General features: G+C 42.2%; 1 protein-coding gene and 1 pseudogene across 1 annotated transcript; both read right to left on the bottom strand.

Annotated features, from left to right (window-relative positions):
* Positions 1-18089: 18089 nt before the first annotated feature.
* LOC146620859 (serine protease HTRA1-like) lies at positions 18090-49548 on the bottom strand (annotated as a pseudogene).
* Positions 37537-38412, bottom strand: LOC146620860 (uncharacterized). Its single transcript, XM_085367099.1, has one exon. The coding sequence runs from the start codon at positions 38410-38412 to the stop codon at positions 37804-37806; it is 609 nt and encodes a 202-aa protein (XP_085223225.1). The 3' UTR covers positions 37537-37803.
* Positions 49549-72089: the final 22541 nt, after the last annotated feature.

Genomic DNA, 72089 nt, shown 5'->3' with positions numbered 1-72089 from the left:
GCACAATAAACCTCACCCACTTAAAAAATGCAGGACATTCAGAAACAAGTCCATCGATGACAGGAAGGCCTTTCTAAAACAGAAAGGAATATGCTTCAAGTGTTGTTCTTCAACTTCACATGTTGCCAAAGACTGCAAATCTTCCGTGAAATGCTTAGAGTGTGAAAGCATCTATCATGATGCAGCTATGCACCCTGGCCCACAACCTCAACTCACCAAGGCTCCTCCACCACCACAAGAGAACGGCGGGGAGGGAGAAGATGACTCTAATGTAACTGATGTTAGAACCAGCTGCACAGAGGTTTGTGGCCCCGGCCAGTGGGGTCGTTCTTGCTCTAAGATCTGCCTTGCAAAGGTCTACCCCAAACATTCAAAACACAAAGCCATTAAAGCTTATGTAATTCTGGACGACCAGAGCAATCGCTCATTAGCCAGGCCAGAGTTCTTTGAGCTGTTTGGTGTGGAGAACAAACCACTCTTATACCATCTCAGAACATGCTCCGGCGTCATCGAAACGTATGGCAGGAAGGCAGAAGGATTCCAGATAGAGTCGTTGAACGGCAACGTTCTCATACCTCTTCCACCACTCCTTGAGTGCCCTGAAATCCCTAACAATCGAGCTGAAATCCCAACACCAGGTGCAGTTTTGCATCATCCTCATCTCCACCATATAGCCAAACACATCCCTGATCTAGACCCAGAAGCAGAGATACTCCTGCTGCTCGGGAGAGACGTGCTTAGAGCACACAAGGTCAGGCAGCAAGTTAACGGGCCACACAACGCTCCCTTTGCACAACGTCTCGATCTAGGCTGGGTGGTGATAGGGGAGGTGTGCCTAGGTAATGTGCATAAGCCAACAGTTGACACATTCAAGACCCATGTGCTAGACAGCGGTCGCCATTCCATATTTCAGCCCTGTGCAAGTTTCATGCAGGTCAAAGAAACACAGCCAAGCTTCAACAAGTCTAACAAAATGCCAGAGAGGATGCTAGGACGCACAGTGTTTAACCAATCTGAACATGATAACAAACCTGCCCCATCAATAGAAGACATCCTCTTCCTAGAGATCATGGATACAAATGTCCACAGAGATGACACTGGTAGTTGGGTTGCTCCATTGCCGTTCAAGGAACCACGGCAACGTTTGCCAAATAATAAAGTGCATGCGGTTAAGAGGTTTGAATCCTTGCAACGCCAATTCAGGAAGAAACCCGAGATGCAGAAGCAATATGTGGCATTCATGGAGAAGATCATTGCCAACGGTCACGCAGAGATGGCAGCACCCTTGAGGGAAGATGAAGAGTGCTGGTTTCTTCCATCATTCGGGGTATACCACCCACAAAAGCCCAACCAAATCAGGGTGGTTTTTGATTCCAGCGCTCAGTACTGCGGGGTCTCCCTCAATGACGTGCTTCTGACTGGTCCCGACCTCAACAATTCTCTCTTGGGTGTCCTTCTACGCTTTCGAAGGGAGAGAGTAGCTATCCTCGCCGACATCCAACAAATGTTTCACTGCTTTTTGGTCCATGAAAGGCACCGCAACTTCCTCCGGTTTTTGTGGTATGAGGACAACGACCTCACCAAGGCAGTTATCGACTATCGCATGAGGGTTCATGTCTTTGGCAACTCACCATCTCCGGCTGTGGCCATCTATGGTCTGCAAAGAGCCATTGCTGAAGGTGCCCAGAAGTACGGTGCCGACACAGTGAAATTTGTGGAAAGGCACTTTTACGTGGATGATGGCTTGGTGTCTCTCCCATCTGAAGCAGAAGCAATCAACCTTCTCCAACGGACTCAGGCTTCACTTGCTGAATCAAACCTCCGCTTGCACAAGTTTGTGTCGAACAGTCCGGCAGTCACTGGAGCTTTCCCGCCAGAAGATTGTGTCCCGCTCATCAAGGATCTGGATTTGAGCGGAGAGACAGCACCCATGCAGCGCAGCCTGGGTTTGCTTTGGGAGATCAGAAAAGACACATTCACATTCTCTGCATCAACTATTATCAAACCTTTCACCCGACGTGGAGTCCTCTCTACCGTCAATAGTGTTTTTGATCCAATGGGTATGCTGGCACCCGTCACAATCCAGGGACGAGCTCTTCTTAGGGAACTTAGTTCGGAACTGACTGACTGGGATGCACCTCTCCCAGAAGACAAGCTGAAGAAATGGGAAACCTGGAGAGATTCTCTTCAAGTCCTAAAGGAGCTTCATGTGCCACGTGCATACACATCAACTTCGCTCACCAAAGCTGTGCGCACAGAGTTGTTTGTATTCTCAGATGCCTCAACTATGGCCATTGGGGCTATCGCTTACTTGAGAGCCATCCAGGAGGATGGAAAAGTGGAAGTAGGATTTGTTATGGGCAAAGCCAAATTAGCACCCCAGTCTGAACCAACAATCCCGAGGCTCGAACTCTGAGCTGCTGTCCTTGCAGTAGAAATGGCGGATCTCATCCGGGAGGAGCTGGATCTGAAATTGGATGCTGTCAGATTCTACACGGACAGTAAGGTGGTACTCGGGTACATTTGTAATACGACAAAACGCTTCTACACATATGTCCATAACAGAGTCCAACGTATCCGACAATCTACCAGACCAGAACAATGGCATTATGTGTGCACGGAAGAAAACCCTGCGGACCATGCATCCAGATCTCTGCCTGCATCCCATCTGACCCAGAGTTCTTGGTTCACCGGACCTTCATTCCTGCATCAGTTATCTGCAGAAACAACACAAACCAGTGAGACGTTTGAGCTCATCGACCCGGGAAATGACTCAGAGATTCGACCACAGGTACGCACCTACACTACTCATCTGAAGGAACCTGTACTTACCCCTGATCGCTTTCGCCGTTTCTCCACCTTTACCTCTCTACTGCGAGCAGTGGCTTTCCTTATGCATGTGGCAAGATCTCACAAACATTCAAACCAAAACAGCAGGTGTACGGGATGGCACACATGTTGCTTACCTCGTACTGTGGATGAAATAGCTCAAGCAAAACATGTCATTCTGCAAGCAGCACAAATGCCAGCCTTTGCCAAGGAACTGTCAGCCCTCCAAGCAAACAAAGTGGTGCCCACAAACAGCCCGTTGCATAAACTCAGTCCAACTTTGGAGAGTAGTCTTATCTGCGTTGGAGGCAGACTGAAACATTCTCAACTAACGTGTGAAGAAAAGAACCCAGTAATCCTACCCAAGGACAGCTACGTTTCCTTACTGCTCGTACGACATCACCATGAGCAGGTGAGACATCAGGGTCGACATCTCACAGAAGGTGCTATAAGGGCAGCTGGACTGTGGATTTTGGGTGGGAAGCGACTAATCAATTCAGTCCTACACAAATGCGTAATCTGCCGGAAGCTGCGTGGGAGACCGGAAGAACAACGTATGGCCGACTTACCGCCGGAACGTCTCAAAGTTTGCCCTCCCTTCACATACGTGGGGCTTGACGTCTTTGGACCTTGGTCTGTTGTAACCAGACGCACCAGAGGAGGACAGGCAGAGAGCAAACGGTGGGCCATGATGTTTAGTTGTTTGAGTTCAAGGGCCGTCCACATTGAGCTGATTGAGTCTATGGACGCATCTAGCTGTATAAATGCTCTCAGGCGGTTCTTCGCTCTCAGAGGCCCTGCAAAAGAACTTCAGTCTGATTGTGGGACCAACTTCATTGGAGCTAGCAAGGAGTTGGAGATGGATAATACTGTACAGGGGTACCTCAGCAAGCAAGGATGTAGCTGGAACTTCAGACCTCCACATGCTTCCCACATGGGAGGCTCATGGGAACGGATGATTGGTGTTGCCAGGAGAATCCTTGATTCAATGCTCTTGCAGCAAAAGAGTCACCTGACCCATGAAGTGCTGTCAACACTAATGGCAGAAATTACAGCTATCATCAATGCACGTCCACTCCTACCTGTGTCTACAGACCCAAACCAACCTTTCATTCTTTCACCAGCCATGCTCCTCACACAGAAATCAGGAGTTCCACCTCCTCCAGGAGATTTCACAGACAAGGACCTCTTCACAAAACAATGGAGGCAAGTTCAAGCGCTCGCAAACCAGTTTTGGGCCCGTTGGAGCAAAGAATACTTACCATCCTTACAACAAAGACAAAAATGGACAGTGACACGCAGAAACCTTCAAGTTGGGGATCTGGTCCTCCTCAGGGACAAGCAGACCATCCGCAACTACTGGCCCATGGCCATAGTCACAGCAACCTTTCCTGGGAAGGATGGACATGTGAGAAAGGTTGAAGTAAAAACGACCGACCAAGGTGACACAAGAACCTTCCTTAGGCCAGTTGCAGAAGTAGTTCTTCTTCTGCCTAAGGACTGATTTAAGGACTGTTGTTTGGACTCATTCAAGTTCATAGTGGCCTCACACAGGCCAGGCGGGGAGTGTGATGCCTCAAAGGCATTTATTTCATTTATCTTTAATGTTTGCTTAAAGTAATTCTTTTGTATGTATTTAAGTTAGAAAGAACAGTAAAAAGAGTTAAAAATGTTAAGAAGCTTTAATTTTGAAGGTGAACTTGCTAATAACCTCACTTCCTGGTGGGTTACCTGTATTGCTTCATTTCCTGTTTAATTCCTCTTCCTGGTTCTCTAAGAGGGAGAGTGACATGTGGTCTTGCTCTGAGGCTTATCCACAGCCATCCACTTGGGAACATTGTTCAGGCAACGCCGTAAGTGTATATATTTCACGATGAAGGTGTTAAAAAGGCATAAATAGTGGTATTTGTGAAAAATTATATTTTATTTGTGATTCATGGAGGTTGATTTGTACATGTTAAAAAAGGCAGTTTTGATGATGATCATTACTGTTGCTAAAGCTAACACGAAGGTGTAAGGTCACATTTTGAGTTATTTCGTGATGCAATATTTATGTAAACGATCATTTTTTCTATTCTGTATTTCCTTTCAACTACAGTTTTCACCACTTGTCAAATGAAGATTCTGAGTAAAAAGTCAACTCTACTCGGACTCGTGTATTCATTGACAGAGGTTTAGCTTGGTGTTTGATCGGAGTTGCTACACTCTGCAACAGAACACTACACTGTCATCAAATCTGCCTCCGTTACGAAGCGTAGATCATCACTTGTCTCAACTCCAATGGACTGCAAGTGCTCCTCCAGGATGTTTTTGTTCACAGCTTGAAGTTCTGGTAGGACTTCCGTGATGGCGACATCTAGGAAGGTTCGCTCTGAGTCACTCATACTTGCACTGAAGAAGAAATGCCACATCCAAACAAAATAGAAAATCACATACAGTTCATACACTTGATGGAGCAGGGTGGGGATCAGGTGACACTTATATTAATGTTAAACTATTTACAGTGAGAAGTGAGCTATTAGTTGGACATTATTTTGCCACAATACTATGCTTTAGTGGAATGACTCGGTATTCTTGAAGAATGTATGATACCAAAGGATAGAAATCAGGCAGGTCATTAATGTTGATGCACTGTAACCCAAGACTGTCCTTTGTCACAGAATACAGATGGTATTCTGAGAGGAAGATGCCTTTGTGGATATCCATTAGAACATACACAGATGTGTCATTTTGAATCAAGATGAGTAGAAGTTCACCAAACTCCATACACTCGTCATTTCTGTACACAAGAAACTGTCCCTTTTTATATGCAGTGCCCTTGTACTGAATGTCTGTGGTAACTGTGGTATAGCTTTTTCAGAAAGCAATACCAAACTCCCTGACCGCATGCTGAATAGTGTCACTGTAGAGGTTGGGATAAAACGCACAGCTCTCCTTGACTTGCAGCAGTTCACGGCATTCTTGCCCTGCTAAAAGATAAGCCTGATACATCTGATGACGTGTTGACAAAGTTTGACAAATATTTTTGAAGCTTTTCAAGTGTCTGGCACATCTTTTGAAGTAACTGTGTTTACATTCAAACCTAAGCGCCCATAACCTCATCAATGGACCAAATTGCAACAACAATGCTGAATAATGGCGCAAATAGTGGTGCTTGGGTTTTAGTTTAATTCCAGGAAACAACATCTCTCTCATCTCCAAATATTCTTGGATCAAAATGTCAGCGAATGCTATCTGGGACAAGGAAATGCTCTGAGCACAAATAAGATCCACAATGTCTTTCAACTGGAGAGCTAACTGCCATACTTCATCCTCATGGTTTTGTACTTTGTCACCAATCAAAACTGGCAGCAATCTCAAAAGGTTCCAGTTTTGAACGGCTTGCCCTGATAATTTGGATCCGTCAGGTTTGACAGTACATGGCTTTGTAAGTGCTTCGGATCCTTTATATTTAAACTGTTTAATGCGTCTGTTTAGAAGGGAGTATGTGAACCATTTTTTATTTTTTATAATGTTCTTCAGGTACAGTGCTAGATCATATGACGCAACTCCTTCAAAGAGGTCATGACCTAGACAAGGTGGGAGACCAGGCTGGGATACGTGAAAAGACTGAAGGGTATTGAAGATGGAGTTTACCTTTATTCCTCTGACGTCTTGGATAGTTTCAGACTGGAGATCAGCAACAGCCGCGTCATATGTCTCTGGAGTGCGTGGAGGACCACAGGCATTCGGATCAGCATAAAACTCACTTCCTGTTACTTCACAGTACCTGCAAAAATATTGAGAGCAGCTGAAGTTTTCTGTAAACCCTCCTATGCAATGAGAACCCAAGTTGTCCCCAGCAATACAGTAAAGACCCCCTTTTACTGTTTCTCCATCTACATCTATTCCATCTGTCTCCAAAGATTTCAGATCTGCCAACAACTCTGAGAAAACTTTGGCTATTCCAAAGCGCTTGAAGTCATTCTCAACACACAACAAGACTAAAAACATGTTATCTGTATTTGAACGCAAATGAATGGGTAAATTTGCTAATGACAGATAGACTGCAAGAAGTTTGTGCGTTTTTTTAGCAGAACCCAGGGGATTCACTACCTCAAATGAATCTTGGTACAAAATCAGTTTGAGGCTTTCAGGGTTTTCATTAAAGAACTGGTGACATTTGAAAATTTTGCCATCATATAAATCCTTAAAAATTTCTACATCAGGACCCCCAAACTGTTGTGACTGTGTATTCCTCAATAACTGTGACTCTAAAAAGCTCTTCAGGGTTTCTCCAACTGGTATGTAGTAAGCACATTTTTCTGTCATGTTTTCATCCATTCCCAATGGCACTTTCTTGGGTTCTGTGTATTTAAACATTTTTTTGAATGTTTGATTTCTGGTGTGACTCTTTAATGCAGTCACAGATTTTAGTGACTGCTTCATCTGATAGGTTCATTTCATTTTTTAGTAAACAACTTACCTTATTAATTGTGTAGGCTTGACCCAATTCGTGCACATTCTGCATTTCCTCAGCAATACTCTGTATAGTAGAGGCAGGAATTAGCAGCTGTTCTTGCAGTTTAAGGTAAAAGAGACACATGTTTCTGAGATAAGAATGACTATCCTTCTCTGGCATATCACTGGCTGAACTAGCAGATGCCATGGTTTCATGTGTGTTTTCTGAATATTCTGTACTGTCATTTGGGGGCTGAGGACGAGATTCCTTGTACATGTCATCAATACCATCTGGGGAACAAGCTTTATGCTTCCTACACATGTGAGAAGTAAATGATGACTTTTTTGTAAACATATGCTTACAACCACTTACTGGACATGACACAGACCTGCCCTCTGCAATATGATCGTTTAAGTGAGACACTAGCTCTTTCACTGTTTGAAAATGGCGGGCACATAATGAAACCGCACATTTTAAATCTGCAACAAGAGCTTTAGGAGTAGCTTGAAGTGCAGGTGCATTGTGCACACGATAAAAATGCCCCTTGAAAGCAGAGTACGTGGTGAATGTTTGGCTGCAATTGGCGCCAACACATTTAAAAATACAACAAGGCTCATTCTTATGCACTCTGCAATGTAGTACATAGCCTCTTAATGTGACCAATACCTTTTTACAAAAGACGCAGATGATCATTTTTAGTATTTCAAAAGTTTGCCTGTGCTTTTCAGCTGAACTAGCATGCTAGCGCTAGGTTATGAGCATTGGTCTAAATATCAACTGGTGCTTTTATCTCGAAAAAACGTCGCCAAGATATTGAACTTACCGTGCAGACTTTCTGACGAACAAACACAGATCCTCAAAAAACACTTGAAATCGTATGTTTGTAATTTGTCCTAACAACGTAGTTGCTGAAAGTTCAACGTTTTCTTCTCCCGTCTTCTCTCTCGTGCTGGCTCGTTAGCTATAGTCGTGAACTAGGCGCTTTTCTCCTCCCGCCCTCACGTCATTATCCAATCAGAGACGAGCTTCAGATGCACATTCAAAATTAGGCGCGCTCAGTGCAACGGTGAGTGGCCTGAAGTAGCTTACAGCTCTGTGGAGATGAGGCACCATAGAGATCCTATGGGAGGCACTGTAAGTTTGTTTAGCCTGTAATAATGAGACATTGCTGACCTAACCCAAAAAAGTATTCTAGTCTAAGTATCACATTGCAATTAAAAGAAACATAAAGAATACAAGCATTATGACAGAAGCATTACTTAGTCGTTAAATAATAATTTCTTATTGGTTACCCTACAATAGGCTGCAAATAGCCCGAATGATTTAAGAAAAAAACACGATGTAAACAATTTTAATTGTATATTTTTATATAGCCTATAAATGGAGAGGCAACCTCTCAGGTTCACAATGACATCTTCTGTGAAAACATTTTTATTAGTCCTATCCATGACTTTGCATCATTTCATGAATCATGTTAAAAGTAGGCCCAGTACATCTATGCAGTTGTAAAGTGACTTACATATAGGTCATGTGTTTTTAAGAAAAACTGACTAAAACTGTGATTTTTACAGTATTTGCATGTCAAATTAACATGATTGTTTGGTTATGAGTATTACGGTGTTTCACTGTTTTTATTCACAGTATTTGTAGTTTTAACCAATAAATTTGATTATAATCACACATTCATGTTGTAAATATAACAGGAACATTCTGTTTAAAGGTTTACAATAATTCACTGTGATCGAAACAGGAAAGTTGTGTTTTGGGGTTTACTATACATTTCTGTAGGGGTTTTACATGGTTTTTATGTCAATTTCACTGCCCTTTTTTTTTTACAGTGTATATATTCTGAGGTAAGTTGATCTACAGTGGGGCAAAAAAGTATTTAGTCAGCCACCGATTGTGCAAGTTTCCCCACCTAAAATGATGACAGAGGTCAGTAATTTGCACCAGAGGTACACTTCAACTGTGAGAGACAGAATGTGAAAAAAAAAATCCATGAATCCACATGGTAGGATTTGTAAAGAATTTATTCGTAAATCAGGGTGGAAAATAAGTATTTGGTCAATAACAAAAATACAACTCAATACTTTGTAACATAACCTTTGTTGGCAATAACAGAGGTCAAACGTTTACTATAGGTCTTTACCAGGTTTGCACACACAGTAGCTGGTATTTTGGCCCATTCCTCCATGCAGATCTTCTCGAGAGCAGTGATGTTTTGGGGCTGTCGCCGAGCAACACGGACTTTCAACTCCCGCCACAGATTTTCTATGGGGTTGAGGTCTGGAGACTGGCTAGGCCACTCCAGGACTTTCAAATGCTTCTTACGGAGCCACTCCTTTGTTGCCCGGGCGGTGTGTTTTGGATCATTGTCATGTTGGAAGACCCAGCCTCGTTTCATCTTCAAAGTTCTCACTGATGGAAGGAGGTTTTGGCTCAAAATCTCACGATACATGGCCCCATTCATTCTGTCCTTAACACGGATCAGTCGTCCTGTCCCCTTGGCAGAAAAACAGCCCCATAGCATGATGTTTCCACCCCCATGCTTCACAGTAGGTATGGTGTTCTTGGGATGCAACTCAGTATTCTTCTTCCTCCAAACACGACGAGTTGAGTTTATACCAAAAAGTTCTACTTTGGTTTCATCTGACCACATGACATTCTCCCAATCCTCTGCTGTATCATCCATGTGCTCTCTGGCAAACTTCAGACGGGCCTGGACATGCACTGGCTTCAGCAGCGGAACACGTCTGGCACTGCGGGATTTGATTCCCTGCCGTTGTAGTGTGTTACTGATGGTGACCTTTGTTACTTTGGTCCCAGCTCTCTGCAGGTCATTCACCAGGTCCCCCCGTGTGGTTCTGGGATCTTTGCTCACCGTTCTCATGATCATTTTGACCCCACGGGATGAGATCTTGCGTGGAGCCCCAGATCGAGGGAGATTATCAGTGGTCTTGTATGTCTTCCATTTTCTGATGATTGCTCCCACAGTTGATTTTTTCACACCAAGCTGCTTGCCTATTGTAGATTCACTCTTCCCAGTCTGGTGCAGGTCTACAATACTTTTCCTGGTGTCCTTCGAAAGCTCTTTGGTCTTGGCCATGGCGGAGTTTGGAGTCTGACTGTTTGAGGCTGTGGACAGGTGTCTTTTATACAGATGATGAGTTCAAACAGGTGCCATTCATACAGGTAACGAGTGGGGGACAGAAAAGCTTCTTACAAAAGACGTTACAGGTCTGTGAGAGCCAGAGATTTTCCTTGTTTGAGGTGACCAAATACTTATTTTCCACCCTGATTTACGAATAAATTCTTTACAAATCCTACCATGTGAATTCATGGATTTTTTTTTCACATTCTGTCTCTCACAGTTGAAGTGTACCTCTGGTGCAAATTACTGACCTCTGTCATCATTTTAAGTGGGGGAACTTGCACTGCACAATCGGTGGCTGACTAAATACTTTTTTGCCCCACTGTATAGTGTTACATCATATTCTATAAGGATGTTATGTGTTTGGATACTTTCTGCCCAGTTTGACCCACTTAGCAGAAGCCAGCCTGTTTAAGGCTCTGATATCTATTCTGTATGACTTAAAGCAGTTATGACATGGTCTGATTTTCTCACCCAATAAAGGAATATTTAATAGAATGAAGTCTACTCTTCATTCTATCAGAAACAGTTATCACAGCTCGTACATTTTCTTTTTACACATATATGTAAGCATTGAGCCAAATGTAATAATGTCAACATATTAAACAAACAATATTTGTCTCTTATATATAATACATCTATATATACACTGTCAGAGATACTTGTCTTTGAGTGAAGATTTAAGGTGATATGAAATTCAAATAAATGCAACTTGAATCTTTACTGAAGCTCAGTATTTAACACAGAGTTCAAGTTCACTGCTTTAACAAATCATAATAATCGAATAATAAATATAATATTGGCCATATTATTATATTTACATTACTAACGTGAGATGACTTTAGTCTCATGAACAACATAAGCTAATTGTTATTTACTAACTAATCTTAAAATGACTGTTCAGTACAGAAATGAAGCCCAACAATCATGTTTTTACAGTCCTGTGGTCTCATCCTCAGATACTTAACAAATCAAAATGATCTCATGAAAAAAATGAATGAACAAAAAAACATTTTTTCGCCTTCATTTCTGTCAAACAATGCTGTATGAAACGTTTCTCGCAGTTAGTATCATGGTTACTAGCAGGGGCGATTTTAGCCCATTTTTGGGGGTGCTTCAGCAAAATGGTTTGTTCCAACTCGCCTCTCCCCTGCTCTGGCTCTACACTGAAAAAATGGGAATTGGCAGGCTTTTGAATTTGCACAAATGAATTTAGTTAATGCTACACAAGCCTCTCATGTTTCTCTTATTTACATGATTAAATAAAGTACCATTTACTTGATTATAAACAATACTGAGACTACTCATTTTTCTTGCATTGATTTAAAATGACTAAATTAGAATACTAAAACCATTGTAATCATGTTTGACCACAACTGGAAATGATGCAGTATATTCATAGACAACAACTAAATGTGATTGGATAATAAGACCGACCTTATCCAATAAGACAACAACATAATTTAAGGAGAGCGCAATTGACCGCCAGATTCTGGAAGACTGTTCAGCCACATGCAACCTTTGGCACTGAGTCAGGCATAGTGAGAAGGTAAGTAATTTAAATACATTTGTTTTAGTTGGGTACGTTTTCACAGAATTGTTGTAGTGCATGCTATATGAAACGTAATCTGTAATGCATCTACATGTTGTTTTTACAGTGCTAGCTAAAGTTGGTATTAGCTTTGTGGCTAAAGCTAAAAAATATTAACAAATTGCACATAGTCGGGAGAAAGCAGCTGTTGTCGGTCAGATATGGAATTTATGCATGTGACAGAGAGCACTGACGTTTTTGATGGCTTAGCAAGTTAAAACGTCACTGAGAGAGCAATAGTGTTTGTGTTACTCGTGCTAGCTATGGCTACATTGGCTAATTAGTCTGGCTGTAACCGTCAGAGTTTCAGAAGCTGGGAGGGCCACAGTGCCATACCTTAATTCTTGCTGATGACATGCACTCAAGTTATAATAAGGATCCTGACACCTTAGACGTGGGTTTAAGAACCTGTGCCCATAAATGCCAAATCATTTTTCCATTTAGTCATTGTTTTAGGTGAAGTGTCACTTATTTGACTATTCTATCGGTCATGCCCAAATAATACAGCAGATATCTACAAGGAGATAAGTTTGTTCAACAGACTATGTCTTATTAAGTGATGTATTGTGAATTTTCCAACATCGGCCCAAAACAAATTAGGACCCTTCCCCCCCCCCCCCCCCCTCTTTTTTTCTAGTTTGTGTAGAACATATGTGAGCTGTTTCTCAAAGATTGGTACTTTAAAAAAACCATTGATGCTCTTCTGGACTGGAATACCTTTTTTCAATTAAAATTAATGTTTTTTGTGATGGTGGAATTTTTACCTTTATGATTACAGAAGTCAAAACATCAGATGATGATAGCTTACCATCTAAACTCCCCATCTCTTGGCAAGTCTGAATTAGAGAGCTCAGCTGTATCGGCCTTTCTAGTGGATTTGCTTAAAGAGGAGATAGCTTAAGTCATTAGGTACATATTCCCTGACATTCTAGAGGTCAACCTTGCACAGTGTGTGACATAAAGAGTATAACTTATAGAAATGGAATGGTACTGGCCCAAAGGGCAGCAGGTGGATTGCCAGAATACTGAAAAACCATATCTGCATTGTACCACAGCATATTCTACATTGTCAGAGAGCTTGGTGGCTGGTACAGAGAGCACGACAGAGCTTTTGAGCTCCGCCCAGTATCCACAAGAATATTCACTCTCGCTTCACTCTGTGAACTCCTTGATACTTATCCATTGGTTGACTATGAGATTGGATCAGTCCACATTGTGACTTTAAAAAGGCATATAGAAATAAAAGGTGTTCATATAAGTGTAATAGGTTCAGTCGCATGTATTTCATTAGATAAATTCTTCTTTTTTATGTCTGATCTTTATAACTTTGAGTATTGGGTATGGATAGCTTTATGAAAACTAAACTGAAATGATTCTTTCTGAATGTCTGATATGTAATTCTTTGTTGCCTACAGAGTCCTATGGGGAGTCCTATGGTCCTAAAGACTGTTTTGGCTGACGGAACCTGTCGAAGGCTCACTCTCTAATGGAGCGCCTGAATCAACTGAGGATCTCATCGTTGAAGTCAAGAGACAGTGTTGTCTTCAGGGCAGTTTCAGACTTCAGTTTATGGATTCCTTGTTTGGGAATGAGTTTCTTAACCTTACCTCAGTTTCAGAAGTAGCAGACAAGGGGACTCTTAAAGCTATTGACATGTCAAAGCCCACCACATGGACATAAAAAAGAGTAACAGAGTTGGTGAAACTCAAGATGGAAAAGACTTTTTCATACAGAAGACATGAAGTTGTTCGTGATGCACCAATGGTGGAGGCTTTCATGGCAAGATGGCCTGCTCTATTTGATTTCCATGAGGTAAGGTTTGCCTCATACACGGTGTTCTTGTGGTATTAGCCTAAAATGGTTAAGGCACAGTTGTTATTTGACAGCCCATTTCTTCAGCATGAGTGATTGCGGCCTTCTTCCAGGTATTAAACCTTTGAAGCTCATTTCTCTGTGCTCATGTTTTCAGATCAACGCTGAGTTTAAGAGAATTGCCACTATCCCCCCTCAAACAAAGTTCCTGGCTCAGCTGGATCTCCACTTGGACAACCTGGTGAAGTTGGTCAACAGAAGAGGAGAGCTTGGACTAATACTGAAAAGAATTGTGGCACAAATGGATAATGTAAGTGATAAAGCCTCAACATTCACTTAACACGATCCTCTTTGGATGAAATTTTATAATTGTGGAAGATTTCAAATGTTTCCCATGATAAATTCTCTCATTTTGTATTTTTACATCTGCTTGTTTTTTTTAACCTTCACTTTGTCAACTTATTATTAATTGCCAGTAAACCTATTATTAATTTGTGTGCCTTTACTTTAAAAACATTCATGTAAAGTACACTATTAAAACTTAAATGAAGGACAAGAGCTGAATGAAGATGCTAATTACATACATTTCATTTCAGTGTGAAGATGTTGATGCTGAGTGTGTTAAGGGAGTGTGTATCTACATGGGTGAAGACCCTGGCATGCTTATCCAGGAGTATGTGGTATGTACTTGTCTTTTTTTTTTTTTCTTTTTCTTTTTGGACTTTCCACAGTGTGTCATATTACTTACTTGGAAATGACTAACATGGCTTCTTTTTTACAGGGCATGGAAGAACGTGCCATCAGTGAGACTGTTGAAGACACCACTGTTTGAATTTGTCTTCTTAAAGAGCAAGCTTCAGCAGATGAACAAGAGTTGTCCTTGCAGGCATCAGGGTGGCGAAGACTTTGGATGTAGCATTTGCTGTGATAATGCTATTTGGACTCATGTATGCATTAAACCTTGCCTACCCTGCTGACCTTCGCTATAACTTTGACGTTTTCCAGAAGGTTTTCATGGAACTGGATGGAGCTAAACTCTCTAAAGTTCTTGCTTTCAAAAACCATCTGTTTCATTGAGAAGTCAAAGACTGCACTTCTGCAATTCTTTGCAGTTTTTCATTTTGTGTTCAGTAATGTTATACTGCTTATGTTTTTATTGCTTTCCCCTCGTGTGACTGCAATGCAGGATAATTTTTCCTTTTGGTATCATGTTGTAAGAAATTTTTACTGACGATTTTTAGCAATATGTTCTAAGTCAACCTTAATGTCCTGCTTACATGTTTAAAATGAAGATTAAAATTCATGTAGGTGTTTGGTATTAGTTATGTAACAATGTCATTTAAGGCTCAACTTAGTTGAAATCTTATACAGGTAAATACATGTACAGAAGCTGAAACTGTTGTCAAATAACACACAAGTTATATTTGGGTAAATCTGTTTATTCATAAAAGCGTGTTGCTTTTTTTTCAGGTAGTCTTAATTTAGTTTACATTTTCAATTGTGTAATTAATACAAATGTTATATGTAAGAGATGACAGGATCATCTATAAGCACTTTCTTTTATTTGCTGCTGAGGTCAGTTTTTTGTGAAATATTTGCAAATATATTCTCAAACTAACTTTTTCTTTTAGTTATTTCTGCAGGCTATCTTTAAAAATGTGTTAACAAGTTTACATGGATGCGATTTTGGACTTGTTCATGGCAGAATTGCTGCTTTCACTGCTGTTACAGTTTAATAAAGGTGAATTGTTCAGTAGCACTCACAGTCTTTGCCTTTTTTGTCAATAATAATCAGTTAATATTTCAATTGAAAAAATTAAGTAGGATTTAAAGCCATAATTTGTGTTGCAGGAACATAATTGCAATGTGTTTACATTACATAATATCATTGCGTACCACTGGCAAATAAAAATAAGTTGGTGTTAAACATTAAAATATATTGACATTATGCAATACATTGATATTATGATAATAGATTAATATTAGTACATCAAACATGATTTTTTAAAGTAATCTGATGTAAATAAAATACTTTGATCTGACAAGCATTAATTACTTGAGGGAAAGTGGAAAATTAAGTCAGTCATACTTATTCATATTATGTGGGACCGATGTACACAATAAAATCAAGTAAATTGAAAGAACTTTTTTTTTCAGTGTAGTGCTCTTGCTGCCAGAGCGATGGTGGCTGAGACGCAGCGGAGCGGAAGTATAAGTGCCTGGCTTAAAACAGGACATATTAGCTGCATTTAACCTTCAGTTACTCTTTATATAGTTAGGTAGGAGTCAGACCATGTTTCTTTTTAGCTGAAAAGCATTACACCCAGGTAACCTGTTGAAAACGTGTTTTCCGACAATGTTTGCTACCCTACAATCCCTCCTACACTGTAGTAAAATCAGCAACATTTGATCGTTCTGTTGCTCCCATTGAAATGTATACAGCCTATTTAAAATCTAAAACTTCAAATTGTCCATAGCCTACTGTTGGTTACAACTGTCCTGTTTGAAATGGATACTAACTAGCTAACTGACTGAATGCCCATTAACCTTATAACTCCTGTTGTGTGTTTGCGTGTGTGTGTGTGTGTGTGTGTGTGTGTGTGTGTGTTTGTGTACAGACAGACAGCCAGGTTCATAATGGATATAAGGAAGTTTTTTCAAAAAAAAGGAGCCACATTCAGGTAAAAGTGTAAAATCAAATGATCCGTTAATCAAGAACAATGTTGCATCAGTGTTTCAATGTTTATATCTTTTATTAGATGTTCATGTGGTTTGGTTATTTGCCTTTTGGTTGAAAGTAGACTGAGAGAGGACTTTTTGTTAGCGATCTTAATAATTTTTCATCTAATTGAATACAATCTATTTGTGTATGATTGTCAGTCCAAATAGGGAGAGAGGAAAGAGGAACGTGAGGAGAAAGGGCAAGGTCAGGAAGAACCAGGTAAGAAAACAGACAGGGAACAGTGACAGGCAAAACAGAAACTGTTAAACTGACAAATAGAAAAAACCTAATTTTACTCACACAATCTGGAAGTTGTGTTCTCCCTATATTAAAGCTACTATACAGAATCTGAAAAACAAACTGGGTTGAAACATTGTTGACCCTCTTTAACAACATTCCAACATAACATTATAATTGATTGGGGAGATTAAAATTAATGATATATTTTTATGTGGTTCAGCCACAACTCTACTAAAACCTCAGCCAGTAATAGGTAGGCCAACTTTTGGACCGTTCAGTTGTCTGTATGACTGCCGCAGTACGTACATCACATTTGCACACTATCAGAAAGTGCCAAACAGCCCTGGTGGAGTGAGGAGCTGTAAAGAGAAGCAGATGCTCTGTTTATATTCTAAAAATGTTTTAAGCTTGTTTCAAAGATTCTGTACAGCAGCTTTAAATGTTTTCCAAAAGCACACATACACTTATCAGTGTTTCTCAAACTTGTTACAGTGTGTACCACCTGAAAAAAATGCAGCAAATTTAACTTTAGCTGTCTATTTCCTTCTTACAGCTTTCTATTAAACAGCTGGATCTAACCAGACATGTGTACTGTCAATTAAATCAAATTATTTTTTACAGAATTCACCTGCTTGCTGCATACAAATCTACTACTGCACATTCACCTAATGTATATAATATATAATGTTGTTCTTCTCTCCCCCTTTTGTACAAGTCGAGGAGCGTATCAGGTTACATTTCACTGCGTGTTATACTTGTATAACTATGCATGTGACGAATAAAGAATCTTGAATCTTGAATTATGAGCAGTGTGCTCATAACTTCATAACTTGAGACTGGAAATATTCATTTGTACCTCTGATGATTTAATTGAATTTCTGAACTTTCTGTGTGACTAATGAACAGCTGAAGAAAAAAAAAGGCATAGATCTTTATAAATGCTACTATGGTGTTTTGAACATGTTACATCATTGAAAGATCTTATGGTGGTGCTAATTACCAACTTGTGGCTGATATCCAACTGTTTGCTCTTCTGGACTTGTGAATTGTTTCAGAATTCTGACAATTTTGAAAGCAAAGTAAAACAGGCAAAGATTCATTACACTGTAACTGAGAACCAAAATGCCAAAAAACATCTTCTTTTCTATGATGAGGAAACTGTAACCCTCCTAAAAGGGAACCATAAAACTAAGGTAATAGCATGTTGGGGCATTTTGGCACTGCTAATTCTTATACTTCTGCTTTTTGGAAATGCACAGTACAATTGGATGGAAACCCAGCTACTGGCAGACAGACAGTGGTATCAGTCAGTTTCTTCAGGGATGATCATTAGCGTAACATCCCCATCCTTTCTCCTCACCAAAACAAAGACTGAGGTGCTGTGCTTGACGGCATTGCTCACTTCCTGAGTGGTGTGGACAGGGTGTCCATTGATGCCAATGATGACGTCATGATCAGTCATACCTCCCCTGCAGAGATATCAACACCATACCATCAATCACAAGCTGAAAAGGTGTCAAACTCTAAGGAAGACACCAGTAACTTTCACACAAGACAAGCCTGCTCCTGTGTCAGCCCCCCCCCCCCCCCCCAAAAAAAACCCCTTCACTGATTGTAAATCTCTTCACTGGCAGATATTTGCATGTTAGGTATGTACATTTGCTGATCGTCTTGCTGTTGGCAGGATGACAGTAGGTTAGTAGGTTACTAGACTGGCAATCCAAGTTGTCACTGTGAATTGACAGGCTGTGCTGTAATGCTTGGATGTTAGTCAACTGCTGTGTTCTGTGCAAAGTATAAGGCTTCAATGTCATGGGAGGACAATTAAGAATATAGTCTAAAGAAAGAGAGAAGGATTCTGTCTTCCATAAAAAAGATGTCAGCATTGCCTTTGGGAAGTGCAAGAATAATGAGTTTAATCTAAAGCCTTGAGAACTGCAAGAAATTTCTTAATCCACCCAGAAAGGCCTCCAAATGCCAGTTCACAGCAGATATTGTTACACTCTGTAAACCAGTACCAAAACAAGTCCCAACTGTGCAGCTTTGCAATAAAAATAAGAAAATACATAAATAAATGAAGCCCACAGCTGTGGTATCCAACTTTGAAAAGATTTAATCTGTAAAACAGTGTAGCATTTAGGATAACAATAGGAAAGTGTCTACAATAATCTCTACAATGTACACTTAAAATACAGCAAACAAAACCCATAACATTAAAGCTGCACTGGATATTATATTGAAGAAGCAATGCCTTTCCTGTGTAGTTTATAATGGGAAAGTTACACTCAAATGAATCCCCAGGAAATGTATCACTCAACTCTAAAGACTATGTTAGTATCTTTTAGTAAACTTAGCACAATAGTGAGTAAGAAAACTATCACCTGTGATGAATCATAACACAATATGATAATCAAACTTCTGATAATCAAAGATAATCAGAAGTCATCGAGGTGGATGTGTGTGCATGCATACAAAAAAAGACCTGTTGGCTGAAAAATAGCCATTAACAAGATTCTGGAATAAGTATGGTTATATATGTGACTATTTTTCTCTTCAGAATTGGTAGAGTTCATTTCAATCTGTTGGTTTTCTGGCACAGACCCAGTTTTTAAGCATAGTCCACAATTTTTTTTTGTCAGGTTGGAGCTGGGTCTAATGTTAGCCTGCTTTATCCATGGATGTGTGTTTGAGAGCACTGACAAGTCAAAACACTGAATTGTGTCCAAGTTTTAACTGTCAAACTATTGATTTAAGGTGAATCTGAAGAACTTTGATTTATTAAATATTCCACCTACTCTGTGCAATGTTCCAGTGTATGCAGCAGATACAGTGGAAGCTTAGCTGCACTGTACCGGCAGCTAAACAGCAATGTTCTCAAGTTTGAAAGCTCTTCAATTTTATAGCTGTTCTTTCTTGGTTGACACCCCCTCAGTCGGTGTGATGTAACACTTGCTTCACTGTTGACAGTGACACTAGTGTTCCAGCCATTTCTAGTTCATGGCAGGCTCAAGCCTTAGTAATTCCTGGGTCTTAAATAATTTTCTCTTATCTGAGGAAGACAGTTTGGGTCTTCTTCCAGACCATGGCAAACTGGAGACACATACAAATAACTTGTACTTATTTACAGTTGTTTGACTGATGATTCTAAGCTTGAATCTAAGTTTGTGGGATGGCCATTTCAACCCTTTTGAAAATTTCTGGACTAGCCAAGTCAATCAATTTAAATTAACTCTAAAATTCTGCCAAGAAAGTGGTCAAATATCCTACCAGAAGCTTATTGATGGCTACTAATAATATCTGGTTAAATTGCAACTTACTAAGGGATATTTAACCAACTATTAGTGGAGGTGAATATATACTTTTCTAACTTATTATAATCATTTTTTTCCAAGGTGGAATGATTGTACAGCATACATCTGGAAAGACTTGAAAACAAGAACTGGGTGCATAACTTCCATGCCCAGGTTTTAGCATTAAAGTACATACTTGTTGATATTTTGCTTTGACATAATGATCTGAGATCTTTTATAAGGAATCATAAGAGTTTCAGAGTGAGACACAGAGCATTGTCAAGTTGACACACTTTGGGAGGAGAAAGAAGAGAGAGGGTGCTGCTATTTGGGCCTGACATCACTCCGAACAGCATTCCTGATGTGATGTTTACAATATGATAATTGCCCTCAATATCAGGGGATAGCAGGAAATAGCCACAGATCAGAGATATGCATGAATCTCTGGGGTGTCACAGATGGAAGCCATAACTTATAACAATAAACATTTTTGAAGCACTGAAAGCACTAATGGCTCTAAAACAAGTGTTTGTCCAAGGCAGCGCCATCTTTTGCCCCATATTTGTCACATAAGCAACACGAGGCAACTCCTTCTCCACTATTCTCACATCGCCTTTTTGTGCTGGAAGTTCTTTAGATGTTTGGCTACCACCAGATTAGCCTGCTTTGCAACCCAGCAGCTGGAGTCTCTGTTTTTTTAAATGTAGATTGTCAGACCTACACTAAACAACAATGGAAGCTAACAGGTCCAGGTGTTAAGTTGAATATGCTGCATGGATCCTTGACTATGATCTTACTATTAGGGCAGGTTGGTCAGGCAGAAATCTGACGCTTTTCAGAAAATATCCAGAGCTTGATCTCCGGATGCCAAGTTCTAATAGTACATTTATATATTTCAAAAGGGCAATAATTAGTACAAAAGGTGTAGTTCAGCTAAACCTCTGAGTGGTAGTACTACTGAAATTCAGTGTGCAAGACAACATTACAGGAACACCAGATAAGAAATTTGTGGTTTTTTTTAATAAAATTGGTCAAAACCATGCATCTATCTTTTTACTTTTATCTGGTTATTTTACTGTTTCTTCATATCTTTGATATCTATATTGTGATATTTACTGATCGATAGGTAATGGTAACTGCACATGCTACCTTTTTTTAAACTATAATTCCTATGAAGATGCTCCTTGCTAATTGGCCACTTATTTGATAATATAGACATTTGATATAATATTTGTGATTTTCAAACTAAAAAAAAGGAACTTTTTCCTACTCAGAGTTTTTTTGTGTGATTTTAGATCCGTATGACAAAATGAAAACAAACTGTAAATTCATACATGTGAAGTTGTGCTGAAAAGAATGATGTCAAACAAGGCAACGTAAATAGTCTTCAAAGGTGAAATATAAAGATAAAATCAAAAGTAGTCAAAAACAGCCAATTATACCCTCCAGAGGCTTAAAGATATGCTATTCACAAATAGAAGCAGGTTGTTACTTCAGCATTTTACATGAATCTGCACTTTTGTAGTCAGAGTCTGCTGGCCATTTAAAAAAACAGGAAGGTTTAAGGCACTGGTACTATTCAATTCAATTCAATTTTATTTATATAGCGCCAAATCACAACAAAAGTCGCCTCAAGGCGCTTCATAGATACAGAGAAAAACCCAACAATCATATGACCCCCTATGAGCAAGCACTTTGGCGACAGTGGGAAGGAAAAACTCCCTTTTAACAGGAAGAAACCTCCGGCAGAACCAGGCTCAGGGAGGGGCGGCCATCTGCTGCGACCGGTTGGGGTGAGAGAAGGAAGACAGGATAAAAGACATGCTGTGGAAGAGAGACAGAGGTTAAGCTGTTACCTTCCTGGACTGCCCTTTCACCCTCTGTTTGGATCAAACCCCTCTGCTATGACAGTGCCTGTATATGGCTCCCCAGCCTTTTAAGTTCAAGGTGGTCCTTAGGCCGGTCCTGTCATGTCTCTTTGTGGCTCACTCGCAGGGTCCCTTGCCCGTGCTGCGTCTCAGCCAGTCCTCAGACCTGCGTCCAGGTGAATTTGTGGTGGCAGTAGGAAGCCCTTTCTCTCTGCAGAACACTGTCACCACTGGCATTGTCAGCACTGCCAATCGCAACAGCCTAGAGCTGGGCTTTAAGGACTCTGACATGGACTACATCCAAACTGATGCCATTATAAATGTGAGTGAATAAGCATTATAAACCTATTGATGCCTTTCATTTTAACTGCCTTTATTTGTTTTTATCCTTAATGAACAATGGGTAAGAAAATGTTTTTGTTTTTTTGTATTATTCATAGTATGGAAACTCCGGTGGACCGCTTGTCAACTTGGTAAGAGGATTTATAGTGCTGTCACGTGTAAAGAGATAAGACCAGGCCATTTGCATGTTTGTTATGCTTGCTGCTATGTAGGCGATTTTCTTGTTTTATTTATGACTGTGTGGACTAAGGTCATGATATTGTTTTATTTAATACCCAGTATCTTCACTCTACTCCCTCAGGTTCAAAATTAAGCCTTCCACAAAATATTTTAGGACAAGACCCGATTATGGAGGTCTTTGCATTGTTACTATGGAATAAAATGATACAGATTGTATATTCATTTATCAAGGTTGCTGCCTCCAGCCTGCCTTCCCGAAAATTGCAGCTTTTTTCTAAAGGAGAATAGTTGCCATACCGAGCATGCATTTTTTTAATTGTCCTTTGCTGTGAAAACACAGATAAGTTATGACAATAACCAAGACTGATGATTTGCATTGTGGGTAAAAAGAACACTTAATAGACACTGAGTTGTGTTATGTGCAGTGGAAGAAAAGGACACAGTACTGCTGTTTCTTTCTCTACATGAGGCAAAACTGTGAAATCAATGAAGACCACAGACACAGCTGCCCCTCTATTTTGTGCTTTTAACAGGATGGAGATGTAATAGGCATAAATACTCTGAAAGTGGCTGCTGGAATTTCTTTTGCCATCCCTGTGGACAGAATACGTCAGTTTCTTGCCAACTCCTACAACAGACAAGCCAGCAGTGAGCAGAATCGTATGTTTTTGTCACAGCATCCAGGAATTCAGTTCATGATAACATTTATTCAGTGATAAAGTCATATATATGTGTTTATTTCCCCTCAGGAAATTCACTACCAAAAAAGAAATTCATAGGTGTCCGGATGGTACAACTCACACCATTGTAAGTAAAGGAAAATTCATTTTTCCTAAATTGTCCTGCATTTTAAATGAAGCTAGTCTTAGCTAATTATAGGCCAATCTCCAACCTTCCTTTCATATCAAAAATCCTTGAAAGAGTAGTTGTCAAACAGCTAACAGATCATCTGCAGAGGAATGGTTTATTTGAAGAGTTTCAGTCAGGTTTCAGAGCTCATCACAGCACAGAAACAGCTTTAGTGAAGGTTACAAATGATCTTCTTATGGCCTCTGACAGTGGACTCATCTCTGTGCTTGTCCTGCTAGACCTTAGTGCAGCATTCGATACTGTTGACCATAATATCCTATTAGAGCGATTAGAACATGCTGTAGGTATTACAGGTACTGCACTGCAGTGGTTTGTATCATATCTATCTAATAGACTCCAATTTGTGCATGTAAATGGAGAGTCCTCTTCACACACTGAGGTTAATTATGGAGTTCCACAGGGTTCAGTGCTAGGACCAATTCTGTTTACATTATACATGCTTCCCTTAGGCAGCATCATTAGAAGACATAGCATACATTTTCACTGCTATGCCGATGACACCCAGCTCTATCTGTCCATGAAGCCAGATAACACACACCAATTAGTTAAACTGCAGGAATGTCTTAAAGACATAAAGACCTGGATGGCCGCTAACTTTCTGCTTCTTAATTCAGATAAAACTGAGGTTATTGTACTCGGCCCTGAAAATCTTAGAAATATGGTATCTAACCAGATTCTTACTCTGGATGGCATTACCTTGGCCTCCAGTAACACTGTGAGGAACCTTGGAGTCATTTGAAGGAGTCATGTCCTTCAAAGCACATATTAAACAAATATGTAAGACTCCATTTGCGCAACATCTCTAAAATTAGAAATATCCTGTCTCAGAGTGACGCTGAAAAACTAGTTCATGCATTTATTACTTCCAGGCTGGACTACTGTAATTCATTATTATCAGGATGTCCAAAAGACTCACTGAAAAGCCTTCAGCTAATCCAAAATGCTGCAGCAAGAGTACTGACAGGGACTAGAAAGAGAGAGCATATTTCTTCTGTTTTGGCTTCCCTTCATTGGCTTCCTGTTAAATCCAGAATTGAATTCAAAATCCTGCTCCTCACATACAAGGTCTTAAATAATCAGGCCCCATCTTATCTTAATGACCTTGTAGTACCATATCACCCTATTAGAGCACTTCGCTCTCACTCTGCAGGCCTACTTGTTGTTCCTAGAGTATTTAAAAGTAGAATGGGAGGCAGAGCCTTCAGTTTTCAGGCCCCTCTTCTGTGGAACCAGCTTCCAGTTTGGATTCGGGAGACAGACACTATCTCTACTTTCAAGATTAGGCTTAAAACTTTCCTTTTTGCTAAAGCATATAGTTAGGGCTGGACCAGGTGATCCTGAATCCTCCCTTAGTTATGCTGCAATAGACGTAGGCTGCCGGGGGATTCCCATGATGCATTGAGTTTTTCCTTTCGAGTCACCTTTCTCACTCACTATGTATTAACAGACCTCTCTGCATTGAATCATATCTGTTATTAAATACCTTCTTCAGGAACAAAAGGCAGTACACAGCTGTTTCACACCTTAGGGTTCACACTCCCTTGCTACCTCCCAGAGTCCTCGAAGAGACAAAATACTCTTCCTGTGGAGTGGTCTGCTTCCCCCAACTTCCTTACTACACCCCCACCATTTGTCTTATAGTGTGAGTGTGGAACATGTTTAAATCCAGTGGCACCAAGGCATTATAAAATAAAATAATGTGATTAATACATAAATAAAAGAAATTCCTATACAGGGGGCAAACTCCTCAAGATGGGTGGTGACCATGGTGGCCGTTTAGAAGTCGGCCATCTTGGATACAATTTATGTTTTTTCAACAGGAAGAGGGCCATGTGACACATCAAACTTATTGGTAATGTCACAAGAAAAACAATGGTATGCTTGGTTTCAATGTAACATTATTCTTTCATGAGTTATTTACAAGTTTCTCTTTGTTCACAGCCATTGACATGTCAAAGAGGTTAACACGTGAGGAGTGGATCGAAATCGTGTTGATATCTGGTGAACGCAGTAACCGGGTCATTGCAGCTGATTTCAATGCAAGACTCCCTACAAGACCACCCATCTCCCATGCTACAGTTAGCAAACTGCTTGCTGGTTCAGTGTTGGATTTGCCAAAATGTGGACGCAAGAAAACTTTCACTAATGAAGGAAAATCAGTGGCTGTCCTAGCTTCATTCAGCAAGAGCCCACAGCGTATCACTCGCCGCATGTCACTGGAGAGTGGCATTAGTCGAACATCCCTTCGGCGGATGTTAGCAACTCACAAATGGCACCCTTACAAACTCTAGCTACTGCAGCATCTCAACGAGGATGACCCAGATCGGCGCACAGAATTTGCAGAATGGGCAAAACAAAAATTGGAACAGGACCCTCAGTTCACGCAGAAGATTTTGTTCAGTGATGAGGCAAACTTTTATGTGAATGGTGAAGTTAACAAACAAAACTACCGCTATTGGTCTGACACGAACCCACATTGGATGGATCCCTCCAAGACTGTTGGAACAACAAAAGTGATGGTTTGGTGTGGTATATGGGGTACAACGATAGTGTGTCTATTCTTCATCAATGGAAACCTCAAGGCCACTGGGTATTTGAAATTGCTACATGATGATGTGTTTCCCTCTTTGTGCATTGAAGCTGGCACGTTCCCTGAGTTTTTCCAGCAAGATGGTGCACCACCACAATATGGGTGCCATGTCTGAGCATTCCTAGATGAACAGTTTCCTGGAAAGTGGATTAGTCATCGTGGGCCAGTTGAATGGCCCCAAAGGTCTCCCGATCTGACCCCCTTAGACTTTTATCTTTGGGGTCATCTGCGGTGTTGCTATCAGTGTGTGAAGAGTGGGAGAAGAGGGTTGCATTGACAATCCAACACAATGGGCAGTACATTGAACACATTTAATAAGTGGTCAGAAACTTGTAAATAACTCATGAAATAATAAAGTTACGTTGAGACCAAGCACAACATTGTTTTTCTTGTGACATTACCAATAAGTTTGATGTGTCACATGGCCCTCTTCCTATTGAAAAAACAAAAGTTGTATCCAAGATGGCCAAATTCTAAATGGCCACCATGGTCACCACCCATCTTGAGGAGTTTGCCCCCGCACATATACTAATGTGCCACAAACAGGACTTTAATATCACCAACTATTCCCTTGTTATTACGGTGTATCCATATAAATGGCCCACCCTATATATCAGATCTATAGTTGGGTGTTCTGGATGCTCAGGTGAAGAGAGAAGCTGATCTTTAAATTGATCACCACCTGGTGATGAGTTTGGGGGGGAACCCAAATATAGTGAGGATTCATTCGGCGCGTCTAGCAAGATCACAAGTACCTACTTCCTGCTGAACTTTGACAGGATGCTGCAGTGGAAGGAATATTTTTGATTATCTCCCCAATCCCACTGACATGCCTTTCATAGAGGAAGCAGAGTATGGAGATGAGCGGGGTGACTCACCCACCACTGGGGGGTGAGGTCACTTTGGCAGTTAAACAGGTCTTTGATGCCAATGCCCCTGGCATGTATGAGATTTGCCCTGAATTCCCAAAGATCCTGGGTGTTGTAGGGCTGTCTTGGTGCCACGCCTATGCAACATCATGTGGAGATCTGTGCCAATGCCTTTGTATTAGTAGACTAGGGTGATGATTCCCATCTTTGAGTAGAGGGGTGTCCTCTAAATATTGACAGCTCACACTACTTAGGGTCTCTGGACAGGTCTACACTAGGGTACTACTGAGGAGAGTCTGTTCATTAGTCAAACCTAGATTCAAGAGGAACAATGTGTTTTTTGTCCTGGCTTTTATCCTCTTGAGATATTCGAGTGGAGAATTTGCCCAACCAGTCTGCATGTTATTTGTGGACTTGGAGAAGGTGTTTGACATCATCCCTTGGGGGATCCTATTGGAGGCACTTTGAAAATATGGACTGTGACCGCGTGCACCTGTTCGTCTTTGTCTATATGTCAGGTTGGGTCTCTCTGGGTACATCTCAGGCCCTCCAAAGTACGGAGGCCTATCTCCCCTCACCACACTCCCTGCCGGTGGCTGATGCCCTCACACGTTGGTGTGTTGGTGGTCCTTGTCGTCTGGGGCTGGGCGCTCATGTATGTACCGGCTCACTCCTGGTGGCCGATTGGCGGGGCCTGGCGCCTGTGGCCCGGTTGGGCCCCTTCCGGGGGGTGGGATGCCCTCAGGCCTCTGGCCTCTGGGCCTGAAGCTCGGTCCTCTCTGGCACAGCTGGCTGCCGGCAGAGCCCGCGAGCACGCCACTGCAACCCCCTCTGGCCTCTGCTCCGTAGCTGCTGGGTGACCTCTCGTTTGGGGCTCTACTCAGCTCTTCCCAGGAGGGTGGCACGGTTCCCCCCCTTTTGGTGGTCCTCCTCGGGTCCTTGTACTCTGGAGCCTCTGGATATCTGGGGCGGAGAAAGCTTTGGAATACAAGCATGCTGATCCACACAGGTGTGCACACAGGTGTACACACGGGTGTTCACAGACGCGGACTACACCTTTCTTGGCTGCTGCCTCAAAGCACATTGTGCGCTGTCTATCTTGCGTGCTGCACAATATCGTTTAATATTTAGTATCTACTGTTATCTACTGCTAGCTAGTTTATTGTGATGGTGCTGTTTTTTATTATGTTGTTCTTTTTTTGTTTGCTTTCTCTTCTGTTTTTTTTCTCCATACAGGTGATCCAGGTGTTTTGTTTGTTTTTCTTTCTTTCTTCCCCCCTTTCTCACCGTCTCTTCTCCCCTTTGGTTTTCTTTCTCTCCCTCTCTTTCTTTCATTCTTTCTCCTTGTCCTATCCCACAGTCATGTCTGTCCCGTTTGTAGCAACCGAAAATAAAATCAATTCATAATTATAATAAAGGTCAATCAAATGGACCAATATGGCAAGGCCATGATGATCCACTTGGTAAAATAAATCCACTTGGCATCTTTCTTGGCCTTAAGACAACTATTCTGATGGCTAAAGATCCAAACGGGACACAAAAAAAAAAGGACTGTTTGGAAGTGAGAACTTGGTTGCATTGACGACAATGAGTTGGACTTGTTTCTAGTGGCTGTTGGACTTTGCTGGGGCTGCCCTTTGACACAAATTCTGTTTGTAACTTTTATAGACAGAATTTGTAGGTGGATTTTGTCTCTGCTTTTTGTGTTTATGTTGGCTTTACCAGGTGGTGGCCTCCAGCTTGCAGTGGAACAGTTCATTGCTGAGAAGTAGCAGGAATGAGAATCAGCACCTCCGAGCAGGAGTTTAAGTATGGGTCCGGCAAGAAACCGTGAAGGAGACACAGCAAATGGACCATGGCAGATTCTAATGCTAGCTTCTGCAATAGCCTCAGAAGATATGAGTTGCCCACTAAACCTGAGATAAACCAGTAATAAAACTGTTATACTTTTTTGTAAGGTTTCCATTGGTGAAACGATCCTTCCTCTGTGAAATTCAACTCATTCAGAGACCAGCTGTTTATGGTCTCTCAAAACTAGTCCTGCAAGCAAAAATCATGTTGCTGAATTTTAGAAAATCTTCCACTGCATAACTTGTTCCAGTCACTCACTTGTTCAAACATTATTATTAGCAGTTTTTTTCTTTTTCTGTTGAGATTTCTGTTGATGTTGATGAAGGTTAACTGTCACTGGTTGGAAAAGGTTGCCAAAGCCCTACGGTGGAAATGAGTGTTTAAAGTGCATTTTTTAATACAAAAACATTTAGTTGTACACCAAACGAAAAAATGCTTCAGCTTGACTCTGCCTGGTTCCTCCTTTGCCAGGCTCACGCCATTTATCTCTAGTGGGAATTGTAATGCTTCATTTAATTTATAGCTGCACCTCCCGGGGTATGGGCTCTTATGTCACAACAAATATGCCTTTTAGGCAAGCTTTAGAACCCCTTATGCAAAGAATGTATCACAGAGTGTTAAAGCATTGTACAACTGTCACCACTCCCAGGTTTTTAAAAAGAGAAAACTCCTTCAGCTTTAAAGCAGTTAAATCCAGTGATGCTTCTGGTTAACTTCTGCTGATCTTGAGGTGTTCCTGTATTCAGATCAGCCCTAAAGATGTTAATCACGTGCTTCACACTGAGTGCCGTCTGACTGAAGTGGTTGGGAATAGAGCACCTGCTACCATACAAAGCAGCCAGTTCTGTATGAGCAAGTCTAAGTTGGAACATGTTTTATTCAAAACCGCTCTTGTAAGTATACACACAAAAAATAGCTGGGGCTTTGAATTCATGATACATGAACAAATAGCACCCCAAAGGAATTCAGTCTGCAAATTGGCCATGTTAAGGAACAGAGTCTAATTTTGGTAGGCAAAGGCCCTTGATGACTCTCTCCCTGGATTTCTCACTGCTTTGTGTGCAGGATTAATACACTTTGATGTTAGCCTCTGATGACAAGCTACTCAGCAAGATGAAACGCACCACTGATTTTGCCTTAAACCCTTGGGGAGCCCCACAAAAACAGCAGGACACTCACATCTGGATCGATTTTGATGAGAGCGATGTCCATCTTCTGATCCACATCCCTGACCGCAGCTTCATAATGTACGCCACTTTTCAACTCAACTTTTATCCGCTGTTTGTTGGTAAGCACGTGAGCATTTGTGACAATCCAGCCATCCTCTGACACTATAAACCCAGAGCCACTCGACACAGAGACCTCCTCACTGGAAAATGGCACTCTGGCAGTAAAAAAAGATTAATAGCAAAGGTCATTTTGCATCTAAAAGAGCATTTTGAAATGCTACTTCATTTTTCTGCTTTGGTTTGGTTTACCTTTGAAAAAGCTCCAGGTGTACCACAGCTGGGACAATCTTATCCACCACATCTGCAATGAAGTTAAACTTGTAGCGTATACTTCCCGGATGCTGTGCCCCTTTTAGTATAAAAGAAAAGGCATAAAAGTTTTCAAAAAAATTTCTTTAATAGAAAAATGAAATCTTAAAACTTAAACAGACTTTATTTCCAAAACAGTCATGTATCGTTTAAAAGAAAGTGGGGCTGTAAAAAGACTCATACAAAGAGCTGGAAGCAACAAACATCTTCAGCTTCTGTTAATGTTTGGTCGAACCTAGTTATTACTAGGTTCAGTTCATTACTGGCTTGTCTTATTAATGAAGCCTTTTATAGATTTTTCATTTGAGCAGTAAAGCTTTTTTATGAGTATTATTTTTAGGGTTTTGTCATTTTAGAGAGGTCTTAACTAGATCGAATGCAGTCATTTACTTGTTATTAAGTTGACTGCACTTTTGCTGCCATTAGAGAAGCCAAGATGGGAGAAAAGGACATTATCTGCCCTGCAGTTGTTTTGCTGCGTCCGTGTTTTCTGGCCCTCCGCCAGAACACCTACACCTGTATGCACTAGTTGACTCAGTCTCCTATTCAGAATTCAAACATTTATATCAACACTTTTGCTTTGCGTGTCTCTGAATCTGTGTATCATGTGACATGAAGATAATAGTTTCATTTACAATTCTTTCCTTATCAGACTTACAGAATACTTATCAGGCAAGTACTGGCACATTATTACTCCACTCAGAGCTTGTATGGTTTTTAATATTAGTGGGATCACAGGCTTACTGCAAACACAAACATCTTCATTGGTTTATACAAAAGCACACACAATACCCACCCATATGTTTTTGCTAGTATAGATTAGAAGCTTCCTATTAATCTGACATGAAATAAGTCTGATGCTTGAGTGCTCATGAAAGGAAATGGAATTTACCCTGCTTTGGAAAACAGTATTTTCCTCACTTGGGGGCAATATCTCCCAAGTTCTCCTTAGCTCGGTAAACAAACTTGTTGGTCTGAAGCTGCCAGGTTCTTGAGCTGACGCCGTGTTCGTTTGCACAAACAAACTTGTCTGTGCAGAAATGGTCTTAAATGCAAATGACAGTCTGTGTTTTTGCCAAAAGCTACTTTGGCAAAATGCCAACTATTTCTGCCTCTGAAAGCTCTTCCAACAAATCAAGAGTGAGCTCTGCATTGACAGGATAAATTTGTAGCTTTCAGTATCCTCTCAATTACACAAAGGACACACAGCATTGCCAGCTTGCATGTCCCTCCATCTTCCATCAAATGAATACAGCGTTTGATGCTAATCTGCTATTAAATTTTCATATTGTCATCACACATTAAATTCAACATTTCTATTAAGAATTTATACCGTAAATTATGTTTGTTAAACTTTTTGGGGCCTTTTTATGGATTTGTTTTTGATAGGGATGGTGAAGGCTAACAGGAAAGCGGAGCAAAGACATGGGGGGTCGGACTCGAACCAGCTGCTCTCAGCCGTGCGGCATATGGTCTCCTGCTCATCCCAGTGAGCGAAACCTGCGCCCAGTAAATTATATTTTGTTTTGTTTTTAGCAGGAATTGTTCTTAGGCACTTCAAAAAAGTTGTAAAGTGAAAATTACATGCATTACCTGATGAATAGGGCTGTGTGATATAACCAGAATCTCATATCCCGATGAAAGACATTTCTCATCCCAACAACGATGTATATGGCAAAATAGTGCTTTTTCTGTAAATTCTGCCACTCTCGGGCAGCTCAACTTGTGTGAAGTGTTTTCAGCTGGACATTGTGTACCTAGAGTCGAGTGTTTTGACCGATGCATGAAACTATGCATTGTTAAATATAAGTTGTAACTTCCGCAGTTTTCTTTTTGAGTATTTATTACATGGTGTGCTGCGGGAAAAAGCCTGTTCTAATGTTTGAGTGTAAGGTTTATTTTGAGCACCTGACGGCTCTTCTTTTGCGTCTCATCCGTAAACTCTCTCCATACTCTTTCGTGTGATTTTTGCGTATGTGGTAGAAGAGGTTTGTCATGTTTGACTCTGCGGTGGGGACTAGTTTAGGAATAAGGTCCTTGATTTGTTTTGACTGGTCCTTCTGTTTGGAGCTACCTGTTTCTGCCTCATCTTTAATGGCTATGCTGGTATTCTCTGTGCCTGCATCCATGTGATGACCATCCAAACAATGAAAAAAATTAAATAAACAGTGTATCCAATATATTTCATCATATCGCGCAGCCCTACTGATGAAGTAGTTTAACCTTTTGTTAGACCTGAAATATACAAATGAAAATGAAAACAATGTAAATTTAAAATAGCTTCCATCTAGAAATTTGGATCCATAGTGTTGGGGCCATTATGCTGGCATAGTTTTACAAGATTGCAGCAAATCACTGCAAAGACCTCATCCGTCACTCACATGCTATGACCTAAGCAATTACAAATCTCAACCCAACTGAATGATGTTTTAGATGGCACTCTCTATTGTAGTCATTATCAGCAAAACATCAAATGACAAAGTAGCTTGAAGGGATGTGATTCCATCCTCCAGTTTCAGTCATGTTTTATTCATGTAACTTAAGGTGCTTTATAAGCCACTGAAGATATGCTCCTCTGTAAATAACGCCCATATTACCTGGTATTCTGCACACAGCCAGTAAGGAACACAAATAGTTCAAGAGTCAACTGAGCACTTTCTGTTTAGTTTATGCTCTTTCTCTCTCTCTCACATACACACACACAATCTTCATCTTGTATCAACAGAAATAGCAGCCGTAAATATCCCAACATTTCTCGCCTGTCTGTTTCCTGATCACCTTGTTTACAGCAGAGGAAGGTGATGAAATGTAACGACAGGACTCCCGACATACACACTGTTATCTGCAAGTCATAGGGCAGCACTGTCCTCATTTTATCTTATGTAGACTGCTAGCAGTGAGGTTATCAGCAATTTCTGATATAAACTTTAAATTCACTTCACATTTTACTTTACCCAAGTGCTAGTTACTATCAGAATATTCAATTTAATATATTAGCTAAATCCTAGTACTAGTCCCTAATCTGTGCTTATGATCAAGTGGCATATTTGGCATTTTATATTAATGATTAGAGCAAAAGAGAAGGCATAGACTGTATAGAAAAGATGGATGTAACTTTGAGGTCTGAAGTCTGAAACCAAAGTACAATTGACTTAAACCTGCTTTCTTTATAATGGCCAGTAGGGGGCCACATTTGTTGTTGCAAAAAAACCTTGCAGAAAATTCTTCAACTAGTAGTTTCAATTCTTATTAAATACAAAATTAATTACATTCATTTGATAATGTTGTCATCAACGTCATGTGCCACCTATAGGTTGTATTAATGGGACTTATAGGCAGCACGGAGGTGCAGTAGTTAGCAATGTCACTTCCCAAAAAGAGAAGCTCCACCAATCAGTGGAATTACTGACTCTAAGAGATATTGTGAGGCTGAGGATTCCTTCTTGGAACGGTTATGCCCAGGACCTAGTAGCTGTATGACCTTTCTGCGTGGAGTTTGGATGTTCTCCCTGAGCCTGAGACTCTCCACAGGTTGTCTAGCCTCCTCCCACAGTCCAAACACATACAATGTAATGTTAGTCAGTGAGTCTAAAGTGACAACTGGTTAGCCATTTATGTGATATTTGGTTAAAATCTGGTGCAAAGGTCACAGAACTCTTGGACTGAAAACTTGGACTGTCTTCAAAGATTTCTCTGAGACTAAATGAACTCGTACATCTGATGAAGACTGTGGATATATGGCAATGAAAGGGGATTCAGTATGTGGAAGACTGTTATGAAAATGGACATTTTGTGTCCTTTGAACAATTGAAGAGCAAATGCAATCTCCCCAACAAGCATTGTGATCTTTTTTAGAGCAAGCACAGGCCCTCAAATTGCTATCCGATTGTTCAGTCTGACGTCACTAGCCGTGTCTGGGTCTAAACTCCGCTGCAGGTCCATATATCAAACGATCACTATGGCATTACTGAGAGTTGAAAAACTGTTTAAAGTCTTTCATCTTTAATAAAATGATCAGCGTTCTGCTCTACCAGGTGTAACAATTGAGTTTAACATCCAGGCATCCATGAAAACGGAGTTTATGACATTTAACGGAGTTAGAAGTTAGCAGGGAGTTAGCTCGCTAGCTTCTATCTAAATACAATATAGCATGTCCTGACTGCGGGGTTTTGGAAACAAATTAAAACGTATAGCTCTGTTATCACTTCCAGCATAAATGAAGACAGAAAACTTCTGTGTGCAGTGACGTTTGTAGGGTTACTGAAGTTGGGCTAGCTGGTATATAATGATGTGCTACGTGACCGCTAGCGACACAGCTATGTTAGCATAATATAAACAAGCTAACTTTTTTTCCACTCGATAAAAGTTAACGTGAGTGTTGTCGGTGGTCAGGAACAAATGTAATCGCATGGCAGGATGCTGTAAAAGGACCAAACTTCAGCCAGGAGAACAACTGAGATAATCCATCCACAATACGTGGTTAGTTATTCATATACTGCTGCATGGGCTGGGCTGTAGTTACATCCTAAGGTTTTAAAAACTGAGCTTAAATAAATGATTAGTGGTAATAAAAGCCGAGGGAGGTCAACAGGGATCACTGACTGTTTTAGGAGCTTTTTGAGATCAAATAGAAGAAAATACATAACATTAAACATGTTAACAACAAAAAAGCCGTATTAAACGCAGACTACTTTAAACCCGGAAGTAGGATTAGTCGCGTCATCACTGAACAATCGGATAACTGATGCAGAGACTTGTTCATCACAATACAGGGCAAAATGTATTTCTAAAGCATGATCTGTGTTACAGAATCAGAGTCCAAAGCCAGCTTTGCAAAAATCAAGAGTGAATATATATACTTATGAACACTTCGGGTCAGATTTATGCTATAATAGTTTGTCAGCTACAGTTAATTCCAAATGCAGACTTGCCTTTATCAGCTCACCTCACTCCACAGAAATTACATAAATCCAAACCTAAATTTCCAGATATGTATTTTAAGTGTGGTTGACAAGCTACATTAGTCTGTTTTGTATTGGAGCATTCTGGAGAGTCTAAATAAAGATTTTAATAAGATAAACGGTAGCTTAAGGCTAGATCAGTCCTGATGCTGGAAATATAACAACAGAAGTCATCCAGTGTGCTAACATATACATGTTTAGATTGCGTAAGAATCATATTATTTTGAATAAATATAAATAACATGACGCTAAGCTTTGGCCAATGAATGTGAGCTAACAACAACAAGGTCGCGGGTATGGCTGCGACCGTAGGATAGGAAAAAACCCTAATATGAAGGTATTTTACTGTGCATTTTACAGTAATGTTCTGTTCTTCTAGAATATCATTAAAGTTACGTAAATAGACTTTGACTTCACATTTTGAATGTAAATTAACGTTAAATCACTGTAATGTAATACAACATAATTGTCTTGATCAGAGGTGGAAAGAGTACTCAAAATTTGTACTCAAGTACAAGTACTGTTACACTGGTTAAATTGTACTCAATTACAAGTAAAAGTACTGGTGTTAAAAAAATACTTGAGTAAAAGTACAAAGTACTGTTCTCAAAAACTACTCAGAGTATTAATTACTTTTTAACAGACTGATGTTTTATTCTGTTGTCAATAGCAGGCATTCAACTCGATTCACCAGTATAAATATTTATGTTCAAAGCACATTTTTCAGATGAACAAGGTATAGAAAGGTAACTTGTTTTGTAAATAAATGTAGATATAAAAGAAGGAATTTTGTTTGTTAAAACAATGACAAAAATGTTTCTGAACATGCGTAGAACCATTTAAACTGTTCCCCATACACTGAACAACAGGCAGGTAAGTGTCTTAATCTCTTAGCATTTCTTTCACACTTTACTTTCTGAACCTTTTGTTCAGTTTCAGCAAGAGCTGGTTTTCTAAATTAACAGAGGTAATCCGACTTCGTTTGGCAGTGAAGAGTAGACCAGCACAGCTAAAAAGTCGTTCACACGCAGCAGAAGCAGGCAGAGCTGTGTTCAGTTTAAGAGAGAGGTTTTTGATGGCTGAGAAGGAGTGCAGCAGCTCCATGGTGTCTGTGGCACAAGCAAGATAACCATCAAGCTCAACTGTACTTTGCAGCCTTCTGGAGATTGGTCTGGAGAAGAATTCATCTTCATCAGATGACTCTCTTTGCTGATCCTCACTCTCATGCTCTGTCGTTTCAAGATGTTGTTTGATGTATGTCAAGGCTGTAATTGCAAGTAGATAACACAATTTTGTTATTTAAATTTCAGTGATTATTCCTGAACACAAATTTAAAATCGGCAAATTCTCAAAAAGGATTGTTTAGTATTCAGGACAGACCATCAATAACTTACAATGTATTAGGTGAAATACTCACTTAAGCATGTGTTCAAATGTAAAAATACACAAAAATGGGATCACATGATCACTCCTTGAATCGCTACCTTATCGTGGTGGAGGGGTTTGTGTGTCACAGGGATCCCAGGGGCTATGTTGTCTGGGGGCTTTTGCCCCCTGGTAGGGTCTCCCATGGCAAATTTGCCCTGGGTGAGGGACCAGACAAAGAGCGATTCATAAGACCCTTATGAAAAGGACATCGAGGGAACAGTTTACCCTGCCCGGGATAGGGTTACCGGGGCCCCGCCCTGGAGCCAGGCCCGGGGAGGGTGCCCGAGGGCGAGCGTCTGGTGGCCGGGCCTTAGTCCATGGGGCCCGGCCGGGCACAGCCCGAAGAGGAGACATGGGCCCATCCTCCCGCAGGCCCACCACCCGCAGGAGGCGCCATAGGGGTCGGGTGCATTGTGTGCCGGGTGGCGGCCAGGAGCGGAGGCCCTGGCGGACTGACCCCCGGCTGCCAAGACTGGCAATAGGGACATGGAATGTCACCTCTCTGGTGGGGAAGGAGCCTGAGTTATCAGAATCAGAATCAGAATACTTTATTCATCCCGAGGGAAATTAGGGGTTACAGCAGGCAGCACGCTAATGGCGCATGCGCACTCACAAAGGAACCTTCTGACCAACTTTACACAAACATCACATTGGGCAGACATGTCAGAAGGTAGGCTGATAGGAAAAAAACAACGAAAATACACTACATGAGGTAAGAGGAGGAGAAAAAAAACTCCACTCAGACTGAGCTCCTAGTGGGAGAACAGTTTGATAAAAGAAAAAACACCTCAGCACAAAAGCACATGACTATCAATACACCATAGAAACACGAGACAAGCAACAGGGGCGGGTAAAGGGTAAGAGAGAGCCGGCGTAGACAGCGCATCCGGTCCTGCAGCATCTGTGCTGGTCCAGTTGACTGCTATCATCCCCGGTAGGGCACAAGCATTGAAGACGTTGGAAAGGGAGGGGGATGAGTGAGTGCTTATCAGTGTAAGTGTGTGTGTGTGCGTGTCCATAGTTTAGCTGAGACAGTGTCCTTCGGCCTATCAGGCTAAGTAAACAGTCCTCCAGCCAATCCAGGTGTCCTTCATGGGGCGGGAAGAATAGTCATCACACAGTCGTTATCAGGGAGTTGTTTTGGTGGGCTCCAGCCTTGGGCCTGCAGCTGGAGCCGTGGTGTCCAAATGTTGAATATTGTTGATTTCTCCTTTGTGAGCAGCTCGAATTCTAGCACTCCGAGGCTGGTCTCTCGATCTCCCGTTGAAGAGCTGCGAGCCTCCCCATGATGGTATCAAACTTATGTTCCGTGGTGTTGTCAGTCTTTTGATTCTGAGACCTCACAACTGCAGTGATCCGTTCCGCGATGTTTTCCAACTGTCGCTCAAGGGTCTCATTTTGAGCAGGCCTCTCTCTGATGTTTCCCCTCATACGCTCAATGGTGTTGTTTTGAGCCTTCACAGCAGCTGTAAACGTCTCCAAGGTGTTGACCATATTACGTTCGTTGTGAGAGGTCGCACCTCGTCCCGTCGCTTCGAATCCAGCGGGCAGCCTTGTGGGGGTTTGAACAGCCGGTTCCGCTTTCTTATTTCTCTGATAAACCAGGGCTAAGCCAACGCCGATCAGCATGAACCCTGTTATCATGGTTCCGAATAGGTAGATATCTTCAGCGTCCTCGATCGACAGTCCCGCCAGGCACACGGTCCTCCAGTTCTGCCACCCGTCCATCGTGTAACCGGCAGGGAAAGTCCCTCCAGGGCACTCAGGCTCTCCCGAGCCCCGACTTCTCGTTGAGAAAAGGGTGTCAATAGCACTCAGAGACCAGTTGATCAAATCCATAATTCTCTTTTAGGTTTAGAGAACAACAGTGAGAGACTGTTCCAGGGAAAGTAAATTCACACAAGACAAGACAAGGACATAGAGGCGAAGCAGGGAAGATAAGGGTGAGGAGGAGAGGAGAAAGTGCGACCGCCTTCGCTGAGAGCTCAAGACAAAGTGCGTGAGGTTGAGAGGTACCGGCTAGATATAGTCGGGCTCACCTCTACACATGGCTTGGGCTCTGGAACCAGTCTCCTGGAGAGGGGCTGGACTCTGTCTCAGTCTGGAGTTGCCCCTGGTGAGAGGCGGCGGGCTGGGGTGGGTATCCTAATATCCCCTCGGCTTGCTGCCGGTACGTTGGGGTTTTTCCCGGTGGACGAGAGGGTTTGTTCCCTGCGCCTTAGGGTCGGGGAACGGGTCCTGACTGTCATCTGCGCTTATGCGCCGAGTGGCAGTTCAGAGTACCCAGCCTTCTTAGAGTCCCTGGGGGGGGTGGGGGGTGCTGGAGGGTGCTCCACCTGGAGACTCTGTTGTCCTGCTGGGAGACTTCAATGCTCACGTGGGTAACGACAGCGAGAGGGGCGTGATTGGGAGGAACGGCCTCCCTGATCTGAACCCGAGCGGTGCTCTGTTATTGGACTTCTGTGCTAATCACAGTTTGGCCATAACGAACACCCTGTTCGAACATAAGAGTGTCCATAAGTGCACGTGGCACCAGGATGCTCTAGGCCGTAGGTCGATGATCGATTTTGTAATCGTATCAGCAGACCTGCGACTAGGGCTGGGCCATATTATACCGTTCACGGTAATACCGGTATAATGTTAGGCAACGATAGGAAAATGAAATATCGCGATAGAATGGGAGTAAAACGCGCATGCGCAGTGCCTTTGTTTTCATACGCACATGGCCGATTGTTGAGTGAAACAGATGAACCAGAATTGGTTTGTAAAAATGGTGCAACTTCCGTGATGTGGAACTGGTTTGGTGTTTGTCCGTCAGATACACGACAAAGCACATTTTTTTGCAGAACATGCAAGCGGCCGTTGTTATTGTCATATTTGTCGGACTAAGATGCTCTTAAATCTGGGAGTAATCTGGGTCCTAAACTCCGTATGCTTCAGGTCAAACAACACTGCAGCATCACTTAGAGTTAAAAACTGTCTAAATTCTTTCATCTTTAATAAAACGATCAGCATTGCTGCTTTACCAGGTGTAACTATGAAGTTTAACTTCCAGGCATCCATGAAAACTAAAGTTATTACATTTAACGGAGTTAGACGTTAGCAGGAAGCTAGCGGAAGTTAGCTCGCTAGTTTCGCTAGTTACCTAAGCATGATATAGCATGTTCTGACTGAGAGATTTCTGAAAAAAATCAAACGTACAGTTCTGCTATCACTTCCAACATAAATGAAGACAGGAAACTAAACAGCAGTGACGTTTGTAGGGTTACTGAAGTTGGGCTAGCTGGTATATAATGATGTGCTACGTGATCGCTAGCGACACAGCTATGTTAGCATAACATAAACAGTGAAGCTGGAGGACGAACACTAACACTTTTCCACTTATAAAAGTTAACGTGAAGGTTCTTCATGGTTAGAGACAAATGCAATCGCATGGCAGGATGTTGTAAACGGACCAAACTTCAGTCAGGAGAACAACTGAGATAATCCATCCACAATATGAGGTTAGTCATTAATAGACTGCAACAACATGGGAATAGAGCAGCTGCCAGAGAATTCAACATTAATGAATCAATGGTACAGAAGTGGAGGAAGCAAGAAGAATGAGTTTAATAAAGTTTGATTTATCTGACTGCTTTGTTTCGCTTAATGTGCCTTATAATCCCGTGCACCTTATGGTCCGAAAAATACATACTGCACACTGCAGTTTAATGTTGCAAAGCACCTCTTTTTAACTTCAGTGGATATTATACATGGTTATGCTCAGGATATGTCAGCCCATTTCTACTGGAAATGCCTTTTGGTTAAACTTTCAGCAAGGAATTTGCATTTGCACTGTTACATTTTTATAAAGCTTTAATGTACATAAAAACCAGCTTCTTGTTTAAGTGAAAATAAATGGAAGGTTGTCTTTTTGCGCTAGTAATGTTGTGGAGTTGTATTTTGTCTCGCATCAATTATATCGTCGGTTATATCGTTATCGCAAATTTTCAAATATATATCATGATAAATATTTTTGGCCATATCGCCCTGCTCTACCTGCGACCATATGTTCTGGACACTCGGGTAAAGAGAGGGGCTGAGCTGTCAACTGATCACCACCTGGTGGTGAGTTGGATCAGGTGGCGGGGGAAGACGCTGGACAGACCTGGTGCACCTAAACGCGTAGTGAGGGTGTGCTGGGAACGTCTAGCAGAGGCCCCAGTCCACGAGATCTTCAACGCACACCTCCGGCAGAGCTTCAACAGCATTCCGAGGGAGACTGGGGACATTGAGTCCGAATGGACCATGTTCAGCGTCTCCATTGCCGAAGCTGCTGCATTGAGCTGCGGCCGCAAGGTGGTTGGTGCCTGCCGTGGTGGTAATCCCCGAACCAAATGGTGGACACCAGAGGTGAAGGGAGCCACCAGGCTGAAGAAGGAGTCCTATCGGGCTTGGTTAGCCTGTGGGACTCCGGAGGCAGCCGACAGGTATCGACAGGCCAAGAGGAATGCGGCTCGGGCAGTGGCTGAAGCAAAAACTCGGGTGTGGGAGGAGTTCGGAGAGGCCATGGAAAAAGACTTTCGGGCTGCCTCGAAGAGATTCTGGCAAACCGTCAGACGTCTCAGGAGGGGAAAGCGGTGCTCTACCTGCACTGTGTATAGTGCTGGCGGAGCGCTGCTGACGTCGACTGAGAAAATTGTCAGGCGGTGGAAGGAATACTTCGAGGACCTCCTTAATCCCACTGACACGTCTTCCGAGGAGGAAGCAGAGTCTGGGGATGAGGGGAATGACCCGCCAATTTCCGGGGGCGAGGTCACTGAGGCAGTTAAACAACTCCTTGGTGGCAGAGCCCCTGGTGTTGATGAGGTCCGCCCCGAGTTCCTGAAGGCTCTGGACGTTGTAGGGCTGTCCTGGTTGACACGCCTCTGCAATGTTGCGTGGAGATCAGGGGCAGTACCTGTGGACTGGCAGACCGGGGTGGTGGTCCCCATCTTCAAGAAAGGGGACCGGAGGGTGTGTTCCAACTACAGGGGGATCACACTCCTCAGCCTCCCTGGGAAAGTCTATGCCAGGGTGCTGGAAAGGAGAGTTCGTCCGTTAGTCGAACCTCGGATACAGGAGGAACAATGCGGTTTTCGTCCTGGTCGCGGAACACTGGACCAGCTCTTTATCCTCTCCAGGATACTTGAGGGTGCATGGGAGTTTGCCCAACCAGTCTACATGTGTTTTGTGGACTTGGAGAAGGCATTCGACCGTGTCCCTCGGGGTGTCCTGTGGGAGGTGTTGCGGGAATATGGGGTGTCTGGCCCATTGCTACGGGCCATTCAATCCCTATACAACCGTTGCAAGAGCTTGGTTCGCATTGCCGGCAATAAGTCGGACTCGTTCCCGGTGGGTGATGGGCTCCGCCAGGGCTGCCCTTTGTCTCCGGTTCTGTTCATAATTTTTATGGACAGGATTTCTAGGCGCAGCCAAGTGGCGGAGGGCTTTCGCTTTGGTGGCCTCAGAATCTCATCTCTGATTTTTGCAGATGATGTGGTTCTGTTGGCTTCATCGGGTGAGGGCCTCCAGCTCGCACTGGAGCGGTTCGCAGTCGAGTGTGAAGCAGCGGGAATGAGGATCAGCACCTCCAAATCTGAGGCCATGGTTCTCAGCCGGAAAAGGGTGGAGTGCCCACTCCGGGTCGGGGATGAGTTCCTGCCCCAAGTGGAGGAGTTCAAGTATCTCGGGGTCTTGTTCGCGAGTGATGGGAGAAGGGAGCCGGAGATCGACAGACGGATTGGGGCTGCAGCTGCAGTAATGCGGACGCTGCACCGGTCCGTCGTGGTGAAGAGGGAGCTGAGTGTAAAAGCGAAGCTCTCAATTTACCGGTCGATCTACGTCCCTACCCTCACCTATGGCCACGAGCTGTGGGTAGTGACCGAAAGAACGAGATCGCGGATACAAGCGGCAGAAATGAGCTTCCTCCGAAGGGTGGCTGGCCTCTCCCTTAGAGATAGGGTGAGAAGTTCGGCCATCCGGGAGGGGCTCAGAGTAGAGCAGCTGCTGCTCCACATCGAAAGGAGCCAGCTGAGGTGGTTCGGGCATCTGACAAGGATGCCCCCTGGGCGCCTCCTGGGTGAGGTGTTCCAGGCATGTCCCACCGGGAGGAGGCCCCGGGGCAGACCCAGGACACGCTGGAGAGATTATATCTCTCGGCTGCCTGGGAACGCCTTGGTATTCCCCCGGATAAGCTGGAGGAGGTGGCTGGGGAGAGGGAGGTCTGGGCCTCTTTGCTTAGGCTGCTGCCCCCGCGACCCGGCCCCGGACAAAGCGGATGAAAATGGATGGATGGATGGATGGGATCACATGAATCCTTACCAGCCTCTGTTACGTCTGCTCTGTCAGTCCAGGAAGTCTTGAACTTGGGTAAGAGGACTGCAGCTGCAGCCAACTCTGGATCCTCCATCATCGCTCCAAAACGCTTTTGAAGGCCATTTTGCAGGGCTCTGATGAGTGGCACGCATGTCTTGCTTGATGTCTCCAGCCTGCTAAGTTTGGACAGTAGTTGTTGGATTACTGGCAGGAGCCATCCCATAAAGGAAGTGGACTCAGACTGAAGGATGTTTGAAGCTTTCACCAGTGGCTTCATGGTGGTACAGTACTCCCTTAGGAATGCAACTTCTGCAGGACTCAACCTGTAACACACAACAACAAAACCCACCATGACTATAATAGGGATCTTCTGATTTAATATTAAGAGTCTGCTCACGTTTTTAACCATACATTAAGGAAAATTCACAAAATTTGAAACCATATTGGTAGGTGTCCAATTTTACTCACATTTTCACCTTGAACTCCTCACAAATGCTCCTGATGGCATCTTCCCCCTTCTCATCAATGATGCGTATTATCCTTTCAATGGCAAGGTAGGTTGAATTCCATCGTGTTGCATTGGGACGAATGATCTGTAGCTCACACTTGTCCTCTACCACTTCATTAGCCAAATGAGATCGGCCAGTTTTGTTCCAAATGGCCTGGCATTTTGCAAAGGTTGCACGGGAGAGCCTCTTGTAGGTGTCATTCATGCTCTCTGCTAGGGCAGCATCAGTTGTTGCCACAAGGTTTAGCAGGTGACATGCACATCGCTGATGAGGCGGAAGTTGATACTCCAAACCAGAGTCTTCATCAAGAATTGCACTTGCCTCATGGTAGTCAATATGGTCAGTCAGGTCAAGAGTTTCTGGGTCTGCTTCATCTTCAACTTCATCTGCATCATTTTGTGCCCCAAACATGTGGAAGGCCTTGACAAAGTTGGATCCACTATCAGTTGTGGTTCTTACAACTTTGCCTCTAATCTTGTATTGGCAATGGATATCATCAAGCGCACCAGCAAGCATGTCAAATGTGTGAGACCCTCTCAATCTTTTGCATGCTAGTGCTGCAGATCTTCTTTCCAGGGACTCTTCCTCTATCCAATGGCATGTGACTCCAAGGTAACTTTTCTGATGAGCTGACCAACAATCAGTAGTGGTAGCAATAAATTTGACTTTATCCAATGCTGCAACCAAAGTCATCTTCATGTGATCAGCAGCTTCACAGATTCTGGCACGGACAGTGGGTCTGGAGATGACTTTGGCTTGAGGTTGTAATGTGGTAACCAATTCTTTGAAAGATGGCTGTTCTACCACCGCAAATGGCTGTAGACCCTCACATATGAAATTGATGACAAGCTTGTCAACAGTTGCTTGTGGAACATGTTTGTTTGCAGTTCTCAACATCAGGTCTGGTAACTTGGCTTGCGTATTTGCTGAGAGCTTGTTTGGTGTGGCTGTGGTCTTTCGCTGTCGAGATGTTGATGCCACAGTGATATTGTACTGCTCAATCTTCGATGGATGTTTCCTCTGTAGAGATAAATATTATCATACGTCAGGTTCATACATTACTTCATAACATCACTGTGATTAACACTAAAGGAAAACACGTTTTTAAAACATTATTCAACTAGACTTGAGCTAATCTTTGATTGTTGAGCATAGTATAAAAGAGTGGTGAATTGGTCAAATTTTGCAGATATATTGCTGTATTTATTCACAAGTGTAAACCAATTTTGAACGATCATTGCAAAAAACATGAATTTCTGTATACATTCTAAGTTCTGTAATATGTATACTATCTGTAAAAAGAGTATCGACCAATGTATCAGTATCTAAATTTTTAACTCCTTTTTATCAGTATCACCCTAAAGTTTTCAGTATTAGTCAGGTCCTAAAAATACTAAGAGAGCAAAATATGTGTATCTAGCAAATCTAATTTAAGAAAAGGGATCACATACACAAAAATGCTGCCCATACAGCTAACAAATAAAAACAATCCACATTATGTTCTTTAAAAAAAGATATCATATTGGGAAACATATAACCCTACTGATTAAGAGCCATGTCACTATGATAGACCTATATCAGGCCAATGATACTGATCAACTGATCCATCAATCGGGCTCTGGTACATGTCAGCTGAGAGCTGGAAGATTAATTTGAGATGCAGCTCAGCACTGTGTTCAAGTTTTAGTTGTTTTTTTTTAAATATAGGGCAGCTGATTGTAAGCCTGTGAGTTTTAAATGACTACAAGTTTAATTTATTGTAATGACGGTGGTTATCCAAATAATAAGCTAAAACATTCCTACGAATTTAGCTCAATTATGCATGCACACACAAGCACATTAGCTAGCTCCGTCTTATTTTAATATCAGGCTAACCAATGGCGGTGACAATATCTTAGCCAAACTAGTAACCTTAACACACATGAAAAATAAGAAAGCAATATCATACACGTATAGTTGTAAAACCTCTTACCTCAATGTGTTTTTTTAGATTAGACACTGAAGTCTTGTAAGCTGAAATGACTGTAGAGGTCAAACAAAGTTTGCACTGCATCTGGACGCTGTCTCCTTTTCTCCCTCTGTACACGAAAAATTCCTCCAGGTACGGCCACGGGCACGCGTCCTCCGTCTTTTCTACGTCGTTTTCATGGTTGACAGTGTTGTCCTCTGTCTCCATTTTGGCTTCTTTGTCTCCAAATCTTCCGTCTATAAAGTAGTTTATACTCCACCATTTAGCACCTCTAGACACCTGTGCCTGCTGCTGCAGCGGAGTTTATTCTTTGCTTACGTCTTAAATTGGCGCGGTCTCGATTGCACGGCGTTATTGGCTGCAAAAATGCAGACGAAAGGTTTGAATATTAAGTCAAATTGTGGGCGTACTCAGTAGTGACTTTTGATTTTATAAGTAGCGAAGTAGATTACATGGTGTAAGTTGTACTCAAGTATGAGTAAAATTACACACTTGAAAAATTACTCGTAAAAGTACAAGTACCCAAAAAATTTACTTAATTACAGTAACGTGAGTATTTGTAATTCGTTACTTCCACCCCTGGTCTTGATTATTAAATGTATCTGTCTGTACATATGCATATTTAGATTGTTAAAATACATTCACAAATGTATCATGATTTCACAAATGTATCTGTCCGTTATTTGAAAGATTGAACTGTTGAATTCAAATGTAATGCTATGGAAAAGTATATAACATGATCCCTATGAGCTTGTGTTACATCACATAAGTATTATTATCGTTGCTAGTTAGGTCGTTCGTGGCTCAAGAGTTGGCAGTTCGCCTTGTGATCCGAAGATTGCCGGTTCGCGCCCCGGCTCGGACACTCTCCGTCGTTGTGTCCGTGGTCAAGACTCTTCACCTACCGCCTACTAGTGATGGCCAAAGGGGCCGATGGTGCGATATGGCAGCCTCGCCTCTGTCCCAGGGCATGCAATCAATTGTTATTTAAATTAACTGTATATTTCTGTACATTTACGTATTATGATTCATATTGCCACATTCAGTGACCTTGTTTATAGGTAATTTCATTGTTTGATCATGTAAAAATGTTCCTAATTTAATGTCTAAAAGCACTTGGAAAAGGCAGAATCCCATGTCAAATTAGCGCAACAAACTATTTTCATTACTGAAAATGACCGTATTTTTATGGGACAGTTATTTTCTGTTATTTCATGGTCGTATTTTGGCGCCCCAGCTGCCGGAATATTACTGTTGTTTTAGGATGGTTTTTTTTAACAGTGATAGGGTAGTTGAGTCTTTGCACTTTTGTTCCATGCTACGCACAAGACCTTTTGATGCAGGCAACTGCAAGCGACAAATAAAGGCATTCATTCATTCATCTCTGCTTAGCATTTTGTTACATTTCATGATGCTGGGGAAAACTGAGTGTCCCCATCTCCACTTCTTCCATTAAATAAATGGCAGATACCAGACACAAGAGTTTCCTCTGTTTAGGGTAAATCTAATTGGATGTGAATGGATTACTTTGTGCTATGCAGCCTTCCTTTGTGATATATTCTGATTTATACCGTTCTACTCACATACCGCAGAGGAGGTCACATATCTATGAAGCCAGTATCTGAGCAAAGTGAAGGCTATATTTAATCCTTCTGACAGGGATATTCCCATCTCCTTTTTGCTATATTTTATATTTTACGGCCTCATCTACATTGTCAGTGCTCAGGGATTTGCATAAACCAGCTTGCATAGGCAAGCAGTTGGAGGTCTAATGCATGATGTATTCTCTCACCTCTTTGGAAGGCTGTGATAAAACGTGCAACTGAAAATGGATAGGACAGGAAGGGAAAATGAAGAGGATATATTTGGGTGGCAGTGTGGTGCTGGGTTTCTCTCAGGAGAACGAAAAGCCATCAGTGGAGAATTTGAGAATGCACTGTTTTATGTCACATGAATATGCAGAACATTATGAGGTTCCCTATATCAGCATATTCCAGGAAGACAACTTTTCCCAAGGTAGATGATTTTGAGTCCGACACATTCTGGGGAATGACTTATTAGCTTTATGAGTGAAATTAAAAAGCACAGGTGAAGATGAGTAGCCACGAACCACAGAAATAGAAAAAACTGAGATTTACAGCAATCTTCAGCGTCACAGGAGCAGCAACAGACCAGCTGAGGCTTAACATTTGAATAAATCCAAGAAATGTGAATCCTATACCCCCCATAATGCAACAGCAGTCACTGCTTTTCTTTAGATGACTTTGCCAGATGTCTATTTAACGCTTGCTAAGAAGATACCACCCTCTCCCCCTAAATTTGGCTAAAAAGTGAAGGAAAATTGTTGCCTCCTCAACACCTCTGCAAACTCCTTTGACAATTTATGGATTAGAACTCGGAATCTTCTTGCTATGCAGCAGCAGTACTAACCATTGTGTCATCACTAGTATATGGGAACAGTATGTTTTGATTGTCCACGGGGCCATACAAATAATATCACCAGGCAACACACAATGAGAAGACCTACCATCCCAGGAGAGACAAGAGTTTTGTAGTTATGTAAGCACGTAAGTGGAACTCCCACATACATTTTCCCCAGAAATATTTATTAAATCACAGCATTTCTGTCTGTCTAACTAATTTAAAAAATTCTCAGCAGTAAGTGGGCATAATTTTATCCTCCAGTGCATTTGATCTGCCACTCATTTTTGAAAGTTCCAATTCCGAACCCAGTTTAAACTGATTTTAGCCCTGATGTTTATACAGTAGACCATTTTGACAACTGGTCAGCAGAAACTGGCTCAGTGGTTTACTGAACCGTTTTCTGAGGTTGAGTCGTTAATTCGGGCTCCATCATTCTTTATGATCAACATGCTTGATTTGGCTAAGAATTTACACCAAATGCCCTTCCTAATACAACACTCCCCATTTACCCTGGCTTAGGACTGGCACTAGGAGTTCACTGGCTTGTTGCCCTCCTGTTCTTGGGTTTATCAGAAGATGGATACACTGTAGTCATAAATGGATGGTTGGTGGTAAGAGGCTTGTCCAGAAAATTTCACCCAAAACTCAACATGGTGCTAAACTGGGTGACATCACTGTATTCATCTTTTATACACAGTGTATAATAGCAGTAGAACTTGTGCATTGTCAGAAACACTGGTGTTAAGGAAAGATATGCTGTTCAACATCATTACCTTTTAAAAGTCTAGAGACCTCAACTGTGGACTTGTAAGAAAAGTCCCCAAGTTCATATGTGAAAACTGATTGCTATTACACAGCTATAGCATTGCTTATACTACTCTATTAACGCCACTGTATAATTTAGTTCATCTTTATCAAACTATTAATCCTTAATTAGCAGAAAAGTATAACATAAAGAGAAACAGAAGTACGAGGATGCATTTTTAATTTGGTTCATTATCGATTTTATGTAAAAAAAAAACAAAACAAAAAAAACAAAAAACCTTTGTGCAGCAGAAGTAGGTTACCCCCTTTGTTTAGAGGCTACGGTGTCATCACGCGTCAGGACATGCACTCTGGCTTCTCTGAAATCACTTATATGTTAATTTACCTGCTCCACAGAAAATGTTGTCATAAGATCATTCTTCAGTATTATTCACAGTTTTAACTTTAACAATTGCTGTTTCATATCAGTTATACACAGATCTCTTTTTAAAGAAAAAAGGAAAGAAAGAGGAAAACAACAAAGATGGGATATTAGACCAAAGCTAATATCCCACAGCTTACCAGAGTCACACCGACCCCTCTGGATTAAAAACACTGGGGAGGTCTCTCCGAGCTCGGCTCTCCTGTTCTCGGCTCTCAGGCGGCAGATGCTGGGGTACGTCCTGCCGTCGCTGCCACACACCGGGCCGGAGGAGGCACACATGCACAGGCTGTGCAACCCTCCGGCTTTCCCCGGGCCTGAGTCGCACCGCAGCCCGTTACCGCAGGACAGGTGGCCGCTGCTGCGCTTCCCGCACGCTTCACCTTCCCCGGCCGCACACACCACGCAGCAGCCGCAGGCGTCCTTTACCTGGCGTGCGGTGGGGCAGGACACTGAGAGGTGGCACACACCTGTAGGCAGGTTTGTCTTTCTCTTAGCAGGCCTGTATGGACTGCAGAGAACACAAGCGTGAGGTAAGCGAGGCTCTTCATCGTGTGAAGAATCAGTTTGCAGCAGTCTCTGTGCTCTTAAAGAGGCTGCAGGTGTAATGCACCTAAACGGAGCTGGTCTTCTTACAGCCCCCAACACTGATGGCAGTGAGGTTCGAGTTGCAGCATGTTGCTCCTGGCTTCTACTTCGTATTGCTGCATGCTGTATCACATTAAAGGACAATGGAATGCAGCTGCAGCACGGTTCATGGTACATGTACGCGGCTTTTGTGTGAGAAAGCAAGGGTGGTGTAGGGCCTCCAATTAATGGAGATAAAAATGCATATGATGATAAATGGTTTTTGTCTTTAGTCTGTGGTGTATAATTAGAGTGCAGGATTTTAATACTGCAGCGAGCCAGAAGGCCGAACAGATCCGAACTCACAATTACAAGTAAATGCATCATTTAATCATTTGTTTTATCACTTGTCACACTTTCCATGTCAATGTGTGTATCCTGGGAATTTTTAACAGTGAACATTAAACTGCAGCATGTGGACGCTTTAAGGCTATAGTCCCCAAAATTTGTGTATTTTTTAAAAATGGATTTTTCTTAAGGTCCACATGAAAAACACACAAAAGTAATGACATGCACAGTCAAAAGCACGCCAGAGCAACAGGTGGTGTAACCCTAGTCACTGTCTAAGTAAGTAATGTTTATTTATTGAGCGCTTTGCACAGACATAAAGTCAGAAAGCGGCGTACAACAAAGGTAAAAACTAGGAATAATCGCAAACACAGTTAATAGCAATACAAACAATGTTCAAATGAAATAACAACAATAAAAAATAAAAATAATAACCAGATAATAAAAAACAGATCAAGTAATGATAATAAAAGAATCTCAACAGAAGGCCAGAGTTCACAGAGTCAGTTGAATGTAGCAGGAGAAGTAGACTGATCCAAAGTCCCGGTGCCACAGACCTGTTTACCCCTAGTCTTTAAAATTTGTATGAGGAACAACTAATAGATTTTGAGCCCGTGAACAAAGGCTGCGGACAGCAGTGTATTAAACAAGCTTTTGAAATAAGCAGTCTGGATTGTGTCCATTTAGTGCTCTGTGTGTAAGTATGAGAATTTTAAAACAAATTCTGAGGTCAGTTGGAAGCCAGTGTAAAAATATTTAATAGGATTAATGTGAGCTTGAACACTAGAACATGTAAGAAGTCTGCATTTTCCACTTTCATTTTGAAAAATATCTCTGTCCACATAAAAACACAGAAAATTGAAACAAGAAGTCAAGAGCAACAGGTATCCGGTTGTTCAGTGATGACGCGACGAATCCTACTTCCGGGTCTAAAGTAGTCTGTGTTTAATATGGCATTTGTTTTGTTAACATGTTTAATGTTATGTATTTTCTTCTATTTGATCTCAAAAAGCTCCTAAAACAGTCAGTGATCCCTGTTGACCTCCCTCGGCTTTTATTACTACTAATCACTTATTTAAGCTCAGTATTTAAAACCTTAGGATGTAACTACAGCCCAGCCCATGCAGCAGTATATGAATGACTAACCTCATATGTGGATGGATTATCTCAGTTGTTCTCCTGGCTGAAGTTTGGTCCTTTTACAGCATCCTGCCATGCGATTACATTTGTTCCTGACCACCGACAACACTCACGTTAACTTTTATCGAGTGGGAAAAAAAGTTAGCTTGTTTATATTATGCTAACATAGCTGTGTCGCTATGTGCTATGTGTAGCACATCATTATATACCAGCTAGCCCAACTTCAGTAACCCTACAAACGTCACTGCTGTTTAGTTTTCTGTCTTCATTTATGCTGGAAGTGATAACAGAGCTGTACGTTTTAATTTGTTTCCAAAAACCCCGCAGTCAGGACATGCATGCTATATTGTATTTAGATAGAAGCTAGCGAGCTAGCGAGCTAACTCCCTGCTAACTTCTAACTCCGTTAAATGTCATAAATTCCGTTTTCATGGATGCCTGGATGTTAAACTCAATTGTTACACCTGGTAGAGCAGAACGCTGATCATTTTATTAAAGATGAAAGACTTTAGACAGTTTTTCAACTCTCAGTAATGCCATAGTGATCGTTTGATATATGGACCTGCAGCGGAGTTTAGACCCAGACACGGCTAGTGACGTCAGACTGAACAATCGGATAGGTACAGGTATAACTTTCATCCATCCATTCTCTTCTATTTAGCCTTATCAGGCTTGTGGGGAGGACTGGAGCCTACCCCAGCTGCCACTGGGCTAGAGGTGGGGCACACCCTAAACAGATCACCAGTCTGATGCAGGGTCAGCACAGAGAGACAGAAACAGACAACCATTCACACTCACATTCACACCTATAGGCATATTAGAGTTACCAATAAACCTAACCCCACATGTCTTAAGACTGTGGGAGGAAGCCAGAACCCAAGTGGTTCCATTTTGAAGCCTGAAGATGAACATTTTTGCCATCCCCATCTTGGTGTTATGAAACTGAATGAGAGGTGGAGGGAGAGATTATGATTATGATTATGAGTTTGATTATGAGACTGCATGCTCATTGCTTACCGTCTTATGAGTGACAAGTCGGTAGGCCATCAGTATATCCTGGGTAATCCTTCTTTCTGACACTTTAGATGAACAAAATTTACAAAATGGGCTTAAAGCTTTAAATAACATTCCCTGCACTGAGCAACTGAGACCATAAGTGAGGAGCAAAGTGTTTATAGAGGTTAGAGAACCATTTTCCCATGTGCGTGCAACTACAGATAACGCCCCCTGCTGGCCTTTAAAAAGAATGCAGGTTTAAGACACATATTAGATTAGATTAGATAAAACTTTATTAATCCCTTGGGTGGGTTCCTCCAGGAAATTCAGTTTACACTAGCACAGCACCAACAGAAGTTCCATGTTACAGAGTTGGACTACCAAAAAATAAAATAGGGATAAATAGGATAAATAGGAATATCTGTAAAATATACCCATTGATGAGATGTAGACAGCCCAAGTCTATTGCACATTTCAACTATTGTAAATATATTGCACAGTGATTGTTGCACAGTCAAATATAAAAAAATATTGCACAGTGAAAAGCACTACAGTTTAGTTGTTCTCTCCCTCCTTTGTCCCCTCCCTTTCCCCTCCAGTGAGGAGTTAAACAGTAGACTTTGGAAGAAGCAACGCATGCTGAGCAGACTCCTCTGGCTGTTTATGACCATATGCAGTGGATGCCCAGTGTTGTCCATAATGTCCAGCAGTTTCTTTAATGTCCTCTTCTCTGCCACTGCCACCAGTGTCCAGCTTCATGCCGACCACAGAGCTAACCTTCCTGCTAGATTTTACATGTACATATAAAGTGTCGCAAAGCATAATTTAATTTCATGTATGAGACTAATTTAGTTACATTCTGACTGTTAAAGCATCTGTCCCAAGCCAAGCATCAGTCTTTGAATAAATATGAAACTGTTTTTCATGGCTTGAGGGTAGCCCAAGGATAAAGCATTAACAGCCCCAAACAAGAGGCAAAGTACTTGAGGTAGGTTCTCAAGGCCCTCCATTAAATACCTCCTTCAAAAAGAATGTTAGTAGACTCTGGTTTGAGGTGGAGAGGATTTGAAGAAATGGGCACTGCTTCATCAGAGACAGTCAGCACTCCCAACAGACTTTCCTCACTCGCACAATCCTGTTTTAAAGCAAAAAAAAAAAGAAAAAGATTAGTTATTAGAAAACTGTTCCCTTTTTGAATAAAAAAAACTCCTCCCTGTCTTTACACCAGGTGGAAATCCTGAAGTGCTTTATAAAAATTAAAAGAAAAAGAAAGAGAAAGAGTATACAATCAGCATTAATCTCTCAATTTAAGTCTTGGTAAAATCTCCATATCAAAAGGAAATTTTTCCCACTACTATGTGGGTTCCCTTAAGATGCATCTATAAAAAAGGTTATTATCACAGTGAGGTTTTACAGTACAAGGCTGCACATTCTTGTCACATCTGATCTGAACTGAATACTGGACAAACAGAGTACGCCATTATTAAAAACATTCAAAAGTCATTAAACAAGTATTTATAAAGACAATAAAAACTAGAAAAATTTGCATTTCCTGCGAAAATGCAGTGTGGATGCTTTAAGCTGAAGCTGTCTGCAAAAACTAGCTGAAAAAGCTGAAAAGTTGCAGAAATTGTAAAAACTTTGCAGAAGCAAAAGAAGTTTGCTAAAATGTAATAACTTAGCAGAACTGCAATATCTTAGAGGAAACATAATACTTGGCAGAAATACAATAGCATAGCAGAACTTAGCAGAAATATTGTGATTTACCAGAGACACTGTGATGAACTATGAATATTGTAATTTTAAATTAATACTATGTTTTAGCACAAATACTATAATTTGACAGAAATACTATCATTTGGCAGAAATACTATGTTTCAGCACAAATACTCTGGTTTAGCACAAATATTATAACATAGCATAAATACAATTATATAGCAGAAATGCTATATTTAGAAAGAAAAATATAATATAGTAGAAATAGTATGATTTAGCAGAAATACTGTATTTAGCACAAGCACCAAAAAGTAGCAGAAATACTATGATTTAGCAGAAATACTATGATTGAGCAGAAGTACTAAGATGTAGTAAAAGTACTTTGATTTAACAGAAATACAATTATAGAGGAGTAATACTTTAAAATGGGAGAAATATTGATACACACACACATACACAGAGCCTAAAGGGAAGAGTATTTGTGCCATGGAGTGTTAAGAATGTGAGGTCCATATTAGAAAAGCTGGTAAAATCATAACAGTTTGCAGAATTGTAATAAATGATGAATATGAATTACTGGTCTGTGACAGTGTATTAATTTGTAGGGAAAAAAACATGTTGACCAAGGTGGAATCGAACCCACGATCTTTGGCTTGCAGACCCGTGTCATTACCAACTGCGCCACTGGGAAAGAGAGGAGCCGTCTTGAAAAACAGGGTGATGAGGAGTCAGAATTAGATCGCGGTGAGAGGCGAAAAACGCCGTTTTTTGGAGTTACAAAACGTTGTGTAACTCAAAAACTAGGTGGACTAGAGGCATATTTCTTGTGCTGGGTGAATCAGCGGACTTTGGTGTACTTTGACTGCGATTTTCATTGCTCTTTGTACAACCGTCGCTGAGATATGACGAGAGAGGAAACGGAAGACCTCAGACATGATTGGCTGGCTGGGAAGCCGTGTAGGCCCTGATATGTGATATGTGTCTGAGTTCGCACAGAGGATTGGCTGCCTGGCAGAAATATATAGAAATAGTATGATTAAGCATAAATACTACATTTAGCAGAAATAGTATGATTAAGCACAAATCCTATAAAAAGCAGAAATAGTATATTAAGCACAAATCCTATAAAAAGCAGAAATACTATATTAAGCACAAATCCTATTAAAAGCAGAAATAGTATATTAAGCACAAATCTTATAAAATAGCAGAAATAGTTTGATTTAGCACAATAGTAATAAGTTAAACAGAAAAATTGGAAAAGCAAAATGGACAGCTGAAAAAATGCTGAACATGCTGAGAGTCCCTCAAATATACTTGTTAAATGAAAAAAATCAGCAAAAAAAATATATAACAGCCACACAATCAGAAATATGTACACAGAAGGAAACACACATGCACAGAGAGACACACACACAAGATCCAATTCAGTCAACCAGTCTAAATATATTGAATTTGAATCTTAGAATGAGATCATCCCATTAAAAGCCTTTCTCTCTCTCTCTCTCACACGCACACACACACACACACACACACACACACACACACACACACACACACACACACAGGGAGAGAGAAGTAAGTTTCTAGGTCAGCCTGGGAGCTGCTGAATTTGAATCCACCAATCAGAGTGGCTGTTTACGTTTTCCCGCCAAAACAGGTGCATCTGTTTACACAGGCAGCACAGAGAGGCACAGGATTATTGCAGTCTATTTCTCATAGTGACGACTCCCCTCAAACAAATGACCATAATTTCCTAACCGTAGGGGCTAGAGCGGTCATTCTTACACCGTTTTGTTCAGAAGAGATGGGGGAATCTTCCAGTGTTTACAATTTATCATTAAAATATGAATTATTAAAGATATTTGACTTGTAATGCACCATAACTGAGTAGAGTGAAGCAAAAACTGCCTTGACTTGCCCTCAAACAACGCTTTGTAACTCGAAATCTATTTGGAGCATTGATATCATTCTTTCACCGTAAGAGACAGCAGGCTTTGGTGAACAGTCATGGAAATTTTCAGGTCTCTGTGGAAATCCAACAAAAAGTTATGACGAGAGAAAAAAGTGGTTCATTTCCAGAGTTTGAAATCTGAAGAAATCTGTGCGACGGACGAATTTCCTACCCTCAAACAAGTCCAACTCATTTCAGAACGGTAATAGGTGAGAAAGAAATTCTTGAATTGTGAGCGTCAGGAGTGTCTGAAGATATACCGGGACAAGCCTCATGTCTTAAAGTCGCTTCGTTAAGGAGATATGACGATTCAAATATGCCTCTCATTACAGAAATCCAGCGATGATTTTGAACAAGCTCTCCATTGACTTTCTATGCAGAGTTTTGAGAGTTTGTGTTGGTCTGAGGAGATTTGCCAAAATTCTATAAATCCCACAACAATGATAGTGACATTTCCGGAAAGCCAGCAAAAATACCTACGTTTTGATGTATAATTTGTGGAAGTTGAGTGAAAATTGAGCAAGTAGCAAACAGTTGTTCGGACATGAAGAGAAGACTGCAAAAGCTTCAGTGGCACACTGGAAGCCAAGAGCATAGCAACCATAACAACGCATGTATTTTGTGAAAAATCACAATTGTGCAACTCAAAACTTTAAGAGGCATAAAAGTAAAACGGTAAAAGATTTGAAAAAGCTGAATCACACATGAATAGCCCAATAATTTGTGAACATTTTAAAGTTTGAATGCTTGTTCTACGTGAAAATATGAGGAAGTAGTTAAGTTTCAGAAACAAGCAAATTTTAGCAGAATTGCAGAAGTTTCCCATTCATTTCAATGGGACAAATTAAGCTTAATATTTTAAAAAGTATAATAGTGAAAAATACCAAAAGACATAGCACACATTAGCAGAAATAGCAGAATAGTTTAAAATTTGAACGGTGAAAATCGGCTGAAAATTGCGGAAGTAGTTAAGTGCCAAAAAGTGTACGGAAGTCCCAAGAGGAACTCAATAGTGTGGATGCTTAAAGCATCCACACAATAACACCATATCTGGCAGTACAGACAACACTTACTGACTGGAGAAGGAAAAATCCCTGTTTTTTTAACTATCTATCTAGCTCAGTAAGATGGCCATGAACGTCTGCATGCTCAGTGAATACCTCAGGCAGCAGAAACCCAAGAAAGAGAAGGAACCATCATGGAGGGACAGGCCCCTGCATGGTATGTACCACCGGCAGATAGATGAAGTGGCTGACATCCAGAAATCCTACCAGTCCAAAGCTGGACTGAAAGACAGCACAGAGGCACTAATCATGGCAGCACAGTAACAAGCTCTGAGCACAAGATCCATAGAGTCTGGGATTTACCACACCAGGCAAGATTTCCAGATACAGACGGATAGGCTAACCAACCTGACATAGTGGTGGTGGACAAACAGAGGAAGACGGAACAGTGATAGACGTAGTGATACTGAATAACAGCAATATCAGGAAGAAGAAACACAGGAAGCTGGAGAAGTACCAAGGGCTCAGTGAAGAGCTCGAGAGGATGTGGAGGGTGAAGGTAACAGTGGTCCCAGTAGTAACTGGAGCGCTCAGTGCAGTGACCCCCAAGCTAGGTGAGTGGCTCTAGCAGACCCCAGGAACAACATCTGAGATCTCTGTCCAGAAAAGCACAGTCCTAGGAACAGCAAAGATACTGCGCAGGGCCCTCAAGCTCCCAGGCCTCTGGTAGAGGACCCAAGCTGGAAGGATAAAGACTGCCCACAGGGGCGAGAGAGAAATTTTTTTATGTATACACTTTGATGGTCTTGACTTACTGTATGCTACACAGATAAAGCCACATACACTGGATTTGCAGTGACCTGGTGACCAGAAATAAGGCAAACCGAATGATGAAGTGACTACGGATGAAATAACCGATGGTAACAAATGGTATGATGAATCTTTTATATTTGATTTAAATTTTTATAATAGTTGTTAGATTTGGACATTTCATTTTGTTGGAATTATTGTAATTCATTGTTTACTTGTCTTAAAAAGTTTCCTTTGAATGTCTGCAGTGGTTTCAGCACTGACTAAACCTTTTAAGCACACAAATGTCACACAATTACTAATTCAGTTGCGCTGGTTCCCAGTTAACTTTGGATTCCACTTTAATATTCTAGTTTGGATTTTCAGAGCTCTGTATGGGCAACCCCAGCATACACCAGTGCACTTACAACCCCAGCAGGTTCCCTGCCCACAAAAAACTACTTCCGTTTGCATAACTCATTGTCTTTATGCTTTTAATATTTTGTTCTCAAGCACTTTGTGTTATTTATGTTAAAAGGTATGGTACAAAGAAAATGTTTGTTTACTTTTACTTACTTTATTTACTTAACCAAACTGACGTAGACCTGCAAACACTAGGCAATCAGAACATGCACTTTTTGTTTTAATTAAACTGTTCTACTGAGTCTTGGAAGTCAGGGAACAAAGAAAATAATTATACTCCATCACACAAAACAAAAAACTATTCAAATTTTATCTCAAAAGCTATATTTTGGCCTTTTCCAAAATATGGTTAGAGTAGAGCTAGGGTGACTTAATCTGTGATGACTTCTTAAACATTTTTCCAATTTTTTGCAATTATTCATATCTAACTTGTTAATAATAATAACAAAAATAATTTCAGAGTTAACATGTTATAGCAAAACAGCACTGAGCATAGCTTTATAACTAATCAGTTATGATTTTATCTTGCACAAACTTGACTTGAGCTCAAAGACAGGCTGTCCAATTTTTTTTCTTTTAAATAAATAACGCTGTTCAATCTTTTGTTCACACTTGCGCTTGATATTCAAGTCGGCTTCTTTCAAACGATGCAGGTTTCATTCTAATTTGCTTTGCCCATGATGTTCTTTCTTTGGGTTTTTCGGCCTCATAATTAACTGTCTGCTCTTGTTGTGACTGAGAGAATAGCTCTGTATCCATCAGAGGCTCCGTATTTCTCTCACTTAAATTACACTTGTTGGAGGACCAGTGCCTCCGAAGGTAGAACCTATTTGACACTGTTCCTTAAAACTAGTTAAATGTTAACTCTAGGTGACACACCCATGTCATGTGGAAGGGCTTCTCAGAACAATCCCAAGTGCCCTTTGATGCACTCATAGCATGATAATGTAGAATGGACACCAAGCTCGAAACCTCTTTGTCCGGTTCATGTTGTGGTTCTTGGTCCTTTTGAACCTGCATTTTGTGTTTCTTGTGTTTTTTATGACCTTTTGTGTTATGGTTTATTATTCTTAGTGGGAATCCTGAGTTTATTCAATGTTAACCTATGTACCTTTATTCTCCCCTCATGTCTTTGTGTTTAGGTGTGTTAGTCCTTGTGCCTTATCTCCATTTTCTGTGCCCATGTTCCCTTCCTTGTGTGTGTCATTCCATGTTTCTATGTTTATCTCCTTAGACCTTCTTGTTTTCCCGAGCATTTGTGTCCTCCCAGTCTGTTGGGGAGTAACAGAATACATGTACCGGCGTTACGTATTTAAAATACAAAATATGAGTAACTGTATTCCGTTACAGTTACCGTTTAAAAAGGTGGTATTCAGAATACAGTTACTTTGTTGAAATAAATGGATTACACAGTGGTCTTATCCTGTTTCATATGTTAGGCTGTCCCCTCTCTATTTTTGGTAATTCCAGACCGATGGAAACTCAAACAAAACACGCATTAAGAGGCTCTAATGCCTGTGTCTCAATCTTGCGGCTCATGTCACCTCTACTTGCGGCCCGCATGAAGAAATATTATTAAAAATTATTATTCAAAAAATGATTTAATATGAAGGCAATAGGCAGAGTGTTACAGGCATAACCCTAAAGTATGTAGCCTCATGGGCAGTGTAGTCCATGCTGCAGGGAGAATGGACTGCCATACCCGTCATGTATCTGTGAGCGCCAGGGAGGGAGAAAAAGAACAGTCGAAAATTAAGAGTTGTCACCAACCAGAAACGGTAGATGGAAACATGTAAATATAATAATAACCACTGCAGCCAAAAAGAGTGCCTGACGAGCCCAGTTGTAAGTAAGCTATTAAGACTCGACTGCACACTGTGTTCGTGTTTTCCTCCAATACAATACGTTCTGTTGGAGCAGCCTTTCAACACCTCTCTCTGTCTCTCGTTCGCAAAGTTGACCCAGACAACAAAGTAAACCTAGTTTTCGGTTATGAGCCCGACACGGTACCCAACGTATTAGCCAGAGGGCCCTTTACTATGGTTAGGAGCCGCGGACCTGTTTTATATATATTATTATTATATTTTATATTTGTATTATATATCTTTGTTGATCTAGAAAAAGCATATTATAGGGTGCTAAGAGAGGAACTTTGGTGCTGCATAGGAAGATCAGGGGTGGCAGAGTAGTATGTGAGGGTGGTGGCAGACATGTATGAGCACAGGTAGACAGTTGTTGTCATGGTCCTGGGTCGGTGACCCAGCGCTTTTAGTTTGTTATCATTTTCTAGATGATTGTTTAGGTTCTGTGTTATATTCGGTCTGCCTCTGAGTCTGCGTCTGTATCTGTCTGTCTATGGTGTCACCCCATCTGTTTGTGAATCTGTCTGTTTAGTTCAATGTCTTGTCTGGTTCCATGTGTCTGAGTTTCCTGTTTTATTGTGAAGGTCCGTGTCGTATGTGAGTGTGATCAGTTTACGTTTCCCCTGTCCCGTCAGCCCAGATTCCTCCCAGCTGTGTTGCCCTCTTGTCTCTCATCCCCTGATTACTGGTGTGTGTATTTAAGCCCTGTGTGTTTTCCTGCCTGTTGCCGGTTCATCTGTGTAACTCCGTGTCAGTCTGTGTTCCTCGGTGTCAGTCTGTGTTCCTCGGTGTCCTGCTCGTCTCTCTGCCTCGCTTCCCTTTTTGTTTCATCTCAGGTTTGTCATTTAGCTTTCCCAGTTCAGGTCTTTAGTTTTGTCTTCCCTCTTGCCTGTTTTGCCTTCTCACCACTGTGTAAATAAACTCACCGGCATCTCATCCACTGCCTGCATCTTGGGTCCTTCTTCTAACTCCACACGGCTCGCCTCGGCAGCCGGGACAGTACGAACCGGCCACTATGGACCCAGCAGCATTCAACCCGCCCAAGGAGCTCCGGGAGGACATTGTTTACTCCGTGGACAAATTAATTAACGCGTGGCTGGAGCACGAGGGGAGAGGATTTCGCCAAGCCGTGGCTAATCGGCTACAGCGCTTGGTTTCTGGTCTCCCCTGGCTGCTCAGCTCACTTCACCCGCTCGCACAGAATTTCATTCTGAACGGACTCCGTCTTCACCCCCCGGCTGCTACCACCCACCCTGCAACTCATGCTTCACTGCCCGGTCCGACAGAGGATGTTCTGCCCGGCCCGTCAACCCAGCCTTCAAGGGGGAAACGGCACTCACGCTGCCGACGCTCCTCGCCACAGTCGGACCTGGGGATTTCCGAGCGGCCAGCTGTGGTGAGTGGACAGGACAGTATTGTTGGTCTGAACTGTGGGACCGTTTACTCAGGGGTGATGTTCTGTACGGCACAGGACAAAAACTGTTTATCGCCTGAAGCTCAGTTAGCCGCCCGGCCAGAAGCTCAGTTAGCCGCCCGGCCAGAAGCTCAGTTAGCCGCCCGGCCAGAAGCCCAGTCGCCACCTCCGCCACATTCAGCCTCACAATCCAGAGCTCAATTACAGTCACAGCCGGACTTATTACAAACCATGTTACAATCCATAGCCCGGTCTGTAGCTCAGTTGGCAGAAGAATCATCAGCTTTATCCTCCGTTCAGTCTCCAACTTCACCACCGTTGTCATCACAACCATTATGTCAGTCACCTTCAGTTCAGCCTCCTGTTCAGCAGCCACCAGCCCTGCATCCTGTGTCAGTTGCTTCACCTGTAAAACAATATAAGTCAATTCTACCCGAAAGACACTATTCCTCGCCCATCCATTCCAAGCAGAGAGACAAATCTAATAATAATGTCAACATTCCTCAAAGGCTGGCCAGTTCTGAGACTGAGATGCACTCCAGGGCCTCCCCAGAGGCTGGGTTTCAGCCCCCATCAGACTCTGGACCCCTGGAGTTTAAGAAGCCAGCTGAGGACTGCACCCGGCTGTCGCTGCCTGAGCAGGGTCAATGCTCTGCGCAGCTGCAGGCCGCTATGTGTTTGCCAGAGGCCCGCGTGCCTGCTGGTCCTGTTCTGTCCCTGCCAGAGGCCCGCGTGCCTGCTGGTCCTGTTCTGTCCCTGCCAGAGGCCCGTGTGCCTGCTGGTCCTGTTGCGTTCCTGCCAGAGGCCCGTGTGCCTGCTGGTCCTGTTGCGTTCCTGCCAGAGGTCTCCGCACCTGCTGGTTCTGTTCTGTGTGTGCCAGGGGCTCCAGTGCCCACTGGTTCTGAGACTGTTTTTGCTGGGGGGCCCGAGGAGCCCGTCCAGCGTCCTGCCTCGTCAGCTGGGGGGCCCGAGGAGCCCGTCCAGCCTCCTGCCTCGTCAGCTGGGGGGCCCGAGGAGCCCGTCCAGCCTCCTGCCTCGTCAGCTGGGGGGCCCGAGGAGCCCGTCCAGCCATCATCTGCAGTCTCATCACCCTCGCCTGCTGCAGTCTCATCACCCTCGCCTGCTGCAGTCTAATCACCCTCGCCTGCTGCGGCCTCTGAGTCTTCAGCCTCGCCTGGTCCGGTTTCAGCATCTGCTTCAGCATCGCCTGGTCCAGCCACTGCTTCATCCTCGTCTGGTCCGGCTCCAGCATCCTCATCAGCATCGTCTGGTCCGGCTCCAGCATCCTCATCAGCATCGTCGCCTGGTCCGGCCTCCGCTTCAGCATCCTCATCAGCTGCTTCGCCTGGTCCGGCCTCCGCTTCTGCATCCTCATCAGCTGCTTCGCCTGGTCCGGCCTCCGCTTCAGCATCCTCATCAGCTGCTTCGCCTGGTCCGGCCTCCGCTTCTGCATCCTCATCAGCTGCTTCGCCTGGTCCGGCCTCCGCTTCTGCATCCTCATCAGCTGCTTCGCCTGGTCCGGCCTCCGCTTCTGCATCCTCATCAGCTGCTTCGCCTGGTCCGGCCTCCGCTTCTGCATCCTCATCAGCTGCTTCACCTGGTCCAGCCTCCGCTTCTGCTTCAGCCTCTTCGCCTGGTCCAGCCTCCGCTTCTGTTTCAGCCTCTTCGCCTGGTCCAGCCTCCGCTTCTGCTTCAGCCTCTTCGCCTGGTCCAGCCTCCGCTTCTGCTTCAGCCTCTTCGCCTGGTCCAGCCTCCGCTTCTGCTTCATCATCCTCGTCTGATCCAGCCTCCGCATCCTCATCATCCTCATCAGCGTCGCCTGGTCCAACTTCAGCTTCAGCATCAGCATCGCCTGGTCCAGCTTCTGCTTCAGCGTCCTCATCAGCTTCGTCTGGTCCAGCCTCCGCTTCCGCCTCGTCTGGTCCAGCCTCCACTTCGCCTGGGGCTGCAGGGGCCACGCAGCCTTCAGGTCCCCTACTACCACCTCCACATCGTCGGTCATCTGCCGGGCCGCTTGTTGGGCATCTCCGCCACCGTGGACGCCCTCCTGAACGCCGCCACTGCCTTCCGCGTGGCCGGCCTCCGGACTTGTTTCCACGCCGCTGTTGCCGTCCGCACGGTCGGCCCCCAGGACTGTTTCCACGCCGCTGTTGCCGTCCGCTCGGTCGGCCCCCAGGACTGTTTCCACACCGCTGTTGCCGTCCGCACGGTCGGCCCCCGGAACTGTTTCCACGCCGCTGTTGCCGTCCGCACGGTCGGCCCCCGGAACTGTTTCCACGCCGCTGTTGCCGTCCGCACGGTCGGCCCCGGAACTGTTTCCACGCCGCTGTTGCCGTCTGCACGGTCGGCCCCCAGAACTGTTTCCACGCCGCTGTTGCCGTCTACACGGTCGGCCCCCAGAACTGTTTCCGCGCCACTGCCTACTGCGTGGCCGGCATCCGGACCTGCCCCGCTGCCATTCGCATGGTCGGCCTCCTGAACTTGGCCATCTGGGCCTTTTTGGACTCTGTCCCTCCGTCCTGGGCCCCCTCCGCCTGCCCTGGTCAGGTCCTTTTCTGTTTTGTTTTGGTCTGTTTTTGTGTTTCTGCTGGGCTGTCTGGGGCCAGCCCTTGAGGGGGGGGTACTGTCATGGTCCTGGGTCGGTGACCCAGCGCTTTTAGTTTGTTATCATTTTCTAGATGATTGTTTAGGTTCTGTGTTATATTCGGTCTGCCTCTGAGTCTGCGTCTGTATCTGTCTGTCTATGGTGTCACCCCATCTGTTTGTGAATCTGTCTGTTTAGTTCAATGTCTTGTCTGGTTCCATGTGTCTGAGTTTCCTGTTTTATTGTGAAGGTCCGTGTCGTATGTGAGTGTGATCAGTTTACGTTTCCCCTGTCCCGTCAGCCCAGATTCCTCCCAGCTGTGTTGCCCTCTTGTCTCTCATCCCCTGATTACTGGTGTGTGTATTTAAGCCCTGTGTGTTTTCCTGCCTGTTGCCGGTTCGTCTGTGTAACTCCGTGTCAGTCTGTGTTCCTCGGTGTCCTGCTCGTCTCTCTGCCTCGCTTCCCTTTTTGTTTCATCTCAGGTTTGTCATTTAGCTTTCCCAGTTCAGGTCTTTAGCTTTGTCTTCCCTCTTGCCTGTTTTGCCTTCTCACCACTGTGTAAATAAACTCACCGGCATCTCATCCACTGCCTGCATCTTGGGTCCTTCTTCTAACTCCACACGGCTCGCCTCGGCAGCCGTGACAGTTGTGAGGTATGTGGTATGGTATGTGACAGATGGATTCAAGGCACAGGTAGTATGGCACTAGGGATGGACTCTGAACTCCATGGACTATGATGTTTGCAGATGACATTGTGATCTGTGTAGTGATAGGAGAGTGCCTGGAGAGGTGAAGGTATGCAGTGGAAAGAAGTGGAATGAACAGAGGAAAAGGTGAACATGCAGGAAAATAGTGTTGGTAGGCGAGTTTAATGGCATGAACAATCCAAAGCAACATACAGTGTCCATGAGAGGTGAGGAAGAGAGTGCAAGCAAGGTAGAGTGGGTGCAAATAACCATCAGTGATGATTTGTGACAGAGAGACAGCAGCTATTTTGTATAATGTGGAGATAGTAGCACTAACCTAAAGGCAGGAGATGGAGCGGGAGGTGCCAGAGCTAAAGATGACGAGATTTTTCCTAGGAGTGACCAGAATGGAGAGTATTAGAAATGAATATATCAGAGGGTGTCATGATTCTGGGTCATTTGGTCCAGCATTTTGAGTTTAGTTTTATTTGTGAGTTTCATATTATAAAGATGGTTTAATTTCAAGTTTTACAGTTTCCTTGTCTTTGCAGTTTATAGTTTGTTCTCTATTAGGTTCCCTTTGCGTCCTAGAGTCCCCCACTCATTATGCCTTGTCTCGCTTTTCAGTTTACGTGCTCTTCTCCTTGTGTTTCGTTTCATGTCTCCCCTGTCTGTCATGTGCGTTCATTTATGTTCTCTCTCTCTCTCTCTCTCTCTCTCTCTCTCTCTCTCTCTCTCTCTCTCCCTCAACAATGTAATTGTTTTTGTCCCCTGTTCCTGTTCCTATTTCTGTTTCTTCCCTGGTCTGTGCGTTTCCTTTTTTATTTTGATAGTCTCTTGTACCCATGTACAGTTTTGCTTCCTCTTGTGCCATTAGGTCTATTCTTCCCAGCTGTGTTCCCCATGTGTTTTCGCTTCCTTCCTCAGACCTCTGTGTAAGTGTTTGAATTTTCTGTCAGTCGTTGTCAGGTCATTTGTTTACCATGTATCATGTTCCAGGTATTCATGTTTCTCAACTCCAGGTTTTCATGGTTTTAGTTTACCCAGTCTAGGTTACTGTTTAGTTTAGTTTCGGTCCGCCTTTGTCTTGTATTTTTTCACCGGCCTTATTAAACAGCTAGCTTTCTGTTAAAACCAGGTTTTGCTTTACGTGTCTGCTTTTTTGGTCTACAACACTAACTCCAATCAGTCTGCAAGATCAGACTCTAAGAGAAGGAGAGCTCAGGTTGAGCAGTTTGGAGACAGAGGCAAGGCTGAGATGGTTTGGAATTCATACATGCACTGGAGCGATCGACCTCACACAATACCAGCAGAAACAAATTTTCTCCATCCCATTTTTTGCCTCGGGTGCTTTTCAACATTTTTCAGACTGTTTTCTTTTCGCAGCCTTAAAAAGTGGAGTTCACAGCAAAATGGCTGAAGAGTGGAGAAACTTCCACAATTTTTGATTTTAAGAATGAACACAGCAACCTTTTATAAGGAATCGAGACATTATATATTTACACAGGAATAATCCTCAAAATTTGTTATTTTTTCTTCGGTCTTGGACGTTTTATGTGATGAGCATGTTGGTCCCAGGGACAGAATTAATAATTTAAATAAGCACGAATGAGCTATTGTGAATCCTATAGATTATTTGTAACAGTTTGTGTACGTTTAATGTTTAATGTTGTATGTTTAATGTAGAGCTATTGTTTTTAATTGTATTGTTTTCTTGTTTATGGGTCTTTTTTGTCTTTCATGTTCATGAAAGAGTAGCAACTCTATTGCAGGAGCTAATGCAGCTCTTAATAAACTAAACTAAACTAAACGAATCATTTATGGACGTCAGAGACAGAAGTCTTAAAAGTGGCTCATTTTTTTATTTTAATGATTTGATTTGTTCTAATATCATGAAGGAGGTCTTTGTTTTTGTTCGGACAGTGCATTTACATTAATAAACTTTAAAAACAAACAAACTAATTATTATTGGTTTTATTGATGTGTGTGTTTGTTTTAAAAACAAAGAGAAGTAGAAGGCAGACATTTAACACAAATGAGATTTATTCTTTATACAGTGTAATTTGTGTTAATCCACTACTTCTTTTTTTTTTTTTTTTTGCCTGTCCCATTTGGTTCTTTAGCCGTCAGAATTGTTGTCTGAGGACCAACAAGGATACCCAATGGATTTACTTTGCCAAATGGATCATCACGGCCTTGCCGTATTGGTCCATTTGATCAACCTTTGTTGTTATTATTTATTTTATTTTGTTTTCAGTTTTCAGACGGGACAGACATGACTGAGGGATAGGAAAGGGAGAAAGAAAGATGAAGGGAAAGAAAAACAGAAGGGAAGACAGACAGTGAGAAAGGGCACTTAAAAAGAGAAAGAAGAGAAAAAAAATCTCCTGGATCACCTGTTGAGAGAAAAAGAAGAGAAAACAAGCAAAAAAAAAAAACCCAAAACAGAGCAACGTACTAAACACAACACCATCACGTTAATCTATCTAAGTGTAAACAGCAGTAAATACTAAATATTGAATGTTGTTGTGCAGCACGTAGGACTGACAGCGCACAATGTGCCCGAGGGCCTCCTTTGCCCCGGGAGAGGCCTGACCGAGTAACAGGCACCAGGCCCGCCAAGTAGTCAATGGGAGTGAGCTGGTACATACCTGAGCGCCCAGCCCCGGACACCAAGAACCACCAACGCACCGACCCCTGAGGGCATCAGTTACCGGCAGGGAGTGTGGTGAGGGGAGATAGGCCTTTGGAGGGCCTGGGACTACTAAAAGAACTTTTGTGTTACAGCACAGCTCATGAGATCACACTGTGCTGTCCATGGTCCTGAAATTATAATATAACCTTATTAAAGAGAGTTCTTCTTTCCCAGTGTTGCCAAGTGTTCTCTCATACAGGTTGGGGTTTTCTCTCTAATAATGTAGGGACTTACCTTACAATATCAAGCACACTAAGGTGACTGCTGTGAACATACACTTCATAAGTAAAACTGAAGTGAACTAAACAGTGATTCAGGAAGTGGCTGTGTACAGTATTTGTGAAGCAGTCCTGGTTGTTGAAATGACATTTGTTCGTTTTTGCTTCTTTTGTAAGCTCACTTTTTGAGTCAAATTTTTTACAATGATATGATTTTGTAGCAGCCGCTCAATAGCGTTTAGACGATTCTATTTTCTTAGTGTTGATTGGAAAACATAGATTGTCCATCGGTGTATTTATTTTCTCAGTGTCAGTCAGACTGTGATTGCACACAGTTTAAATTCTTTTGCTCTTCTCATTCTGCACAGCAAAAGAGATCTTGATAACAGCTCGATAGTCTCTGACAAGCAGCCAGGCTCTATAAAAGCATCAACCTGTCTGTGATGTGAGCAGCAGTATATTTAACTGGTGGCTCTTTGACTCCGCTTACGGTCTCCTCAGTGTTGTAAATTTTTTGGTCTAATGATTTTTGCTTAGTTATGAATCAAAATATGCTGGATTTTGACACGAGAGTGTGTGTACAGGGGTGTCATCAAATATAAGTCACGCTGTGACTGAGATGGCTTTTATACTAGGATGCCATTAGAAAATAATCGTAGTTTAGAATAATCTTATAATATATAATAATAATAATATAATAATCTTACTTTAATTTATGATAGACTTAAAAACTCTTTAGTAAAAGGAATGAACAAACAATGAGGGAACACAATTAGAAGTAATTTATAGTGTTCACATAAAGACACATGGTGAGGTAAACGATCTAAGCTGGAAGGGGAGTTGTTCCCGTGCTGTAGATTACTCTCTAGTATGAAATTTTAATACATTTATTGATATCCAGATATTCTGCTTTTATTTGACCCTGTGAGGCCTAATTCCTCATCAGTACTGAGACGTCTGATTGTAAGTTATGAAGATAAACAGCTAGTATTTTTTTTTTCAAACAGGATCTGATTTGTGTTCTTTGTTAAATCATTATAGCTAGTAAGAGTCTGCCAACTGTTGTTCAACTTTCCTGAACAAGCTGTGTGGGAAAAAGAAGAAGCAAGCCTCTGCAAGAACATATATGTAACCAAAAGCTCTATAAATAATCCTACATTGCAAATGTGGCTCCATGTTAAAGTTGTAGTATATACATCACTTGATGAAAGCCAAAAGTCAAAATGTGTTGGTCATTGAAGTTCTACGGGTGTCCTACCGTCCTCCTCAGTGGTCCAGGAATACATCTTTTCTGTTTAGCTGGTGGAGTGATGCTGAGGTAGGTGAAATACAGTGGGGCAAAAAAGTATTTAGTCAGCCACCGATTGTGCAAGTTCCCCCACCTAAAATGATGACAGAGGTCAGTAATTTGCACCAGAGGTACACTTCAACTGTGAGAGACAGAATGTGAAAAAAAAAATCCATGAATCCACATGGTAGGATTTGTAAAGAATTTATTCGTAAATCAGGGTGGAAAATAAGTATTTGGTCAATAACAAAAATACAACTCAATACTTTGTAACATAACCTTTGTTGGCAATAACAGAGGTCAAACGTTTACTATAGGTCTTTACCAGGTTTGCACACACAGTAGCTGGTATTTTGGCCCATTCCTCCATGCAGATCTTCTCGAGAGCAGTGATGTTTTGGGGCTGTCGCCGAGCAACACGGACTTTCAACTCCCGCCACAGATTTTCTATGGGGTTGAGGTCTGGAGACTGGCTAGGCCACTCCAGGACTTTCAAATGCTTCTTACGGAGCCACTCCTTTGTTGCCCGGGCGGTGTGTTTTGGATCATTGTCATGTTGGAAGACCCAGCCTCGTTTCATCTTCAAAGTTCTCACTGATGGAAGGAGGTTTTGGCTCAAAATCTCACGATACATGGCCCCATTCATTCTGTCCTTAACACGGATCAGTCGTCCTGTCCCCTTGGCAGAAAAACAGCCCCATAGCATGATGTTTCCACCCCCATGCTTCACAGTAGGTATGGTGTTCTTGGGATGCAACTCAGTATTCTTCTTCCTCCAAACACGACGAGTTGAGTTTATACCAAAACGTTCTACTTTGGTTTCATCTGACCACATGACATTCTCCCAATCCTCTGCTGTATCATCCATGTGCTCTCTGGCAAACTTCAGACGGGCCTGGACATGCACTGGCTTCAGCAGCGGAACACGTCTGGCACTGCGGGATTTGATTCCCTGCCATTGTAGTGTGTTACTGATGGTGACCTTTGTTACTTTGGTCCCAGCTCTCTGCAGGTCATTCACCAGGTCCCCCCGTGTGGTTCTGGGATCTTTGCTCACCGTTCTCATGATCATTTTGACCCCACGGGATGAGATCTTGCGTGGAGCCCCAGATCATGGGAGAATATCAGTGGTCTTGTATGTCTTCCATTTTCTGATGATTGCTCCCACAGTTGATTTTTTCACACCAAGCTGCTTGCCTATTGTAGATTCACTCTTCCCAGTCTGGTGCAGGTCTACAATACTTTTCCTGGTGTCCTTCGAAAGCTCTTTGGTCTTGGCCATGGCGGAGTTTGGAGTCTGACTGTTTGAGGCTGTGGACAGGTGTCTTTTATACAGATGATGAGTTCAAACAGGTGCCATTCATACAGGTAACGAGTGGGGGACAGAAAAGCTTCTTACAGAAGACATTACAGGTCTGTGAGAGCCAGAGATTTTCCTTGTTTGAGGTGACCAAATACTTATTTTCCACCCTAATTTACGAATAAATTCTTTACAAATCCTACCATGTGAATTCATGGATTTTTTTTTCACATTCTGTCTCACACAGTTGAAGTGTACCTCTGGTGCAAATTACTGACCTCTGTCATCATTTTAAGTGGGGGAACTTGCACAATCGATGGCTGACTAAATACTTTTTTGCCCCACTGTATGTTTCTGTACATGTAAGAGTCAAGAGTCTATTGGCAGTATTTTCAGCCATCTGCTGTAATCCAGTCTGGATGCAAGAAAAGCATGGACAACCTCTCAAAGTCGTTAAAACAAAGCGGTTTACCCTTTTCCAAAAGTCTTTATTGAAAAAAAAAAAAGACTTTGAACACAGATCTTTCAAAACAAAATAAAAACAAGGTTCCTACATGAGATTTACAGTATTATGCACAGATCTGAGGTATGAAGTAATGCTCAGGAATGAAACCAGCTGGTTGGCAGCAAGTGGGAATAACAACCAAGTTTTCTGTTTGATCTGAGTGAGGACATTTTTGCACATTTACTCACTTACAACACATCACGGCCAGTGAGCAGCACTGCAATCATGGATGTGTTTAAATATTTTAAGATGAGATATTTCTACTTCAACTGGCTTAAGAAACTTTGTTTGTTTTCAATGATTTGAAAGGTTACACTGGCTGGTGTAACATGAAAACATATGTTGCACATACAGAAACTTATGCTCCTATCCAGACAACATCTTTTTAAGGCAAGGCCCTGTATATTTCAGCAAGGTAATGTTAAACCACACTCTTCAGCTCTTACAACAGCACAAATTCATAGTAGAGGAGTCCTTGTCCTGAACTGACGGCCAGCTGTCAAGACTTTTCACCACCTAAAACATTTAACACAAAAAAATATGACAATGAGGACTCCCAGAGATCCCCCTATTTTTTTTTCTTAAAGTGTTACAAACATTTTGATTTTTTCTGTCGATCTACAGATAGATAACAGAAAAACAGGGAAAATACCCTGCGGTTCTTGCTTTTTAAAAAAAAATTCAGACCTAACATATGTCAAGTCATATGTCATTAAAAAAAAGGTATGATCCACATCTAGCTCAGATGCACCCCGGGGGTGGACTTTGTGATAGTAATTGGACAGGCTGATTAAAACATATGGAGGCATGATGGCTTTAATGAGCCCTTGATGATAATGCTACAGTTTTGGTAAAAGTAATGATACTGGCATTACAACTGGCTCACCCGTTGGCTGGAGCTCAATCACATGGTACGATATGATGTGTTGACTGCCTTCCAGGTTCCATTATATGGTGATAGAGAGCAGATGAACCAACCAGGAACATCTGCCAGGGTTCATTCCGCCTGTAACAGTTTGTATTTGTGCTGAAAACACTTTTTTGCCAACCACACATCATCCTCATTTGAAGGAAAAAAAGAACTAATACAAATTTAACATGAAGGGATCACTGATAAACTGTAAGTATGTTTGTGGCTGATGTAGATAATGTTTTTATCTAGATTGTATATTATTTAATATGCTCAGAAGTAGAGTCCGTTGTGCTTTCGTGGTGAAAACTGTAAAATCGGCACACCACCTTTCAAAGAATGACACATTGCATTTCTCCCTCCCAGCTCACTGTGTAATTGTCAAAGACATAATAATGACTGACTGGGATGGAATTTAATTTCCTGATTATTTTGTTATTATTATAATTACAGTATGTCCGCACAGTAAATGGATTACATTTAACATAGTGCAGCTAAGAAGCGTTACATGAGAGGCAAAAGAAGTGACCTGACATTTCTATAATGGCTTACTGTTACTGTGTGAGTCTTTTTTTCTTTTCTTTTTTTCATTTATAGCGGCTGTCATTCCAGTGGCTCCTTCAGCATACAAATCCCCTTTTTTCCCCTGGAAAACTCATAATTCCTAAGCTCACTACAAAGGGTGTGAATTGAAGA

This window comes from Diplotaxodon limnothrissa, linkage group LG12 (genome assembly GCF_057381915.1).
Source record: "Diplotaxodon limnothrissa isolate DT_005_m linkage group LG12, D_limnothrissa_male_GT1.1, whole genome shotgun sequence".
Lineage (NCBI taxonomy): Eukaryota > Metazoa > Chordata > Actinopteri > Cichliformes > Cichlidae > Diplotaxodon > Diplotaxodon limnothrissa.
This window is presented reverse-complemented; position numbering and strand designations above follow the sequence as displayed.

Bases quoted from the DNA above. Each gene is read 5' to 3' on its own strand.
- LOC146620860 (XM_085367099.1), bottom strand. From the start codon at position 38,412: ATGGATTTGATCAACTGGTCTCTGAGTGCTATTGACACCCTTTTCTCA.